This window comes from Clarias gariepinus, chromosome 3 (assembly GCF_024256425.1).
Source record: "Clarias gariepinus isolate MV-2021 ecotype Netherlands chromosome 3, CGAR_prim_01v2, whole genome shotgun sequence".
NCBI classification, from domain to species: domain Eukaryota; kingdom Metazoa; phylum Chordata; class Actinopteri; order Siluriformes; family Clariidae; genus Clarias; species Clarias gariepinus.
In genome coordinates this window covers 36,296,919-36,369,007 of record NC_071102.1, presented here as the reverse complement: position 1 = coordinate 36,369,007, position 72,089 = coordinate 36,296,919, and the positions used below count along the sequence as shown (strand labels likewise).

At 40.0% G+C, this 72,089-nt stretch overlaps 1 protein-coding gene and 1 pseudogene across 1 annotated transcript in view; both read left to right on the top strand.

The window, feature by feature from the left end:
* LOC128518687 (NACHT, LRR and PYD domains-containing protein 12-like) overlaps positions 1-29,109 on the top strand; it is a 36,253-nt gene extending 7,144 nt beyond the window's left edge. Inside the window, exons 3-14 of the mRNA XM_053491933.1 lie at positions 1,837-1,935; positions 3,322-3,444; positions 14,753-14,911; positions 15,394-17,187; positions 20,525-20,698; positions 21,055-21,228; positions 21,333-21,506; positions 24,433-24,606; positions 24,983-25,156; positions 27,245-27,418; positions 28,484-28,651; positions 28,915-29,109. Coding sequence (XP_053347908.1) covers positions 1,837-1,935; positions 3,322-3,444; positions 14,753-14,911; positions 15,394-17,187; positions 20,525-20,698; positions 21,055-21,228; positions 21,333-21,506; positions 24,433-24,606; positions 24,983-25,156; positions 27,245-27,418; positions 28,484-28,651; positions 28,915-28,936 — 3,409 coding nt within the window. The 3' untranslated portion in view covers positions 28,937-29,109. The remainder of the gene's footprint in view (positions 1-1,836; positions 1,936-3,321; positions 3,445-14,752; positions 14,912-15,393; positions 17,188-20,524; positions 20,699-21,054; positions 21,229-21,332; positions 21,507-24,432; positions 24,607-24,982; positions 25,157-27,244; positions 27,419-28,483; positions 28,652-28,914) is intronic.
* Positions 29,110-33,450: 4,341 nt separating this feature from the next.
* Positions 33,451-66,101, top strand: LOC128518495 (NLR family CARD domain-containing protein 3-like; annotated as a pseudogene).
* The last annotated feature ends 5,988 nt before the right edge of the window (positions 66,102-72,089 follow it).

The window sequence follows — 72,089 nt, the reverse complement described above, 5'->3', positions numbered from 1 at the left end:
ATTAACAGAAAGACTGTTTTATCAGAAAAATTAGCAAGGAACATTGCTAACAACTCTAATGTAAGTGCACGCTAACAGAATCACTGCTGTAAAGTAAAAATAAAAAACTAATTAATATGCACTTTACCTTTGAAAAGAATAGCGACTAACCAGTGTTTCTGTGTAAAGCAGAGAGAGAGTGTGTGTGTGTGTGTGTGTGTGTGAAGGCGCGAGGAGGAGGGGGGAGGAAATGTTTGAAGGCAAGAGGAGGATTGTGTGTGTAAAGAGGCACAGTGTCAAATTACGCGCGCATGCTGATCCAGGGAGAGAAAGAAAATGGATCTTTAACCTCTCTAATGAGACTTTTATTTGCATGTGTGTACATGTGTTTCTTTTGCTTGTAAAAAAAAAAAAGCAAAAGAAACACATGTACACACACGCATACAAACACAAAATAAAAGAAGTTTTAGGCGCACACGCATGGTCACAGTGTTATAGTAAACAGTACAGGATGTTGATTATACCAGTGAGAGACACACATTAAGACCCAGCAGGGGAGACGATTACCCACATATCTGTAGCGCAAGTGAGAGAAAAACTATTGGCTCAGTGATCACGTGACACTCTGCATCAAAACAAGAAGCGCATGCGTGCTACATGATACTCGGTACTCGTAAACCAAGACTTGTTCGTATTTCAAGTCAAATTTTCTTAAAAATCTTTGCTCATCTTCCGGAAAACTCGCAAACCGCGTTACTCACGAATCGAGGTTCCACTGTACACTAGAGAGTACAATTACATTAAGAATCGAATATAAGAATAATAATTAACAGTAGAAGGGTATAAATTATGCAGGATTTACAAATTGTACAGAAATTAAATTATAAGCTTCATTAGAGTTAACAACAGGTTTATTAAAAATATTATTTTAAAAGTCTAAATCAGGAGTGTTGCAGTACATCTGAAGTCCTTGTCCAGCACACGTTGATAATTTTTCTGCCCAAACACATCTGATTTGACTAATCTATTAATTGCCAGGTTCAGTGTGTGTGTTTAAGTGCTGGGGAATTACACACTGTGCTGGACACTGGCACTCCAAGACTGCATTTGAACACAGCACCCCTGGTCTATATAGTCAAAATAAGTTACTAACAAAGTTACTAACAGTACTCGATCCTGTAACTCAAAATTATTTGTCATAATACCAAGTGACCAGCAGAAATTGAACTCATTCTTTTCTGTATCATACATTTTAAACAAGTGTGGTACATGTTTTCTCATTTTGTGAAATATTTTACCTATAACAGCTCATTGTCACTAACTATTCTAATTGACTATCAACTGTATTACTTACAATGTTAAGGTTCACAGATTCTTTATGATTTTAATTTAATTATAAGTTCCAATATGATGATAAACTATATTCATGAAAATAAGAAGTGGTCAGCCAGGCAAGTCCTACCACTGAAATTGTCTACCAGGAAATGATCTACTATGTTATCCAGTAGTATACTGTATGTTATTTGTCAGAAAGAAAAATTGTCCATGCTTTGTAATGTGCAGATATGTTACACTGAAAAAATTCACAATTTGTTTTATTGAGAAAGAACATTTATACTTATTTTAATTATGCACCCCAAATTATAGAATGTCCTGGAGAAGTTAAATTTAAATAGGCACAAAAGGCCACAGCTTCCAACAACTTTTTGTTTCTTGGTTTATATAATTTAAACTGGTCCAAAATGGTTAGGTTAGGATTAGGGGTTGAGCTATACCACTCCAGTTGCAAATAGCATTGTTGCCTGTGGCCACTTAGGTTTACATAGCATCTGACAAAGATTGTTTCTTGTTAAAAAGTGATCCAGTATCCAGCTCTGTGTCCATGAAGAATGATGACTCCTCTATGCTTTTACGATCGATGTTTACAGAGCTGAAAGAATCCTTACCTGGATACAGGTAGCAATCCTTGCAGTTTATACAGTGATAGTGTACAGCTTCTTCTAGCAAAAATCTCCTTAATGTTTTAAGCCATTATGTATACACTAGGGAAATGTTGCCTTGTTATACTCATTACTCTTAAATTTGTTATTGACTATATTATTTTATTATTTAGAATGATTGATTATTATTATATAATCTTATTTATCAAATCTTTAGAGTGTATGTAAAATTTTGTTTTGCATCTGCCTATACAGTGGAACCTCTGATTACGAGTAACGTGGTTTACGAGTGTTCTGAAAGACAAGCCAAGATTTTTAATAATTTTTCACTTTAAAAACTAGCATTGTCTTGGTTTACAAGCACTGAGTATCATGTTTCACGCATGCGCTTCTTGTTTTGACGCTGAGCGTCCATGGTCACAACTGAGCCAACTTTTTTTCTCTCTCTTGCGCTGCGGAATTGTAGGTAATCGTCTCCCCTGCTGGGTCTTAGTGCCCGTCTCTTACTAGTATATCAGCATCCGTGCACGCGTGTACTGTTTACTATAACACTGTGACAATGTGTGTGTAAAACATATTTTATTTTGTGTTTGTAAGCATGTTTTTACAGCGTGAGTGTGTGTGCGCACGTATAAAGCAAGAGCAAGTCTCATTAGAGGGTAAAGATCCATTTTTTTTCTTTGTATCAGCCTGTCGTTTCTTACTTTACCATTGAAAAGAATCGGACAGAGCAGAGTTTCTGTGTAAGGCAGAGAGAGAGAGAGAGAGTGTGTGTATGTGTGTTTGTGTTTGGGAAGCCAAGAGAAGGAGGGGGTGGTAGATGGGCTGTAAAATTGAGAGAGAGTGTGTGTGTGTGTGTGTGTGTGTGTGTGTGTGTGTGTGCGCGTGCACATGTAATTTGACACCGTGCTCACACACACATACACTCAAAACCCCCTACCACCCCCTCCTCCTCTGGGCTTCGCACACACATACATGCACACTCTCTGCCTTACACAGAAACTTTGCTCTGTCGCGATATGAATATGCGCTCATCCGAGTGTGACTAGCGATGTTCCTTGCTAATTCTTCCGATAAAACAGTCTCTCCGCCTGCGGCCACAAACGGAAACACTTGTCTGTCTGGATTTATTTAAAAAAAAAAATTTAAGGTAAAGTGTAGGTTCATTTTTTTTATTTTTACTTTATATTTTGTATTAATTATTTTTAAGTATTTATTTTTTTGAGCTGTAGAAACACTCTGGAACGAATTATGCTCATAATCCGAGGTTCCATTGAATTTTTAAGAGATTTAATAAATTATTTATATCATCACATGAGTCAATATGTTCATCTTTTTTTACTATAACACAGTACTAGTAATGTGTGTGTGTGTGTATGGGTGTGTGTGTGTGTGTGTGCAGTGAAACCCAAGTGAAGAGCTCAGACTTCCCAGTATCCAGCTGTGTCTCCATGAAGAATGATGACTCCTCTATGTTTTTACCACTGAGTTTTAAAAAGCAAATTGAATCCTCAACTGAATACAGGTGACAACTCCTTACAGTTAAATTTGTGCTGTAACATATGATAGCTTTCAAAAATCCTAAAATTCCTAATCCAGTGTGTACACTATGGACATTTAGTTTTCTTATTTAGTTTTCTTTATAATATTCTTATTATCTTCATAGCTTTAATTAGTGTAATTAGCTTTAATTCTGCTTTTGAATATAATTTATTACAATAAAGTCTCAGTGAAATTAGATTTTCTAATCTAAATGTCTCAGGTTACTTTACTGTAACCCTGTTCCCTGAAATAGCGGAAACAAGATGCTGCGTGAAAACGTCTCGGGTTACTTTACTGTAACCCTGTTCCCTTTTAAAAGCTACACTCGATGCTGCGTGAAAACGCTATTGGGAACGAGAATACCATCGCAGCCGCGTGGTGACTGGACCCCAGGGTTGTGTAGCATGTGTGCACAATCATCAATAAGATCTAGACCTGATTCTGGAATGCTGACTTGAGGACCCCTGAGCCTGGAGTAGCATGGACATCCAAACTATACAATCTGACAAATGTGTGCAGAGAGTACCAACCTGCAGCATCACACCTCTTGTCAAAGCCACTGACGATGCAAGCCCCCTTGTTAGATGGACCCTAACTCCTATAGGTGAAGTGTGACCACGCACCTCATAGGCTAGGGCAATATAATCCCTCGCCCAATGTGACATAGTTTGTCTAGAGGCAGCTGCCCCCCCAGTTGCGGCCCCAATAACATAAAAAGCTGCTCTGATTTGCACCACTGGCTAGTGCGGTGAACGTAAATCTGTAGAGCACATACTGGACACATTAAGTAAAGTCTTTCCTGCTCTGGAGCATTAAATCGCGGAGGACAGAAGGCTTCGAGAACAACTGCGTGCATAGTCGAAAATAGGAACTTTCGGAAGATATTTCGGGTGAGGATGCAGAATATCTTGGACCAGCCCAGGGGCAAGGTCTAATGTTTGAGGGAAATGGTAATATTGTGTATCTGGAATGAATTTTAGATCTTTAAGTCCATCTCATAAAAATCGGAGCAGAAACAAAGGTGTTGGGTTTATATTTTGGTTGAATGTACATTCTGAGAGTGCTAGGACATATGCCTGAGGACAGTTTCTCCTGAAGAAACTCCAGCACTGAAACTCTGGCAGTGGACTGGGTCTACATGGTTTGCCATACACCAAATTTCAAAACCATTCCATCTGTGGGCATAAGTTTTTCTAGTAGACGGAGCCCTAGCACAAAGAATAGTTTCTATTACATTGGCTGGAAGACTAGCATCTCTTTATTGGCTCCTTTTCAGGAGCCAGACGTGAAGGTTCCAGAGCTTAGGCCTGAGAAAAAATATTGTCTCCTGCGCCTGGGACAGAAGATCCCTCCTGACCGGAATTGCCCATGGTGAGAGGTTGAGAAGAGATATTAGCTCTGAGAACCATACTCTGGTCGGCCAACAGGGCGCTATCAATAAGAGGCGAAGTCCCTGTTGACGGATCTTTGCTAGAATTCCGGGGAGAAAATACGTAAAGACGCAGTCTGGGCCACGTGTGGGCCATGGCATCCAGACCCAGGGGAGCTGGAGGAGTCAGACAGTAGTAAAGGGGACATTGTGCCGTAGCCTGCGAAGCAAAGAGGTCCACCTCTGTAATGATTTTGAATGAAAACACACACTTGTCTTAACAGAGCTCAGGGATCACTTTATTTACACTCGGAACGGAGCACATGTGAACAGAACAGCTAGTGTTTCTGACTTACTAACAACATACGTTATGACGTAATGATGTTTTCTTAAAGGTGTACACTAATTACATCTCCCCTTTTCTTTTTTTTCAAATTTCAAATTTCAAATTTTATCACATACACAGTCATACACAGTACGATATGCAGTGAAATGCTTATACGACCGCCGGTGACCTTTAAAAAGAAAATAAAAAACTATATATAAGTAATAAATATTAATAAAGAAATAAAATACAAAGGAAAATAAATGTAACTAGTTAAATTAACAACTGTACAAATAAGGGCATGTAAAAATATCACAAAAATAGAATATAGGAATATGGGGGGGAAATATATATATACATTTTTAAAAAATGTTTTAAAGTGGCATTGAAATGTCCTAAAGTGTCAGAGTGGCAAAGTGTCATGTGCAATGGCAGGTAAACATGTATTGTATAAAGTGACATGTGCAATGGCTTCAGATATGGAAATATGTATTGCATAAATGTGTCCATGATTGTCAGGTCATTGTCAATGTTTAAAAGACACTTATCGTCTGCGGAAAGAAGCTCCTCCTCAGTCTCTCTGTGTTGGCCTTCAGGGAGCGGAATCGCTTCCCAGACCGCAACAGAGAAAACAGTCCATTGTTGGGATGGCTGAGGTCCTTCACAATCTTCCTGGCCTTGGTCCAGCACCGCTTGCTGTAGATCAAGTGCAGGTCAGGGAGCTCGGTGCGGATGATGCGCTCAGCTGATCGCACCACCCTCTGTAGAGCTCGTCTGTCCTGCATGGTGCTGTTTCTAAACCAGGTCGTAATGTTTCCCGTCAGGATGCTCTCTATGGTACAGGAGTAGAAATTCCTGAGCACCTTAAAGGGCAGTCTAAAGTCTCTCAAGCGTCTGAGGTGGTACAGACGCTGCCGGGCCTTTTTTACCACGGTGTTGATGTGACAGGACCATGACAGGTCCTGCGTGATGTGAACACCGAGGTATTTAAAGCTGTCCACTCTCTCCACTGGGCTCTCGTTGATGACGGGGGTCTGGTAGTTCCTCTCCTGCTCAGTGCTGAAGTCCACTATCAGCTCCTTTGTCTTACTAACGTTTAGAAGGAGATTGTTCCTTTGGCACCAGTTCTCCAGATTCCTAATCTCCTTCAGGTAGGCCGTCTCGTTGTTATCAGAGATCAGGCCCACCACGACGGTGTCGTCAGCAAACTTAATGATGGTGGTGGAGCTGGTAGTGGCTACACAGTCATATGTGTACAAAGAGTACAGCAGGGGGCTCAGAACACACCCCTGGGGGGCTCCAGTGCTGAGAGTGATGGAGGCTGAGACATGTCCGCCCATCCTTACTGCCTGTGGTCTGCCAGTTAGGAAGTTGGAGATCCACTGACATATAGATGAGCTGAGTCCCAGGTGCTTCAGCTTGGTGGTGAGTGTGGAGGGAATTATGGTATTAAATGCAGAGCTGTAGTCGATAAAGAGCATTTTAACATAATTCCCCCTCCGAGTGTCCAGGTGAGTGAGTGATGTGTGGAGTAGATGAGAGATGGCATCGTCTGTGGAACGATTTGGATGGTATGCGAACTGTAGTGGGTCTAGTGTGTCTGGTAGTGAAGAAATGATGAAGTCTCTGACCAGGCGTTCAAAGCACTTCATCACTACTGAAGTGAGGGCTACAGGGCGATAGTCATTGAGGGAAGCAGGATGTGGTTTCTTTGGGACAGGAACAATGATGGACTCTTTGAAACATGTGGGGATCACCGACTGAGATAAAGAGATGTTGAATATCTCAGTGAACACAGGTGCTAGCTGGTCTGCGCAGGCTCTGAGGATACGGCCTGAGATGCCGTCTGGTCCATCGCTAGCGTCTTTAGCTGCAGCCTCGAAGCGAGCATAGAAAGTGTTCAGCTCGTCTGCCAGAGTCACGTCCGCGTTCGTCATACCAGTTGTTGGTGTTTTATAGTCCGTAATTGTCTTTAATCCCTGCCACAGGCTCCTAGAGTCACTTTGTTGGAGTTGTGACTCTAGTTTTCTCCCGTAGCGCTGCTTCGCCTCTTTCACCGCCTTCCGGACGTTATATGATGCAGCCTTGTACGGTTCCATGTCCCCCGACGCGAGTCCCATGATGTAGGCAGCGGTGCGAGATCTCAGAGCATCGCGGATGGTTTTATCCACCCGCGGCTTCTGGTTGGGAAACGTTCTGATAGTCTTTTTCTCTACGGTACCGTCCGCTAATTTTTCAATGAATCCCACAACCGCTTCTGTAAACACGCTGACGTCATCATCGGAGCTGTTTCGGAACATGTCCCAGTCTGCGTCATCGAGTGCGTCCTGTAACGCAGCCACCGATTGGTCCGTCCAGCGCGTGACCTCCCTCTGAACCGGAACTTCCTGTTTCAGCCTTTGTTTGTATTATGGCATGAGGAAGATGGCGGTGTGGTCGGATTTACCAAACGGAGGGCGAGATTGTGCCTTGTAACCGTCCTTAACCGTTGTATAACAATGATCCAGTGTCCTTTCGCCCCAGGGCAGGTGATATGCTGATAAAAGTTTGGCGCTGCGCGTTTGAGGTTGGCACTGTTAAAGTCCCCCGTCACAATAAGCGCAGCGTCCCGGTGTTGTGTTTGGTGCTGTGTGAGTGCCTTATGCAGCTCGCATAAGGCAGTGTCCGTGTCCGCTTGTGGTGAATTATAAACTGCACTAATTATGACCGATGTAAACTCCCAAGGTAGATAAAAAGGACGACACATGATGGACAGTTTTTTTTAACAGAACGGAGTTAAACATTAACATTCCTGGCTACTGATAAATTATCAACACCTTCCAACAAAACCGTATTACCATTTTCTCACTGCTTACTCTAACCCCATAAAAGAACATTGTTAATTAAATCTTTAAACCCTTAAGACCAATATATTGCCCTTCACCTTTCACCATTTTTTTTTTCTTTTCACAAATCTAATCTGTCCACTGGTCTGCTCAGTCTGCCAGATCTAGTCACGAATAGTCCTCTGCGGGTCTTTGGGGCCTGAGGCAAAGTTGTCCCCATATGCACTGTAGACGTAGGCAGCTCAAATTCAAATTCAAATTTTATTTGTCACATACACAGTCATACACAGTACGATATGCAGTGAAATGCTTAGGCAACTGCTCATGACCTAAAATAGAAGACTAATATGAGAATTAAAATATAGGGTAAATAAAACTAGAAAAGAATAAAATAAAATAAAATATGAAACTAAAGTAAAAAAAAAATAAATAACTGTACAATAAAAATACACAATATAGAAAATATTTGAAGAATGTATAACAAAATATAAAACAAATATAAAACAATATAAAACAATATAAAACAATAAGAGCAGCTGAACGGGTAGGTATATTTATGTAATTTTTGTATGGAATGGTAGTTGTAATGGTAATGTAATGTCCACTGTTTGTGCAATTCACATATTTAAAGTGTCTAGTGCCGTGCAAAAAATGCTTAAAAAGTGATTTATTTAAAGTGACTTGTGACTTGTGACCACCAGGTGTAGTTGTGCAGTGGCCACTAGTGTAAACGAATGTCCAGAATGTCCAGTGTATGTGTGTAAAGACCATATGTGTGTCAGTACTGTGTGGTGGTGTGATTGAGAGACCGTATCGCCTGTGGAAAGAAGAACCTCCTCAGTCTCTCTGTGTTGGCCTTCAGGGAGCGGAATCGCTTCCCAGACCGCAACAGAGAAAACAGTCCATTGTTGGGATGGCTGAGGTCCTTCACAATCTTCCTGGCCTTGGTCCAGCACCGCTTGCTGTAGATCAAGTGCAGGTCAGGGAGCTCGGTGCGGATGATGCGCTCAGCTGATCGCACCACCCTCTGTAGAGCTTGTCTGTCCTGCATGGTGCTGTTCCCAAACCAGGTTGAGATGTTTCCCGTCAGGATGCTCTCTATGGTGCAGGAGTAAAAGTTCCTGAGCACCTTGGAGGGCAGTCGGAAGTCTCTCAAGCGTCTGAGGTGGTAGAGACGCTGCCGGGCCTTTTTCACCACGGTGTTGATGTGACAGGACGATGACAGGTCCTGCGTGATGTGAACACCGAGGTATTTAAAGCTGTCCACTCTCTCCACTGGGCTCTTGTTGATGACGGGGGTCTGGTAGTTCCTCTCCTGCTCAGTGCTGAAGTCCACTATCAGCTCCTTTGTCTTACTAACGTTTAGAAGGAGATTGTTCCTTTGGCACCAGTTCTCCAGATTCCTAATCTCCTTCAGGTAGGCCGTCTCGTTGTTATCAGAGATCAGGCCCACCACGACGGTGTCGTCAGCAAACTTAATGATGGTGGTGGAGCTGGTAGTGGCTACACAGTCATATGTGTACAAAGAGTACAGCAGGGGGCTCAGAACACACCCCTGAGGGGCTCCAGTGCTGAGAGTGATGGAGGCTGAGACATGTCCGCCCATCCTTACTGCCTGTGGTCTGCCAGTTAGGAAGTTGGAGATCCACTGACATATAGATGAGCTGAGTCCCAGGTGCTCCAGCTTGGTGGTGAGTGTGGAGGGAATTATGGTATTAAATGCAGAGCTGTAGTCGATGAAGAGCATTTTAACATAATTCCCCCTCCGAGTGTCCAGGTGAGTGAGTGATGTGTGGAGTAGATGAGAGATGGCATCGTCTGTGGAACGATTTGGATGGTATGCGAACTGTAGTGGGTCTAGTGTGTCGGGTAGTGAAGAAATGATGAAGTCTCTGACCAGGCGTTCAAAGCATTTCATCACTACTGAGGTAAGAGCTACAGGGCGATAGTCATTGAGTGAAGCAGGATGTGGTTTCTTTGGGACAGAAAAAATAATGCTGTTCACCATTAAACACACGCCGCCTCCCCTTGACTTCCCCGAGTCCCGTGTCCTGTCCATGCGGTGAACCAAGAAGAACTCGGCCGGCTGGATGGCGTGGTCCGGCACCGCTGGGTTCAGCCATGTCTCGGTGAAGCAGAGGAGATTGCAGTCCCAAATGACTCTCTGGAACTTTATCCTGGCCCTGAGGTCATCGAGCTTGTTTTCCAGTGACTGGACGTTGGCGAGCAGGATGCTAGGCAGAGGTGTGCGGTGTGCACGGGCTCTCAGCCTGTTCCTGACGCCAACTCGTTTCCCTCGAGGCCGCCGCTTCGCGTCGCGTACTTTGTTTTCCCTCAGGATCTCACTCGGCCAGCTCGGATCCGGGGTTAAAAACTTCGAATTGTGAGTACATTGTACACCAATAAAAACAAGAGTGTCTCTTTCATAACTAATGTACTCCATGGTGGTAATTTTGCCGATTTACAAACGCTGAAAACTAACTTAAAAAACAAAAACAAAGAAAAAGAAAAAGTGGTCGGAGCCGTCGTGACGGCAGCCGACCTCACCGGCGCCATCTTGAATATCTTGAATATCAGCTGTTCATATATTTGTTCTGGTTGAACCGGGATTTGTTTTCCCTCTGCTGGGGCAGGGCAGAGCTGCAAGTGACGATGGTTGCATCGCAGCGTTGCTCCTTGATGTGTCTCTATGACAAAAGATTTTGCCCATCCTGACCTGATATACTTTAGTACAAGTTGCAGGTTATTGTCAGCCTTTGTAGCAGCCCTAATGGCTTCAAGTTTTGGTTGGCTTACAGGCATGCAATCAGCAACAGCAGCAATGTAACATTCCACGTCGGTGTGTGTGCTGAGATCATTTTTCTTGTATACTAGTGAGATTTGGGATAGCGTATCAGCCACCACCAAAGTGTTACCTGAAGAATATTTTGCTGTCAGTTTAAATCTCATTAGCCTTATAAGTAGTCCCTGACATCTCAGTGGAACACTGTCCTAAGTCCTTCTCCTTTCTTAGAACGGTTTGTGATCTGTTACCAACTTGAAGTTTTCAAGGCCTATTAGGTACTTTTCAAATTTTTCACAAGCCCAAACGATCGCCAGACATTCTTTCTCAATCTGGGCATATCTGGATTCTGCCTCAGACAAACTGCGTGAGCAGTATGCTACCGGTTTCCAGTCTTTCTCATGCAGTTGCAATAGTACACCTATGCCATAACTGCTGGCATCAGCTGACACAGCAGTAGGTAGAGTCATATCATAGAACTTAAAAACTGGAGAAGTAGAAAGGATGTCTTTAATGCGCTGAAATGCTGTCTCCTGGGGACTGGCTCAGGTCCACGTAGCTGTTGACCTCAAAAAGTCATACAGTGGTTTGCCTTCTGTTGACAAATTAGGAATGACTTGCCTAGGTAATTAAACATCCCCAGTAGTTTGCTGCTTTCTGGATGTAACGGTATCTGCCAAAAACCTGAGGCAGCATTTAAAGATAAAAAGACTGTTGCACTACTTTGCAATTACACTTTGCAATTATCTCCTTTGCAGTTGGAAGAACAAATCTTTCCCTTTTTACAGCTTTATTCAACTTTTTCAGATCTACACAGATGCAAACTCTCTCATTCTGTTTAAGCACCAATCCGTAGGGTCTGTCACTGGCTCAATGACCCTATTCTCTTCCATGCGCTGAAGCTCCTTTTTTACTTTTTGTATAAGAGGCAGTGGAACTCTGCGTGCTATGTGTACCGCATATGGCTGAGCATTGTCCTTAAGCTGGATTTTAACAGGTTCTGTTTTGAGAGTTCCATGCTCACCAAATGCATTGTGAATTTCCTCAATGCGTTTCACCACTCCCATTGAGGATGCAGTGGATTGGCTTAACAAATTGTTTCCCTTTTATTTATGGATAACATACACTGCGAATGTGTACACACTTCCTTTATATGTCTTGAAATTTCCCCACTCAAGGTGTCCCCCAGGACTACACTAGACCGCTCCAACGTTCTTCTGGGATTAAGCGTGAAGAATGTTTCTTCACACATGATGTTTGCGTCTGCACCAGTATCAATCTTAAATTTAACTGGTGTCTTTCCGATGGAAATTTGCACAGTCCACTGCTCATCATTATTTTGTGAATTTGTAACTGCTCCCAGGAAATATGGTGTCTGTGCAACAGTTTCTGTCACTTCTCTCATTGATTTACTGTGGCACATTCTTTCCCCGTGACCCACTTTTTTTACATTTATTACATGTTGATTTTATTGCTGGGCATTTTTCCTGATACTTGTGTTTAATCTTCCCACATCTTCCACATTTTGGTTCTCCTTGCTCTTTGTCCAATTTTCTTTTAGGTTTCTGCTTTCTTCTGTCTGCTGCTTTCCCTTGTGCTATCTCTTGTACTGCAGTGCACGCTTTCCCATGCTGGTGAACTTGAAACGCTACCTCTTCACATTGGCACACCCTTTGAAATAGTTTAAGCTAATGTGAGGTGGGACATTAACTGCAGTCTGCGCAACAGCCCTTTATCAAGTATGCCCGTGACTATCCGAACCCGAATGTGTTCATCTCTGTATTCTCCGAAGTCACAATGTTCCGATAAATCATACAGAATTCTAATAAAAATTTCTGCCTTTTTACCCGGGCGCTGTTCTCTTTGATAGAAACAAGCTCGCTCGTGAATTACATTAGAGAAGTACTCATCGTATTTTCTTAACACAACGTCGAATCTCTTCTTGTCACCTTCCTCATCAAAGGCGAACGAATTAAATATTGGTTCGGTCAGCCCATTCATTTGGACAATCAAATGAAAAACATTCCGGAGGATTGAACTTTGCCATATTTTCGAGGCAATGCGCTCGTCAAGCACTTCTGACACCATGTAATGATTTTAAATGAACACACACTTGTCTTAACAGAGCTCAGGGGGTCACTTTATTCACACTCGGACGGGAGCACATGTGAACAAAACAGCTAGTTGTGTTTCTGACTTACTAACAACATACGTTATGACATAATGACGTTTTCTTAAAGGTGTGCACTCATTACAACCTCTGCTATCTAAAATCTCTCCCAGATTTGACCGGAATGTAAATCCCCCTGAGGGACATGAACTTGTCATGTGCCCAAAGCAGAATCTGCTGCGCTAGCTTGTTCAAGTGATGCGAATGCTAATGTACTCTGAGCAGGAGAGAGAACACTTTTCTTGGCATTGAGTCTCAACCCTAGAGATTTGAGATGAACTAGGACAACATCCTGATGTCGAAGCGCTAGCTCCTTAGACTGAGCCAAAATCAGCCAGTCGTCTATGTAATTCAAAATACGGATGCCCAGGAGTCATATAGGAACCAGAGCTGCATCCATTCCTCTTGTATATGTGCGGGGTAACAAGGCTAGGCCAAATGGAAAGACCCGATACTGGTAAGCTTCGCCCCCAAAAGCGAACCTTAGGAACCTCCTGTGTTGTGGCAATATTTCTATTTGGAATTTGCGTCCTCCAGATCGATTGTCACGAACCAATCTTCTGGTTGGATTTGAGAAAAAATTATCTTGACTATCAACATTTTTTAATATGTAATTTTAAAGTTTTTTTTTCAGTTTTTTTCTGAGATAGCGGTTGAACCTGCGAGGATCTAGAATTAGATGCAACCCCCGGAACATGTTCTGTGGCCCCTATTTCCAGCAAAGTCTGCAATTCTTGTGTCAACAAATGCACTTGTTCCGGTTTCACGGGAGTGGAGACCACGCCGTTAAAACGCGGAGGACGATGTGCAAACTGAATACTGTAGCCTTTCTCTACAGTCCTTTAAAACCAAGGAGATATACTTGGCAATAGCTTTCACGCTGCCAATTTCTCTGAAAGGGGCGAAAATTTTGATACTTCAGCTAGATTGGGGGGGGGGGGGGGGTGTTAAATGTTTGGCGTCCTGAAACATGGCAGGAGGCAACCGAACACCTAACATTTCGCTAGAGACCACTGTTCCCCAATGGTGGCGGAGATTGGGCAATGGCCCCCTGAGTGTAGCAGGAAGGAGTTGTTTTCCTCTGTTGGAATACTACGCGCCCCTCCCTGAGGCTGGTCCTGGGTGCACCAGCCTCAGGACTTCTTTTTTGAGGAAATGATGCTCCTGAGGTCCGGTCTTTTTGAAGCAGACTGTGAAGTGCGACAAGTCGCACCCCAGTCCCTACGAGGCAGTGCTCGACTCGCCACACTCTCTTTTTGTGCTTTTTGTGCTTTTTGTGCTTCATGCCTCGTCGGAGCTGGATCTGGTCAGCAGGGAAGAAACCTTACAAACACTTCTTCATAGCGTTTCGCCTCCTGAAACCTAGTGGCAACGGTATTGACAGCGTCACTAAATAGGTCGGAAGGTGAGATATGGGCATCAAGGAGGAAAGTACGATCCTTATCCTTGATGCCGGTGAGGTTGAGCCACAGATGTCTCTCTGTTGCAACCATGGATCGGCACAGCTCTAAAAAAGCCTTTTCGCCGATGGACCCGCCAGTGCTCAAGTCCTTTAGCAGGTCAGCCTGTTATGCTGCAAAACCACCATTGTGTCTCTTCAATCTGGGACATCATTATAGAGCCCCGTGTCTTCGCATCGACGGTCATCGAACATCGATATCGATTTATAAAGATACGGGACAAATAAGGATTACTCCATGAACGAGTTACCTCATCATGGAGGTCACTAAAGAAGGGGAGAGACCATCGCTGAGGTCCCCCCGGCCACCTGACAGATACCTCATGTTTAATCTTGAGTGTTTGGGGGTCTCTTGTTCCAGTGGCCAGTCGAGATGTAAACGTTCGACTCTCCTAGTTACCACTTCGAGTAGCTCCTCGTACGCTTGCTCATCACGAGAGGAGCATTCTGAGGTGGCAATCTCCATCTCACTGGAAACAAGAGAAAAGGTCTCCTGCGCCCGATCAGAAGAAGCACCAAGGTGCACTTGAGAAGCGGATGCAAGAGTTTTCTGATCCGGCGAGAGAGCAAGATAAAAGGGCGAACCCGTCTCACGCGCTTCTGCCAGGTCAACACGCAATCCCCAGGAGTGAGCCACGGCTCGTGATTTCTCTTTAAAGAACGCGAGCCGGGTCGGAAGCACTTTGATCGGAAGGAGATCGCAGTGCTTGCATTCTCCCTTGAGTCCGAGGATAGCGTGCTCATCCCCCAAACACTATATATAGTGTGTGTGTTTACTGTTTTGTTTCCACAGTGTTACAAATCAAGGGAGAGACAAAACACAACAGAATATTATAATCAGAGTAAGATCAGACTCAGCACTGAGACTATAATAATAGTATTATTATTACACTGGTTTTATCAACATTCCTCTGATTCCTGCTCAGTAAAGACATCAGGCTGATAAGAAAATCAAGTTTAAATTGTGACTGATACCCAACCAAACATCTAACTATTTTACAGGTGTGAAGCTGTAACCATTGAAACTCGTCTTCAGGAGAAATGCAAACTAACACTGATGAAGAAGTTTCAGCATGTACATGAGGTGATAACATACCAGGGAAACCCAACACTTCTCAATGAGATCTACACAGAGCTCTACATCACAGAAGGAGACAGTGGAAAAGTCAACAGTGAACATGAGGTGAGACAGATCGAGGCAGCATCCAGAAGAGCAGCAACAGAGGAAACACCAGTCAATTACAGTGAAATCTTTAAGCTCTTATCTGAAGAAGACAAACCCATTAGGATCGTTCTGACAAAGGGAGTCGCTGGCATTGGAAAAACAGTCTCTGTACAGAAATTCATTCTAGACTGGGCTGAAGGAAAAACAAATCAGGATGTTCATCTCATATTTCCACTTCCTTTCAGAGAGCTTAATCTGATGAAGGACCAAAGCCTGAGTCTGATGGAGCTCATTAATTTATTTTTAAAGGAGATAAAAGAAACAAACATTTCCAGCTTGGACAAAGTTCTGTTTATTTTTGATGGTTTGGATGAGTGTCGTTTCCCTCTGGATTTTCAGAACACAGATAGATTGTGTGATGTAACTGAATCAGCATCAGTGCCTGTGCTACTGATAAACCTAATCAAAGGGAATCTGCTTCCCTCTGCTCTCATCTGGATAACCTCCAGACCAGCAGCAGCTGATCAAATCCCCTCTGAGTGTGTCGACCGAGTCACAGAAGTACGAGGGTTTAATGACCCACAGAAGGAGGAATATTTCAGGAAGAGGATCAGTGATCAAAGCCTGAACGACAGAATCATCACACACCTGAAGTCATTAAGAAGCCTGTACATCATGTGCCACATCCCGGTCTTCTGCTGGATTTCCGCCACTGTTCTAGAGAGAATGTTGGGTGAAGCAGAGAGTGGAGAGATCCCCAAGACACTGACGCAAATGTACACACACTTCCTCATCATTCAGACAAACATCATAAAGAAAAAGTACACAAAGAGCAGAGAGGCAGATAAAGAAATGGTTCTGAAACTGAGTAAACTGGCTTTTCAGCAGCTAATTAAAGGCAACTTAATATTCTATGAGGAGGACCTGATGGAGTGTGGCATTGATGTGACAGAAGCATCAGTGTATTCAGGAGTGTGTACACAGATCTTCAGAGAGGAGTGTGAGCTTCACCAGAGTAAAGTGTACTGCTTTGCTCATCTGAGCATTCAGGAACATCTCGCAGCTCTGTATGTGCATCTGATCTTTATAAATGAAAAGAGAAATATTTTTCAACCGAATGTGGTACGTAAATTTTTGGCATTGCTAAGACAAATTACAATGTCAGATGTACACAAGAGTGCTGTAGATCGGGCTTTACAGAATGAAAATGGACATTTAGATATTTTCCTTCGCTTTCTTCTGGGTCTCTCATTGAAGTCCAATCAGATTCTCTTAAAAACCATTCTGAGACACAAACAAATTAGCTCCCACAGTAACCAAGAAACAGTTGATTACATCAAGGAAAAGATTAGAGAGAATCCCTCAACAGAGAAATCCATCAATCTGTTCCACTGTCTAAATGAGCTGGAGGATAATTCTCTAGTTGAGGAAATCCAACACTACCTGCAATCTGGAAATTTACAACAAAGCAAACTTTCTTCTTCTCAGTGGTCAGCTTTGGTGTTTGTGTTAATGACATCAGCACAGGAAAAGGATGTGTTTATCCTTAATAAATACATAAACAAACACTGTACATCAGATGAAGTTCTCCTAAAACTCCTGCCTGTGGTTGCAGCATCCAGAAAAGCTGAGTAAGTAACGCTAAATATAACTGTTACACTGTTAATGTTAGCAACAGAGAAGATGAAATGAGTGTATTAGACCAGATGGATCTCAGAGCACACTTAAAGTCTGATCCGGTCAGATCCATAAGTACTTGGACAGTTTTTAAAAAATCTTTTGTATTTGGCAGATGTTTGTTAACCACTTGAATTAAAGTTGGAAGTCCAATCTTTAACCACATTATGATTATGCAATTAAAAATCTATTTTGGTGGTGCATAAGGGGAATAATATGAAAATTGTGAAACTTTTATTTATATTCCGTCTTACTGTATGCAAAAGTTTAGGCACCCCTTGATAAATAACAGATTTTGGTGATTTGTTTAATTGAAAATATGCTAACACAGTCTCTCTTGGAAATGGAAAAAATACACAATATTTTTTGCATTGATGCATAGTTACTTCTTATGCCATAAATTGAACAAAAATAAAAACATTATTATGGCACTGTGCAAAAGTTTGGGCACCCTAAGTGTTCCACAGTCTCAGATTCTTTTTACAAGGTTCCAGACCTTAACCAGCTCTTTAGATCTAAAGCATGGCAACAGCTTTTATTAGTAAATGCCAATTTCAAAGCTTTACAAATACTCTTTGACTCGTCAAACCTTGCGCACACATGTGCGGATACTCAAAACCATAAAACCCTCTAAGCAGCTGTGTAAGACTCTGCAATAAAACCTGTAAGAAGATTTATCAGACTCAGGAGTGGTGGTGCACTATTCCACTGTGCAGTGATGCTTGCACAGACAAGACCTTCATGGAAGAGTAAGCAGAATGAAACCTTACCTGCGTCCCCATCATAAAATCCAATGTCTGACGTATGCAACAGAACATATACAGAAGCCTGATGTGTTTTGGAAACAAGTGCTGTAGACTGATAAAGTTAAAATAGAACTCTTTGGCGACAATCAGCAAGTGAATGTTTGAAGAAAAAAAGGAGCAGCATTCCATGAAAAGAACATCTTGCCAACTATTAAGCTTGGGGTGGATCTTAATGCTTAGGTGTTGTTGTTAAAGCCAGTGGCATAGGAAACATTGCACGGGTGGAGGGAAGAATGGATTCCACCAAATATCAGCAAAATCTGGAGGCAAACATCACACCATCTGTAAAAAAGCTGAAGCTGAAAAGAGGATGGCTTCTACAACAGGACAATGATTCTAAACATACCTTAAAATCCACTATGAATTTTTTTTTAAGAGAGGCAAACTGGAGGCTTTGGAATGGCCATCACAGTCCCCTGATTTAAACATTATTGAAAATTTGTGGGTAGATCTTAAAAAAGTTGTGCAGGCAAGACGACCAAACAGTGTTACAGAACTGGAAGCCTTTTGCAAGGAAGAATAGGAGAAAATCCCAAGTACAAGAATTTAAAGACTTTTAGCTGGCTATAAAAAGCGTTTGCAAGCTGTGATATCTGCCAGAGGATGTGTTATTAAGTATTAAGTGTGATTATGTAGGCAGCCCAAACTTTTGCACAGTGCACAATAGGGCTGGACGATTTTATCGATTCTGCGATATAAATCGATATTTTTTTTCCAAAGAAAGTATCGATTTTTTAGCCGCGAGTATCGATACATACGTCCCATTCAAATCCCCCGTGTTGTTTACCCCCGTTCGCGTTGCAGGAAGAGCGATTTGGTCAGCCAGTCGCTAGTGTTGCTGTAGAGCAAGTTACCCGTACTAACTTTACACAGACGCAGATCTCTACCTATATTCAGAGAATGGCGGCGAATATAAATCCAGCACCTGCCTGCTTAAAAGCAGATGTGTGGGAGCACTTTGGTTTAAAAAAAAAAAAAAGAAGGAAAGCAACGACTTGGATAAAAGCATCGCGGTTTGTAAGCTATGTGGCACTAACGTTAAATATTCCGGTGCTGTGTCGAAGTTGGTTCCCCCATCAGGATACGTTTTTTTAGCCCCACCCCCGTGAAATCGGCACAGGGAACGCGCATTTAGTAGAAGGCTCGCCCGCGAAGGGTTATGCGCGGACCACTGAGATTCTACGGAGCGCAGTAAAGGCCAAAACGGACAGTTAGCGTTTTTTAATCCCTGACGAACTCGAGCCATCAGGATGTGTTTCCCTTGTTATCTTGGACATATTTAGAATGATGAACCTCGGCTGAGTCACTTGTAGGCTGTAAACATGTCAGTAAATGCGTTGTATCGTTTATATTTAATCACTGGTATACACTACCCATGATTTATTTATTTATGCTATTTTATCAAGGGATTTTTTTAAAATACAGTATATATTTAATATAAATAAATGGACCACTACGAGTGCTGATTTCTTTCATATGCAGTTTGGGTTTATTTAAATAGATGTGACCTAGTGAATTGACATCACACGGATAAAATGCTAATTATCTCGCATAATAATAATAATAATTATTATTATTATTATTATATTATTATTATTATTATTATTATTAATGTCTTGAGACTGTATCTGATGGGTCTCTATTTTGGCATTATGGTTTTGCTGAAAAGGCATATTTGATATGAAATATCAGACAAAATACTGACAAGTTTACAGCCTAAGGTCAAAGAAACTGTTCAGAACAGGCCACTTGCACTTTAACTCTCCATTGTTAATTGCAAATTGCAATGTTGCACTTTATTTACTTTTCAAACGCTTGTAAGCTAAGTTAAACTAATTTTCTCAACACATCTTTGATTAATTTTGTCCAGCATTTATTTTGCAAGCTGTCTGATGTTTTTTGAGTTTATTTTAATTAATTCAATCCAAGTAAATGAAACACTCACATGATGTCACCAAAATCACTCTGTCTCTTTTAAATCGATCAGAAAATGATGTAAGCGTATCGAATTATATCAAATCGTATCAAATTATATCGAATCGTATCGTTGGCTAAATATCGTGATATATATCGTATCATGAGCTGAATATCGTGTATCGTATCGTATCGTGAGATTAGTGTATCGCTACAGCCCTAGTGCACAATAATGTTTTAATTTTTTTACTATCTTCGTTCAATTTATGACATAAAAAGAAACTATGCATCTATATTTGCTAAAAATGTTTGTGCATTTTTTTCCATTTCCAAGAGAGACTGTTACCATCTCTTCAATTGAAAAAAAAATAACCAACATCTGTTATTTATCAAGGGGTGCCAAAACTTTTGCATATGTTTTCATTTAATTACATTATGCAGCATGTTGCAATATGAGCTCTTAATATTGGTGTTATAATTAATATAATTAATAATTAATAATTTTGTAAAGGTTAAATTATTTGTTCAAAAATCTACACCAGTCTAACTGCACCCTGTATTTTGTATTTAGTTTTAATAAATGTGAGCTGAAAGAGAAAGGTTTTGCAGCTCTTGCATCAGTGCTCAGCTCTGAATCCTCCAGTGTAAGAGAATTGGATCTGACTGGGAATGATCTTACAGACTCAGGAGTGAAGAGTCTCTCTGCTGTTCTGGAGAATCCTCACTGTAAACTGGCGACGCTGGGGTAAGATCATCTCTTTGAGAGTCACATGACCTGAGACCATCTACTTCATGAATACCAGTATATAAGTCATCCAATTATTTCTATTTTTGTTGTGTTATGATGTCATATGTATAATACCAGGTTCATCATTTTGTATTTTCATAAAATTAACATAAAATGAAATTGAACCTGGCTGTTTCTGGAGAAAAAAAGGAATCGTTCTGACTGCTGTCTCTTGTAATTACACTTCACTTTAAGTATTTTATATTTCATTTTTATTTCAGTGATTTAAGGCTGTAAAGACTGTGCTCATTAACTCAACATTATTCTGTGTCCAGAACTGAGAGATTGAAGAGTTTGTCACTGTCTCTCTCCAGGTTGTGTAAGTGTGATATCTCAGATGAAGGCTGCGCTGCACTGACTTCAGCTCTAAGATCAAACCATTCATACCTGAGAGAACTGAATCTGTCTGGGAATAAACTCAGAGACTCAGGAGTTAAGCATCTCTCTGTGGTATTGGAGAGTCCTCACTGTAAACTGGAGACACTAGGGTAAAATCATCTCTTTATGAGTCTTTTAGCCACTGTGCTGATGAACTTTATTATTCTGTGTCCAGAACTGAGAGAGTGAAGAGTGTGTCATTGTCTCTCTCCAGGTTGTGTGAGTGTGCGATCACAGATGAAGGCTGTGCTGCTCTGACTTCAGCTTTAAGATCAAACCCCTTACACTTGAGAGAACTGGATCTGTCTATGAATAATCTAGGTGACTTAGGAGTGAAATGCCTTTTTGCTGTACTGGAGAATTCTGACTGTAAACTGCAGACGCTGTGGTAAGATCATCCCTCTGAGAGTCACATGATCTGCTCCTCAAAAAGGCACATGCTCTAATAGAAATACTGAAGCAGATGATTAAGGTTCAGCATTGTGATATATCCATTACATCCAACTAATGACTACTATTTTAGTTTAAATTCCATTTTCATATCACAGAAACAGAATTTACAGAAATGCACATAGAGTAGATAGTCAACGAGAATGCCTATTACTATGGAGGACTAAACATGACATAATTATAAATCAATGTGTCAATAAATAAGTAAATATAGAAATAAATTGTGAAAATTGCTAAAAATATTTCTACTTTTGTTTATTAACATATTTCCACATTTCTTTATTTCTGCATGAGGATATGAAGTTGGCGGACAACTTCTTGAAGACCGTCAAACACAGTTTGGTTAAGGTCAACATCCATCTCAGCATCAAGCTGAACTAAATCGTCCATTAATCTTTCGACTCGATATAAAACGTAAACATTTGCTGCGAGGTTCTCAATTTCACCGACTAATGATTTTAACTCATGAGCGGCAGCTTGTAAAAAAAAAAAAAAAAAATACACCATAGTTGCCAGACAGCAGACATTACAAGCCAAGCCATCACTAGTTGAGTCGGAACAATCTTACTTTATTTAACCAATCACAGTTTCGACTAAGGCTGGGATCGCCTACCTCATCAGCATACAGCGACAAAGAAATGTGGAAATGTGGAAATTATACTAATAATTATAAATAAACAAAAGTAGGAATATATTTAAAAAGTAATTATTAAAAAAGTAATAACAATATTGTAAGATTTTTAAAGTCGCGTAGTAGAAGAAGCGAGAGAGAGAGAGAGACAGATGTGTCCGTCCAGAGACAAATACAAATACAAATATAAAGTGTTGGCTCGAGTTAGGGGAAGATGGGCAAGGACGATAGCAGCATTGAATATTTAACACATTAAAATTAGATCTATGAGGAAGAGAGCATGAGAGTAGAAATAACTCCTTTATATATAAAATAATTCTTATAGTTGCCCCCTTAAATTCTAACAGAATTCGTGAATGTCAATTAGTCACGTATTACCAAAATGAGTTATCGGGATGCTGGCTATTGTTAGGGAGAAAACAGTTGCACTCAACCTAGCAAAATATATTAACACGGAGGAACAGGGGTTCATGATTGTAAAGTAAGTAAGTTAATGATAAGAGGATAGTTATAGAGAAAACGGTCAGGATTAAATCACTTATCACAGTTAGAAATGAAATGAACAGTACATAGGCAATCAGGCATTGGCACAAAAATCAAATAAAATGTGGAAAAAAGCAAGCTAATACAAAGTTGACCCTACTGTAAATGTGTATATAAAAAAGGTGAGAAGTGAGCAGAGCCCCCTTTTCGGGCATCTTCAGGACATGTATTGCTTTACTAGCCCCCCAGTGCGGGCTAGGATATCTTATATCTAGGATAGCTGGCATGAATTCACTGTGGCTGCGAGTCTGTGAGAACAGTTGTGCGAGTCACCACAATTATAGTTGTAGGTGTGCTGTAGGAAGTGTCCCTCAGCTTTCTGAGATCCAGACCTTTCACCAGCACTGTATCACCTGGGATGAAAGAGTAAGTAGGCTTGTCTGTAGGCAGAGAGAGAGACGCAGAGACATTACCATAAACACTGTTCGGTTTTTTAAATAAGCGTTTGTGTGTAATCACTGACAATCACGTCCAGATCACCTGTAAGAGAAACACTGGGGTTTTCTTTTACCCAGGGGTTGGGGAATGGTCGTTCCATTATATCTCAAATGATGAGAGTTTGGTTGTAAAGCATTCTAATTTCACAAACCACATACGGTAACAACCAACCAACAGATGGTCAACCCAGTTCTTATCTGTATCCATCACGGCTTTGTTCAAACCTATCTTTGATTGTTCTGTTCGTCCTTTCTACCACACCAGAAGTTTGGGGATGGTAGGGGATGTGAAATTTCCAATCAATGCTTAAGAATTTACACAATTTTTGTGTCACTTTGGAGACGAAGGGCGTGCCATTAATACTGTCAATAGATGTCGGAATTTTAACTACTATTGTTACATTTTCTTTTGAGCATGGAAATGCCTCTACCCATTTAGATAATCTGTCCACAATTACAAGCATGTATTTCTGACAGGTGGCATGTGTGTAAAGTCAATTTGTAAACATTGAAATCGTGCAATAGGTGTTGGCAAGGCATCATGTTTAACATGTTGTTTTTGTGTATTTGCAAGAGCACAGATCAAACAGGAATCTAGTGTAGCCTGTCTGATATTGCGAATGCAGAATCTGTCCTCAATCATACAGATTACACCCCAGTTTGCGACATGTGATATACCATGAAAATAGCAAGCTAGCCTGTTAAAGATGAGATACAAGTCTAGCGTTTGATAAGGTCAGCATTGTGAAATGAACCTCCTCTAGGATAAGGTGTCCACTGAGGAGAACCCTCCATCTATCCAGCCAAATTAATGAAAGATTGAACAAAGATTCCTTGATTATACATCCAATCATTAGGAGTAACAGATTGTTTGGAGCGACCATTTTTTCATTTTGTTAGTAAGTTACAGTTAGTAAACAAACCAAGCATACCAAGCAAGAAGTTAAGGGGACACTTTACGATTTTTCTTTTACTTTAATTATGGGCAGTGTAATGTTCGAACAGAGTGTATAAGTATATATTTGAAATTGAAGAGAAATTCACACATTTATCAAATACAGTAAATTAATAGGGCATTTAGCAAAACAATATGTTTTTCTGAGAGAACACTCTCATTCACGTGTCATCACACGTGTATACCTGCAAATGCGTGCTGCTCCCTGTTCCAGAGAACACCGCTCCAAAGAGTGGTGCTGATGTTGTTCCCTGTCCTGAACTGAAAGAGTGATGAGTGTGTCATTGTCTCTCTGCAGGTTGCGTGATTGTGAGATCTCAGATGAAGGCTGTGCTGCTCTGACTTCAGCACTGAGATCAAACCCCTCACACCTGAGAGAACTGGATCTGTCTGTGAATAAACTCGGAGACTCAGGAGTGAAGAGTCTCTCTGCTGTACTGGAGAATCCTCACTGTAAACTGCAGACACTGAGGTCAAAATCATCTCTCTAAATGACCTGTTCCTCCATAAGACAGATTAGAAATTACAGTTTTTGTTTTTAATTAATAATTTTCATTACAGCTCATTTATCATTAAAGGCAAAATATGTCTCTATGTATTTTAGATTTGATTAATATTTGGATGGCAGGGTTGGGGATTTTAAAACCACCTCACATTCACAGTCTTGTGTAATATATTACTATTTATTCATTTTTTTGTTTTATATTTTATATATATATATATATATAATTTTTTGTTGTTTAATTTCAGAAACACAATTCTCAGTAACCGACAGGGACAGGCTGTAGTGACTTTGCGGGTAAACTTCATTATTCTGTGTCGTGAAGTGTGTTATTGTCTCTCTGCAGGTTGTGTGATTGTGGTGTGTCAGATGAAGGCTGTGCTGCTCTGATTTCTGCTTTAAGATCAAACCCCTCACACCTGAGAGAAATAAATCTGTCTAGGAATAACCTCAGAGACTCAGGAGTGAAGTGTCTCTCTGTTCTACTCGAGAATCCTCACTGTAAACTGGGGACACTGAGGTAAGATTGTGTCCTTGAGAGTCACATGACCTGGTTATCTGCAAAAAATCTCTCTTATTAATAGCAGTTTATCTGTCATTCCACGCTATTTTCATTTATATTTTTGTTTTGTTATAATGACAGGTGTGTAATGATATTTTTCTATTTAACTATAATTATTTATTTTATACATTTACATTTAGTTTATGACATTAGTATCTGACCAGTAGCCTTTTTTCCCACTGTACATAATCAGCTTGCCATTCTGCTTGCATTAATGCACGCTGTACAAAGACTAAAAATTGGCGATGGTGCTATGCGTGTGCCTTTTTTTTTTTTATATATATGTAACAGTATTTTGTTTTTCTTTTTAAGTTTGAATGTTAATTGGAATTTACTCTGCCTTCTCTGAATGCCACACTGATCAATTGTACTGAATAATCTTAATGATCAATCAGAGCAAATGAAATTGTGTTATCTTACCTTTCCAAGCTAATCTTTGTATTGGAGACTTTACAACAGGTCGGGTTGGCCAGTTGTGATGAGGAGTTACCATCACATTACAGTAGATTAGGGCCAGGAAACAGTATATGCAATTTGAAAGAACTTTTTAACAATGTTTGGTGTGGAGGCTGGAAGAATTTATCACTTATCTCCAGCCTGATTACCCTATGTTTTCCAAAGCATCAATTAAAGTATTACATAATACATTCCTGGGCATGAAACTATTATGGCTTTTTCTCATAACAGCAGTTTTGGGAAATACAGCAGATTAAGGAAGAACTAAGCAGAATGCTCTTGAACTGTATTTAAGGAGATCTTTAAATAATTATGCTACTTCATTTTTATTTAAACCTTGATTACTGCCAACTCATTAGGCTGTAATAATGCTAACAAGGCATCTAGTTTAAATCTGCTTGGCGAAGCATTAATAAAATGTGTCTTCACTGCGAGACAAAGCATGAGGAAACTACTCCTGGATGGTCCTCTTGGATGACCGCCATCTACATTTTTTTTTTCCTCTTAAAAGACTCTGATTTTTTTTTTTTTTTTTTTATACCTGGAAGAAAACCAGAAGTACTTTATTAAAACACTCAAAATCTTTTTTCTCCCTGAAAGTTGCCCCTCATTTTGTTGGGCCATTTCTCATCTCCAAGGTGCTCAAACCAGTGGCAATCCACCTGAGACTGGTCAGGGTGAATCCACCTCCCCAAACCAGTCAGGGCTTGTTTCTGATATGAGGCGCCCCTTGGAGGGGTACCTTTCTTCACAATCACATCAGTCTATCTAATGATAATCTGCATGTTCATTGTGACGAGAAGCTCGCCACAGTCAGCAGCAGCATGCATACTGTACACAACTCACTGTAGGCAAGAAGCTAGCGGATGGGTGCACACAGCTGCACTACGAACTTACGTCTGCATGCACACACACACACACACACACACACACACACACACACACACACACACTCACATATGTTTATCATTTATACTTATTGCAGTTGGTACACACACACACACAACACACACGCTGGCTCTGAAAATGTCTCTGAACCTAACTGTCTCTGAAATGTGTGTGAGTTCAAAGAGGACAGCATGAAAAGTTGTGGATGGTACACTCTAGGAGGCCGAGCCTCTTACATACAGTATAAGGCCATCATCGGTTGATACCAAAGAGAGGGTCTTTGGTTGAAGTAGATTAGACTTGGAAGAGTTTATAGAGTTTGAAGTAGATTAGAGTAGGTTTGCATGAAAGTTGAGAGAGCTGAGTTGAACGAAGTATACAATTTTGTATATATTTTGTAAATTATTGTTTTGTTTCTTTATTTATTTTTCTTTCTTTTTCCTCAATTTTTTGTATCCCTGCAAGTAGTTAGATTTAGCTTGTTTATCACTATCTACAGCCAGGAGTTACCTTTCTCACTCCCATCTCTAACTGCTTACTGCTTATTATTTATTATTATTATTATTATTATTATTATTATTACTCGCATGCCCCCTTGTTGGTTGATTTAGTGTGCTTGCAATTTACTTTTATTAAATTTTATTTGTACAATTACTCATTTCTCATTTTCCTCAACTACCTATTATTATTGTCTCTTTGCAGGTTGCGTGGTTGTGAGATCTCAGATGAAGGCTGTGCTGCTCTGACTTCAGCTCTGAGATCAAACCCCTCACACCTGAGAGAGCTGGATCTGTCTGGGAATAAACTCAGAGACTCAGGAGTGAAGTGTCTCTCTGCTGTACTGGAGAATCCTCACTGTAAACTGGAGACATTGGGGTAAGATCGTCTCTTTGAGAGTCTCATGACCTACTCCACAGTAAGACGCATTCCCTAGTAGTGAGACTCAAGCAGATTTTTTACATTCATCATAAAATATTCCAAAGCAGTTGTGCTGTTGTGACGGAGATCACAAGGCATGGGACACAGCCTGAGGACTGAAGATATTACAGCTGTACTAGTATCCAGCACAACAGTACAACCTTGAGTGTGATATTGTGTAACTTTATACAGTTACACAAACACCAAACACTTATTAATAAAATAAGATTTGTTTCTTCATCCAACCAGTGATTTTGCTCCACTACCACATATCATTCCTCACCTGGCAGAACAAATCGAGTGGTGGATTTGGTAACCAACAAGTAGTGACTGACAGTTATTAATGTGTGAAAGTGGTTTTAAATTCTTACTGGTACTATGTAGAGGTCCGGGATGTATTCCCCAATAGTGTTGGAAACCTAGTGTATTATGTAGGGTGTACAATCACTTGACCCACACACACAATTTGAAAGCTGGCTTTGCATTAGTACTTAAGTTCAGGGGTGGATCAATTTCATCTCGATCATCTTAGGGAGTTTTTCTTTAACACCGTCACCCTAAGCTCTTTGGCAGGCAGCTGCTCTCTCCCCAGTACTATGGACTGTACAGACTCTTACCGCGACCTACAGTTGGTGCAATTAATGATTATACACCAGGGGCACTGATTTATACATATATTTAAAAGGCACAGAGGTTATATAACAGTGATGGGTTACTAGGCTTACAGGTCAGGTTATTACGTTTAATGTTAACAGGCATAAATGTACTGTATATTGGGGAAAAAAACCTATATGTATGGAGTTCTTTCAATGACCCATGAAGAAACAGACTTGCTTTTTATGGGATATCATGTCTTTGAAAGTGTCAAGTGTGGAACACAGCATCGTAACAGTGAAGGTATAAGCGCATGTGCAAACAAACCAGACAGTAATTATAATATTCTTAGAGTAACACACAGTGATTTACGGCTGTGCTGACTGTGTTGTGAACTTTACAAAAGAGAGTGTTATTGTCTGTCTGCAGGTTTTGTGGTTGTGATATCTCAGATGAAGGCTGTGCTGCTCTGACTTCAGCTCTGAGATCAAACCCCTCACACCTGAGAGAACTGAATCTGCTTAATAATAAACTCACGGATTCAGCAAAGATACTTCTCCTTAAATTTAAAGATGATAAACATCTGCAGGACTTAAGGTTATTTATAAACATTTCAGTTAAATATGTAATAAATATGATTTAGACCTGTTAGAGTTGTTTAATATTCTTAACTGTCCTGGAAACTTGCTCCAGCTCCCGTAGAGGTATTGATAATAAACAGGTAAAGACTTAGTCAGTTCTGAATCTTTGGGTATTTTTATTGTTCAGTTGAACTTTATATTTAAAATGACACTGATGTTTAATGGGAACGCTGTTCAAGTCTGTCAAATTAAATAAAACCTCTTTTTCTTTTATTTTAGAGTGGAAAGAATTTTCATCTGATGCAGAATCCAATGCAGAGATTTTTATTAAATGCGCTCCATTCATACAAGCTTTTCCTTGGCATGATTTTCCCTACAATGGAGAACAAGGAATATTTTGATCATATTGTAGATATGTGTACAGTTTTAGTGTAATTCTTCATTAAAATTAATAAATTGCTATTAATATGGCTGGACAAGCACTTACACTATTGGTCTTTTTTAGTTTTATCTTTATTATCTTTAGATACTTTCCACACATTTCTTTTTTTGTTACAAATTGTGTGCCTATCATCAACCCCACTTAATTCTATAATACTAGTGTAAAGATGGTTGCAGTATCCCCTGTCGTTATTTTGGTATTTAAGTCCTTCATTTTTCCCTGTGGTGAATTGGCATTCTGTCCAAACCAGCGCTTTGCCATTGCTTGCCAATTCTGTTTCAAAATATTTAACGAAAGTATTAATTTTGACCAACATACTAAAATGCCAAAAAAAAAAAAAAAAATCTATCTGTAAAAAAAAATATGATGTTCGATGGTTATAAGTCAGAATGTATGAACATTGAATGTTGACTTCCACAAGGCTCAATTTTAGGCCCTAAACGTTTTATTTTATATATAAATGATATTTGTGAGGTTTCAAAAACGCTACATTATGTATTATTTGCAGATGATACAAATTTGTATAGTTCATACAATGATTTGAAAACTTTAGCTAATAATATTGAAGTTGAAATGGTTAAACTTAATTGATGTAAATAAATGATCTTTAAATTTTGAATAAGACAAAGTTCATGATATTCAGTAATAAAAGAAAGGAGGAAGTCAGCTTATCTATAAACAATGTAAACATTAAGAAGGTGGCTGAAATTAGATTTCTAGGAGTCACCTTGGATGAGAAACTGACGTGGAAAAGTCATATATTGCATGTAAAAAATAAGATGGCAAAAAGCCTATTTATTTTAAATAAGGTTAAAAACAGTTTACCATATAATACAATGAAAATGTTATATTGTTTAATAATTTTACCTTATTTAAATTATTGTGTAGAAATATGGGGAAATACATATCATAGCAACATTATGCCTTTATTTATTTTACAGAAAAGAGCCATTCGAATTATTTTCAAAGCAGGATATAGGGACCATACAAATCCACTCTTTATTAGGTCAGGATTATTCAAATTTAAAGACATCATAGAATTACAAACTTTATTGGTAATGTTCAAAGCTAGAAGTAACGCTCTTCCACATGACTTACAAAAGTTATTTGTTTTTACTTCTGAAGATGGAAATCACAGACGGCCATATGACTTTAAATATGGTACGAACAAACCTGAAACAAATGTGTTTGTCTGTTGTTGGAGTAAAAGCAAGGAATTCTCTGAGGAAAGATAAAAAAAGTTGCAAAAATATTTTGGTATTTAAAAGGGGTTATAAAAAGAAACAACTTGAATTATATCAAACTGAAGTTTATTTCATCCTACTTAACAAAGATAACATTCTAAACTTAAAGTGACTAAAAATAGCAACACTCAACTTTATTCTAAGTGGCTCACAGACAGTTTGAACTGATCCACTCTTGAACTTTAGTACTGATGCAAAACTAGTTTTCAAACTGTCCACGCTTAGACAGCAGTACAGTGTATAATATTTAACACCTTCTTGCATGGCAAATAAAATATTATTATAGTCCAATCTGAATGCAGCAAACCTTTAAAAATGTACCTTTTTACATTATCAAACACAGCTAAGTGACTGAGTGTGTAAGTCTTACTGCATATGGGACTTTTCCCAGTGACAGAGTTTATTAGAAGAAGAGTAGAAAAAAATCTTTACTGTCAATGCATAAGTGGAAGCAACCTGGGTTTGCAACTTACTAGATGGTATATATGAGATAATAGAGAGAGGGAGAGAAGAAAAGAGATGAGAAGAGAAGAGAGCAGAAGACAAGGAGAGATTACGGTTAGGTATGGTCACAGTCACATTATGTATTAGATTTATAATAAGATTTATTTTGTGTGTTAAGTATAAACATAGAATAAGACTTTTTGAGCACTGGTGCAGTGAATGTAACAGACAAAATACTTAGTAAAATACTAAATACTGTACATATTGTAGATACAGTATGAGGGTAAAAAAGCTTGTTTAATTTTTTTCTTAGTAAATGAATCAGTTTTAGTTTCTGTATAATACACTGTTTAAATATTCAAATTTCTGTTTAGAAATATTGCTCCACCTCTAGGTGTGAATGCTTATATATTGTGTGCCAGTAAAGCATGAAACTGCATAAACCTGTTCTACCGTCCAAAGGTGAAAGAAGGTCAACTCCAAAAAGATTTTAGACACAGTAAGACTAATGTCAAAGCAGGAAGGATTGTTGACCAAAAGGTAAAAGATTTCTGTATTTTAATTTAAGTGGGGAAATTTAGTAACCCATATATTTTAGAAACCACAAGCTGAAGTATAGGACAACTGTGAACTGAGTGCATTTACTCCTCTGTGGTCAAGTTTTTTTCTGGACATTCACTCATTGTTACAGTTTCTCTCTATAATTTTCTTAGATTTTCTCTTTTCTTGACATCTGCGAAACACAACGTTATTACCGAGAGCAAACTAATAACATAAATCCTTATATACAGTATATAAATATTTTTGTTGAAGTGTGACATGTTAGCACAAGCGAAGGTGTGGTCTTGTGATGTTATGTAATGTGTTCTAGTTGAATTGCCAGAATGGAATTTTTTATGCGACATCATGGTAATTTTTGCTGTAGGAAAAGCAGGTCCACTATTGCTACTATGGGGGTTGGGAGCACAGTTTATAAATTGCTCAGAAGTGCATATACAGTAGTCTGTTTAAGGCAAAAAGAAAATATGGACAGTATAATGGCTGTATCAAGATTTGATAAAAAATGATCTGATAAAAAAATACTGCAGAAAATTAATAAATGCTGAAAATCACAATAAAAGCCCCACAAACAGGCAGTAAATGAAGGCAGCTGCAGTAAAAGCCTGGCAAAGCATCTCTATGGAGAAAGCTCAGGGGGTGGTCCTGCCCATTTTTTCCAGACATTGGGCAGTCACTGACTACAAAGGATTTTCATCCAAATGTAGTTTGTTACATTATTTATGGGCGACACATGATGGGGGTGTTTGTATGGAAAAGGCTGTAATTCCACACTGGAAGTTTTGATTTTGCTCAGAGCTTGATTGTTTCATTTTAAATTCCGTGTGGTGGTGTACAGAGACCAAATCTCAACAAACTTATATTTGCTCCACAATTTATAGAACTAACTGTACATGTGAATGTGGTACATTTCTCTATTTATTTATTTGTTTGTTTATTAATTCGTTCATTCATTCCTTTATATCTAGTTTTAACCAATAACATTACTTTATTATTAGTCAAAGATGGATCACACTACTCCTGTGCAACCTGATGGATCTCCACAAATAAAAAAGAGGTAAAGCTAGTGTAACTGTATCTTAAACATAAAAAATAATTCGATTTTAGGGATGGTATTTGCCAAAAGAAAGTATTTTAGAGAAGACCACACTATCTAGTGTTAATGAGAATCTAAAAGCAGTAAATCAATTATTTAAAATAAAATGTGTATGTTGTTGAACAGTGAAATCCAGAAAACACATTGTGCAAGACGCAGCAGAACCTCTATGAACAGTGGTGTGTGTACCGATCCTCCACCAGGGTTAGAATATGAAAACCTCAAATCTTCACATGGGTAACATCTGCTCAAAATTAACTATTTTTTTTAACTAATATTAATAATGAGATAATCATGGTAAAACTACCATCTTCATTCAACTATAAAATAATATTCATGTGGGAATAATGTTCAATTTACAATACAACTTACTCACTACGACACTAAATATAAGAAACACTAATCATTGTGACAGTACTGATTTGCCAGAAGTACTTAAGTAATGCAAAAGCACCTACTGTCAATAAAATAAATCATGATGTAAATTTAATTAAAGTTTAGTAAAGCGCTAATGAGTACTGTATACATACAGTATCACACAATATTGTTATACACAATACACAGCTGTGTGTCCATGAAGAGTGATGAGTCTTTAATTTTACCAGCAATGTTTAAAGAAAAGAGAAAATCCTCGTCTGGACACGGGTAACAACTGCTTACAGTTAATACAGTGGTGTGATAGATTGCAGGCTCTACTAGCAAAAATGTTCTAAGTGTCCGAAGCCATTGTGCACTAGGTAAACTTGGTTTTGTATTATTGTTATTGACACCTATTTCCAACAAAAATGCAAAATGTTCCACTCCAATGTGGACACTAGGAACATTTTGTTTTTTAATCTTATTTGTATTATTTACCTCAAAACTTTAATGAATATGTGTGTATAATTTTGTTTATGTCCCTAAATTTGGAAAAATATTTAACAAATGATTTCTCAGCACGAGTAAACATATTGTTCTTCTCCTAGCTACAATAAAGTACTAGTAATGTGTGTGTGTGTGTGTGTGTGTGTGTGTGTGTGTGTGTAGTGAACCACAGGTAAAGAGATCACACTCCCCAGTACCCAGCTGTGTGTCCATGAAGAGCGATGGGTCTATGGGTTTACCACTAAAATTTAAAGGAAATAGGGAATCGTCACCTGGTTACAGGTAACAGACAGCATTGCCACAACACTTTCACAAACAAAGATTTTTGCTGGGAAATTTGTGGGATTGTGAAAACCTGAGTTTGACTGTGACCTTTGGGCATAAAGACATTTACTTTTTAAAGTAACTTATTACATTACAAAATTACTGTCATTAAAAAGTAATTAGTTACATTACAGCGTTACTTTTACGTACTTTTCCATTGCAGAAAACTCATTTGTGATTTCTCATGCATGTTGTTTTAGTCAAGACCTTTATAATTATTCTACCATCAGTTGAGGGTTAAGGGCCTTGCTTAAGGGCCCAACAGCGGCAACTTGGTGATTGTGGGGTTTTGAACCTGGGATCTTTCGAACCGTAGCCCAATGCCTTAACCACTGAGCTACCCCTGGCCCCCAGACCCCTGGCCAGGTAGACTACATCGGAGAGCTGAGCAATTACCGTACAGGGGCCCACCCAGTGAGACATAAGCTTAGGCGAACTCTCGGCCGAACATTAACGCAGCTGGCGTCAGCTGTGATGACTTCTGCACTGCTGTGTGATATGCCCAAAGTACGAGAGGCAAATGTTCATCCCAATCCTCTGGTCAGGCACAGCAAAAGCTTTGGCCACTTGGTGAAGTCGTCCATGGCCACCAGCACATACCGGTTTCCGCGATCGGAAATGGGAAACGGCCAGAGAATGTCCACGCTCATACGCTCCATAGGTGCCCCCACCCGAAAGTCTTGCAAGGGTGCTCGCGAGCGCTGGGTAGGGCCCTTCTTTGCCGTGCAGACGTCGCATCTGTGAACAAAGAGTTTACTATTAGTGTGACAGCCCGGCCAGTAGAAGCGAGCATGCAACCACCGCAGAGTTTTTGTTACTCCGAAGTGTCCCGCACCCACATGCCCATGAACCATCCCTAACACGGCCATTCCCAGTGGCGGCAGAGTAAACCTTCCCGCAACGCTAGTCGGTTAAACTGCGAGGGGAGAGCTTTTTCCTCTAGAAGCGTGATCGGTCCGCAGCAAGAAGGATTGACTGTATAAATACGGCCTAAAATGTTTAAGGGCCGCGACGACCACTAGGTCGCGCCGCGTGACGTAGTAGTTCTTCTCCGGTCCAGACAACGCGCAGCTGAAGTAGGCGATAGCACGCTCTTTGCCCTCGGAAACCTGAGACAGGACAGCCTCCAGCCCTACATTGCTTGCGTCGGTGTCGAGGATGAACATAAGAGATGCATCAGGATATTCAAGAACGGGCGACATGACCAGAGGTTCCCGTAACCGAGTGACAGAAACGAAAAGGTTTTTTTTTTTTTTGTGAGCCCGTGCAGCGGACTGGCGATCGTGACAAAATCCTTCACAAACCGGCTATAGTGAGAGGCAAGGTGCGTAGCTGCGACACATTTATCGGTTCAGGCCAATTCTGTACCGCACCAATTTTGGCTGGATCGGTAGCTATCCCTCAAGCACTGATTACGGGTCCTAGAAAACCGGTCTCTCGCGGCAACAGCTGGCACTTTCTGGGATTGAGCCGCAAATTCTGCCAACACTTTTTCCATCAACCGTTCAAACATAGCTGGTGCGTTACATAGGCCGAATGGCATGCGCCGGAATTGCCATAGCCCTTGCCCGATCGAAAATGCGGTTTTCAGTTGTGCTCTCAGGGCGAGCTCTACCTGCCAGTACTCGCCAGTAGTCAACACAAAACCACCACGATTTGTCCTTTTTAAGCACAAGCACAACCGGTAAAGACCACGGTCCGGACAGTTGTGCTCTCAGGGCGAGCTCTACCTGCCAGTACTCGCTACGCAGATCCAACGAGCTAAACCACGCTGAGCCCGCAACGTGTTCCAGGCGCACGCAGCCTCCTTACGGTCACCCGCGCCGAACCGAAAGTGGAGCGACTTCCGCAACGCCCAGTCCTTCCGCTCATCAGCCCGGAGGTCTTCCAACTCCCGAAGCGCGTCGCCTTCCAGCGAGAGGGCCACCCGGACGGCTGTTTCCACCGGGGACCAGCCCGCGAAGTGGACGGCTAGCTCCACTTGGGCGAGGAATGCGTGGGGCTCAACAGCGCCGTTGTAGGAAGGCAGGCGCAGCTGCAGGTCGCCTCGCCGGCTGACGGCGCACGGAGCTGTAGCTTGCTCCGGTGCCTGCGCTGCGTCACCGTAGGAATCCCCACCGTGGTCCAGTGCCGAAATCTTAAACGCGCCGGTTCCGCTCCGGTCGCCACTCTTTGCTCGCGCTGGCTCCGTCAGGGAGGGCTTTCCTCCTCCTTATCTGTTCTGCTACTCGGCGGCCTACTTGAATTTTCCGGATGTCCTCCGGGGTGTGCTCTAACCCTTACTCTCCATCCCACTTCTGACACCAAATGTAGCGTTTTTCACCGCTAAGAAGGAACTTGGAGAGGCAAGTGAGTTTTCTTGCTGCCCAATGCAAATGGCTGGGAGTAATTTATTCAGCAATGGCATCAAATAGCATAAACAGCACATTTAACAGTCACTAAAACACACATCTAACCCACACACACACAACCTGGCCGAAGCCACTAACCCAAACACCATTCCCCAACAGGGTGAACACATAACAATCCCTCCCGCAAAGCATGGTGGTTGCTAAACGAACCCCCGCCCACGCCACAATATGAATGTTTTGTTTTCACAGTGTTCTGCAGCAAGGGAGAGACAAAACACAACAGAGGATCATAATCACAGATACAGGGTTAAACTGAAATGGGTTATTATTATTTCATTGGTATTTTAAAAATTCTTATTGTTCAGTATGGACTATTGACTAAATAGAATAACTGGAGTTAGTAAGATTGTACTAAATATCTGATCACATGTCTTTTACCATTTTACAGTTGTAAGTCTGATCTTCAGGAGAAATGCAAAGTAACTCTAATAAAGAAGTTTCAGCATGTATATGAGGTCATAACACACCAGGGAAACCCAACACTTCTTAATGAGATCTACACAGAGCTCTACATCACAGAAGGAGACAGTGGAAAAGTCAATAATGAACATGAGGTGAGACAGATCGAGGCAGCATTTAGGAGAGCAGCAACAGAGGAAACACCAATCAAATGCAGTGAGATCTTTAAGCCCTTATCTAAAGAAGACAAACCCATTAGGAGTGTTCTGACAAAGGGAGTCGCTGGCATTGGAAAAACGGTCTCTGTGCAGAAATTCATTCTAGACTGGGCTGAAGGAAAAACAAATCAGGATGTTCATCTCATATTTCCACTTCCTTTCAGAGAGCTCAATTTGATTAAGGATAAAAAACTCAGTCTAACAGAGTTCCTTTATTATTTTTTTAAAGAGATAAAAGAAACAAACATTCCCAACTTGGACAAAGTTCTGTTCATTTTTGATGGTTTGGATGAGTGTCGTTTCCCTCTGGATTTCCAGAATGCAGTGAGAGTGTGTGATGTAACTAAATCAGTATTTGTTCCTGTGCTACTGATAAACCTAATCAAAGGGAATCTGCTTCCCTCTGCTCTCATCTGGATCACCTCCAGACCAGCAGCAGCCGATCAAATCCCCTCTAAGTGTGTCGACCGAGTCACAGAGGTACGAGGGTTCAATGACCCACAGAAGGAGGAATATTTCAGGAAGAGGATCAGTGATCAAAGCCTGAGCAACAGAATCATCACACACCTAAAGTCATTAAGAAGCCTCTACATCATGTGCCACATACCAGTCTTCTGCTGGATTTCAGCCACTGTTCTAGAGAGAATGTTGGGTGAAGCAGAGAGTGGAGAAATCCCCAAGACTCTGACTCAAATGTACACACACTTCCTCATCATTCAGATAAACATAATTAAGAAAAAGTACACAAAGAGCAGAGGGGCAGATAAAGAAATGGTTCTGAAACTGGGGAAACTGGCTTTTCAGCAGCTGAAGAAAGGCAACCTGATCTTCTATGAGGACGACCTGATGGAGTGTGGTATTCATGTGACAGAAGCATCAGTGTATTCAGGTGTGTGTACACAGATATTCAGAGAGGAGTGTGAGCTTCACCAGAGTAAAGTGTACTGCTTTGTTCATCTGAGCATTCAGGAACATCTCGCAGCTTTGTATGTCCACCTGACCTTCATGAACAAAAAAAAAATGTTCTTCAACAGACTTTGTTTTTTAAAATGTCGATGGTGCTCAGAGAAATGACAATCTCAGATTTTCACACGAGTGCGGTAGATCAGGCTTTACGGAGTAAAAATGGACATCTGGATCTTTTCCTTCGCTTTCTTCTAGGTCTCTCACTGGAATCTAATCAAATCCTCTTACAAACCATAGTGACACAAACAGGAAGCAGCCCTCATAGTAATCAGGAAACCGTTGATTACATCAAGGAAAAGATTAGAGAGAATCCCCCAACAGAGAAATCCATCAATCTGTTCCATTGTCTGAATGAACTGGAGGATAATTCTCTAGTTAATGAAATCCAACACTACCTGCAATCTGGAAATTTACAACAAAGCAAACTTTCTTCTTCTCAGTGGTCAGCTCTGGTGTTTGTGTTACTGACTTCGGCACAGAAACAGGATGTGTTTGTCCTTAATAAATATATCAACATACACTGCACACCAGATGAAGTTCTCCTGAAACTTCTGCCTGTGATAGCAGCATCCAGAAAAGCTGAGTAAGTAATGCCGAATATAACTGTTACGCTGAGAATGTTAGCGGCAAAGACGATAAAAGTACTTTATCAGGCATGTAGTGATATTAGAGCACTATTGAAATAGTGATGCTGGATATACAGTATAGTCAGATCCAAAAGTATTTGGACAGTGACACTTTTTTTTAAATTTGGCAATACAACCAGATGTAGATTATAACATTTAAAATTCTTTGTTGTGGCTCAAAAGGACAAAATTATTCTGTCATTTTCCAAATAATGAATAAATGTTCATTCTCAGTTCTGTATTTACTACATTTAGTATGCAAACATTAAATTATGCAGCATGTTGCAATATATGGATTTATTTAAGCAAATAGTTAAGAGCCTTCTATTGGATAAGCAATGCAGTGATTAATATGGTTCAGCTGCAACAAGTTATTGTATTTAACTCAAGTATTTAACTCTAACCGATGCATCAATGAGCTTCTCATTTTTTAAACAACCATGAAGACATAACCTGTGGTCATGGCAAATATGTTACTTTGTTACAGAGGGGTCAATTTATTGTCCTGTATCAAGCAAAGAAAACAACTAAGAAGATTGCTTGAAGTTTAATGGAACCATTACCTTTGAGGAAGAAAAACATGCTAAATGAGCACGATTGGAGATCCCTTTGCTTTGTGAAATTAAATTGTAAAAAAAAAAAAAAAAGGGAGAAAAACAGTAGAAGTCATGACTTTGTTTTATAGTGGACATGATAGCATTTCTTACCCTCAACAATATTTTTATTGATTTTAAACAGGGATACAACAGGGTATATGGAAACATGTTTCAATACAAATTTTATAACCCTCCTTATAAACCCCTATAGCACCCACTCCACCCCTCCCTCCCTGACTCCAAGTCAGCTTTACATATGTAAGAAAGACTAGATGCCAGGCATATAAAAAAAAAAAAAAAAAAAAAAGGAGAGAACTGAAAAAAGAATGTGGATCTGGAAGTTTTTTGGTTCTGCATGCAAAAAATAAAGAAAAAGGAAAGAACAAACAAGCAAACAAAAAAAAACAATTAAATAGAAAGAGAATCAAACTATAAATGTATATGAAACAAGCGAAGTAAGAAATTTCAAGTCTGAATAACGGATTGAGTAGTGGATCTTCTCCAGGGCCAAACAGGACATAATATCTCTGAGCCACTGGGCGTGAGTGGGTGACGTGGCATCCTTCCACTTGAATAAAAGAGAACGCCTGGCCAGGAGTGTTGCAGAAGACAATAAACACTGTTTAGCTGGTGTTATACACCTATCTTCCTCTCTAGTGATACCAAAAAATGCAATCAGATGGGCTGGTTCAAAGTTAGATTTTACTATGTACGATACGGTTTTAAAAACATCTCTCCAGAATTTCTTTTTAATTCGGGCATGTCCAGTACATATGAATAAGAGACACCTTTTACATTAATCTACAACAAGGATCGACGTCTGGGTAGAAACGGGAAAGCTTACGTTTGGAGAAATGAGGCCTGTGTACAACCTTAAACTATAATAAAGAGTGGCGGGCACATGAGGAGGCTGAGTTGAGAAGTTTAAGAATTGAATTCCAAGTATCATCTGACAGCGAGAGATTTAAATCTTTCTCCCAAGCAGTTTTAATTTTACTTAAAGGGGTGTGACTCAAACCCATCAATCCACCATAAATAGTGGATATTAGGCTTTGACATAGCGGGGACAAACAGAAGAGATTATCTATAATATTTGCATTAGGAGCCTCAGGGAAATTTGGTATTGAAGAGCCAATGAAGTGTCTTACTTTCAGATATCTGAAAAAATGAGAATTGGGTAGGTTAAACCTTTCAGAAAGCTGTTCAAACAATGCAAACCTATGGTCAACAAAAAGATCTTTGTAAAGCTTAATGCCCTTATTGTACCATTTCTAAATCACTGAATCATGTAAAGAAGGTTGGAAGAGATGCAGGTCACATAAAGCAGGTCACACTTTAGATTTAATAATATTATTTGGATTAAGTATAAGAAATTTATTCACAATACCACTATCTGAAGTTATCTCAGATCACTATCTTGTCTCATTGCAAGTGTGTCACAATAATAATGTACACACAGCGCCGCGCTACCGTATGAAACGTACATTCACATCAACTACCAAACAGAGTTTTATCAGTAATCTCCCAGAGTTCCCAACTTCGATTAGATCACCGTCTGACCCCACAGAACTCGATCAGGCGACTGAATATTTAGAGTCGACATTTCGCTATACCCTAGATAATGTAGCTCCAGTTAAAAGAAAAATTATTAGAGATAAAAAACTTGCTCCCTGGTATAACGATCACACGCGCACTTTAAAACAGACCGCTCGGAAATTAGAACGTAAATGGCGTCAAACTAAATTACTAGTATTTCAAATAGCATGGAAGGAGAGCATCCTGAACTATAGAAAAGCTCTTAGTGTAGCTAGATCAACATATCTCTCCACTCTTATAGAAGAAAATAAAAATAATCCTAGATTCTTATTTAATGCTGTAGCCAAATTAACCAGAAATAAGACCACTGCAGAAATCTCCACAACAACATCATGCAATAGTGAGGACTTCATGAACTTTTTTAATAATAAAATTGTAAATATTAGGCATAAAATTGAGGTTTTGAAACCGAACAATGTAATTGATGCAGATGTTAATCTAGCCATGTCAGACCAGAACCTAGAATACTTTACTCCCCTTGAAGAGAATGAACTAATTTCACTCATCTCTTCTTCAAATTCATCAACCTGTATATTAGATCCTGTACCGACACATTTTCTTAAACAGATAGTACCAGCAATAATAGAACCCCTGTTGAGAATAATTAATTCTTCACTCAGCATTGGATATGTTCCAAAATCTTTTAAATTAGCAGTTATCAAACCAATAATTAAGAAACCTGACCTCGACCCCTGTCAGCTGTCCAGTTACAGACCAATATCAAACCTCCCCTTTATCTCTAAGATCCTGGAAAAGATAGTAGCGAAGCAGCTATGCTCATATATACATAGAAATGGCATACATGAACTGTATCAGTCAGGATTTAGGCCTCATCACAGTACAGAGACAGCGCTCGTTAAAGTAGTAAATGACATTCTATTGGCCTCTGATCAGGGTTGTGTAACTATGCTTGTATTACTTGACCTCAGTGCAGCTTTTGACACCGTTGATCACGCTATTCTTCTTCACAGATTAGAAAATGTAGTGGGAATTAAGGGTACAGCCCTCTCCTGGCTCAGATCCTATCTGACCCATCGTTATCAGTATGTAGACTTAAATGGTGATTATTCTGCATGTTCTCTAGTGGAGTTTGGCTTTCCGCAGGGTTCAGTTTTAGGTCCACTGCTTTTTTCCCTTTACATGCTTCCTCTGGGCAACATAATCCGTAAGCATGGTATTAGTTTTCATTGTTATGCTGATGATACACAGTTATATGTCTCAGCAAAACCTGATGAGAAAAAACAGCTTACTAAAATTGAGCAATGTGTGCAGGACATAAGAAATTGGATGCTAACTAACTTCCTTCTGCTAAATCCGGATAAGACAGAAGTTCTAGTCATAGGACCGCATACAGCTAGGAGTAAAATTTTAGATCATACCGTAACTTTAGATGGCCTTTCTGTTCCATCAAATGCAACAGTGAAAGACCTTGGTGTGATTATTGATTCCAGCCTTTCATTTGAAGCACATGTAGATAATATTACCAGGATAGCATTCTTTCACCTCAGAAATATTGCCAGAATAAGAAATTTATTGTCGCTAAACGACGCAGAAAAACTAGTTCATGCTTTTATCACCTCTAGGTTGGACTATTGTAATGCCTTACTGTCTGGTTGTTCAGCTAGATGCATAAATAAGCTTCAGCTAGTCCAGAATGCAGCAGCGAGAGTCCTCACCAGAACCAGAAGATATGAGCACATCACCCCTATCTTATCTTCACTCCATTGGCTCCCTGTGAAATTTCGCATTGATTTTAAAATACTACTCTTGACATATAAAGCATTAAATGGTCTCGCGCCGCAGTACCTGAGCGAACTGCTAGTGTCTTACGATCCGCCACGCCTACTTCGATCAAAGGATGCAGGCTGCTTGTCAGTACCGCGTATTATGAAAAATACAGCTGGGGGCAGAGCTTTTTCTTACAAAGCCCCAAAGTTATGGAATAGTCTTCCAAATAGTGTTCGGGACTCAGACACAGTCTCAGTGTTTAAGTCCAGGCTAAAAACCTATTTATTTAGCCAAGCATTTTTATAAATAGATTTGCCATAGGTAAAGGAGCAGATCTGGGGGACTCATGGACGTAGAGTATTATGGTGAACTGGTATGTTTGGATGCTGTCTTCCTCACTCTCATTGATCACTCAGGTTTGCTGACGGTGAGGTGATTGTTTGCTTTACATGTCAGGGACCCCTCATGTTTGTGTTTCCTTCTGGCTCTCCCTTTTAGTTATGCTGTCATAGTTAGTCCTGCCGGAGTCTCTGCTTGCACGCTACAGTTAATATACATTCACATTATACATTGTGTGACTGTGACCATACCTAACTGCCATCTCTCCTCTTCTTCTCTTTCCCCCCCTCTTTCTTTTTCCTCTCTCCTCCTGTCCCCCCCTTTCACTCTTTCTCTCTCTCTCTGTCGAGCTACACATGTCGTTCCTGAGCTGCCAGTGATCCAGACTCCCTCTGCCCTCCGGACCTGTCTGACCCATCCTGGTGCCCCGCTTCTGGCTGAAGATCTCGTCACATGGATGCCCCGTGTGTCTCTCTGGGATGCGTCTGGTGTCTGGGAATGATTCTCTCTACCTAGAAAATGGTTCTGGCCTTGACTGGTGTTGGCAACTGTTTCTCTGGGGACTTGACAGTTCGATAGTTCATGACTGGAACTTCTTACAAGTCTACCTGGGTCTTCAATAACTACCTGGACTCCATATTAACATCAATTAACATCAGCTATTATAGCTGAACTACCTCCCACCCTACACACTGTTTAAATGCAGATCATTTACTGCTTTTTGTTTCACCCAAATGAGGATGGGTTCCCTGTTGAGTCTGGTTCCTCTCAAGGTTTCTTCCTCTTACCATCTCAGGGAGTTTTTCCTTGCCACTGTCGCCCTCGGCTTGCTCACCAGGGACAAACTGACCATTTTGATTCATACAAATTCACATTTCATACAAACCTAAATAATTCTTTTGACTATGTAAAGCTGCTTTGCGGCAATGAAAATTGCTAAAAGCGCTATACAAATAAAATTGAATTGAATTGAATTGAAAGAGATGGTTAGAGAAAGAGAAAAACCCAGGGGACCGCTGTGCTTTCTGAACTAAGCCGATAGTCTCAAGGTATGAAGGAACTACTGATTGATTTAATTGAGTGGATGGGAATGCAGATCCAAGGAGTGCAGAAACAGAGAGATTTTTGACAGAGTTTATCTCTAATTCCACCCAGACAGGCCATTTAGGTTGGTTATGAAAATATGCCCAAAAGATGACACATCGAATGTTTGCTGCCCAGTAGTAAAAAACGAAAACTAAGAAGAGCCATGCCACCATCTCTTTTAGATCTTTAAAGCAGGGACTTATTCAATCAAGGATGTTTACCTTTCCAAAGGTAAGAAGATATAATTGAATTTAAGGCACCAACGTAAGATTTGGGAATAAAAACAGATACAGACTGAAAAAATTTAGGAAGAATGGCATTAATATGGCCCACCAGGGACATGGACAGTGGTGACCATTGTCCCAAGTCCTTTTTTGTTTGGTTCAACAACCTAATCAAATTTAAGCATAAAAGGGGTTATGTTTCCTAATTGTAATACCAAGATAGGTAAACTGATTTTTCACTATGTTGAAAAGGAGATGGTGCATTCCTGTTGTTAGCGCTGTATTATTTAGCAGAAAAAGTTCACTATCAATTTATATTTTGAAAAATAGCTAAATTTACTGAGCAAAAACAGCACAGGTGGCAGGGAGGAGATTGGATTTGATATAAAAAGTAGAAGATCATCTGCATAAAAGGAAACTTTATGTTCTTCTCCCTGCCTCCAAATCCCAGATATATCCCTACAACTATGAAATGTGATTGCTAGTGACTCAATGGCAAGTGTAAAGAGTAATGCGCTAGGAGGACACCCCTAACGAGTTCCCTGCTGAAGGCTGAATGGTTAAAACTGCTAAGCATTTGTCAGAACTGAGGCAATAGGGCTTGAATATAATAATTTAACCCAAGTGATAAAACTTAAAAATTAAAAAATTAAATTTTCCAAAGGCCTTAAATAAATCCTCCTATTCCACGCGATCAAAAGTCTTTTCAGCATCCAAAGAAAGGACAAACTCAGGGATCCCCTCTGATGTAAGTAAGAATGGCATTAAAAAAAAAACAGTCTGGTCCTTAGATATAATTGAGGGTAAAACATTCTCCAATCTATGAGCTAAGACTTTAGCAAGGATTTTACATCTGTTGGGTCCTTATTCTTCTTTGCTATGAGGGTAATGCAAGTCTCATTTATTTCTCATAATTTCTTAAATGCTCTTGTACAGTACAGTATATTTCAATTTGTACAGTATATTTCAATTTGTACAGTATATTTCTATTTTTCATGTACAGCATATTTCTATTTCTATTTTTATTTTTAGTTCTATTTTTCCTAGTTTAATTTAATTTTTTCTATTTAATTTTTCTATCTTATTTCTTTTCAATTTCATATTTATTTCTATTATAAGCTTTAATTCTCTTTTAGGGTCACTGGCAGTCGTACAGTATAAGCATTTCACTACATTTCGTACTGTGTATGACTGTGTATGTGACAAATAAAATTTTAATTTAAATTTGAATTAATTAAATGAAGCGGGCAGCTTACTTTGCTTAAAAGGTTTAGATAGAACCAAAGCTAGTTGTGGTGCAAGGTATGAGGAGAATGATTTAAAAAACTCTGCAGGGAACCCGTCAGGACCCGGGGACTTACCAGATTGCAATGATGAGATAGCTGAAATGATTTCCTTTTGTGATATGGGCTCTTCTAATCTTAATCTAGAATCAGGGTACAGTGTTGGGATATCTAGTTGAGTCAAGAAATTCTCAACTGAATTATGGTCCTTTGGGAACTTAGAAGTATATAATTGAGAATTAAAATTCCTGAATGCATCATTTATATTAGAATGGTCGGTAGTGATGGTACCATCCTCCATCCGGATTATTATCATTTGTTGCTGTGCTCTAAAGCATCTTAACTGATTAGCTAAACGTTCTCCAGATTTGTCTAAAATTAGCTTGTACTCTTTAATAATTAACGTTGAATTACATGTGTTGAGATAAGTTCTAACTTAGTTTGCAATTTTACTTAACATTTAGTTTTTTTATACAGATCAGGGCCTTTAAATAGAGCATACTGCTGATCAATTACTTTAATTTGGTTGGTCAAATCTTTTCATTTTTATATATGCCTTTCTTTTCATTTTTACAGTGTACGAAATTATCTGTCCCCTGAGGTAGGCTTTCCCAAACAGTTAAACGTGACACTTTAGGTGTTTCATTTGTGTTTAAGTAAAAAACTATCTGGTCTTCCATAAATTTAATAAAATCATCCTCTATTAGCAACGATGAATTAAAGCGCCACTGTTTTTTTAATTTGAGGGAGATCGGGGAGTTTTATAGACATAATAACTGGAGCATGATCCGATATCATAATGCTCTGATAAGCACAAGAATTAACCATTGAGATCAATCGATTATCCATAAAGAAATAATCAATTCTGGAAAAAGAATGATGAACATTTGAGAAATAGGAGTATTTTTTCTTTTTTGGATTAAGGAAGCGCCATATGTCAGAAATACCAAAGCTCCAAAGATAGGACTGAAGTAGTGTGGCAGATTTACTCAGAGGTATAGGATTGGGAGATGACCTGTCAAGTGATGAATCTAAACAGCAGTTAAAGTCTCCCCCTAATATGAGAGAGTATGAGCTCAGATCTGGTTAAGCAGGAAAAAAAATGTTCAAAGAATGAATCAGCATCATAATTAGGGGCATATAAATTAGCCAACACTACATTAGTATTAAATAACTTCCCTGAAACAATGATATAATGACCATGTATATCCGCAATAATATTATGCTGCTCAAAAGGGATGTTTGGATTAATGAGAATTGAGACACCCCTAGCTTTGGCCTGAAAGTTTTAGTGTTGCCCTACTGTACTTATCAGAACTGCGAATGTGAGTTTCTTGTAAAAAGGCGATTGCAGTGTTAAGTTGTTTAAGGTGTGAGAGCACCTTCCTTCTCTTGACTGGATGGTTTAAACCCTTAACATTCCAGCTCACAAAGTTTAAAGAACTATTCATTCTCCCTGAGAGGAGATGCAGGTGGATAAACATAATTTCGGATAAAACAAATCACCCAGCATCTGTTTTGCTCAGTCCACGGTCACGGATCGCACACATCATATAATAATTTTGTGCAAAATGGAGTGACCTCCAAGCCTTTGCTAAAAAGTATCATCCAAACAAAACTGTGGTGAACAGCTGTGAGTGCTACAATTTACAATAAAGCAGATGTTCTCCAATTTGCTTACACGCTGGTTCAGGTCATCCGTAGTGAGTTTTAATGAGGGTAAGCGCTGGCCATGGTCCTCTACTTGGGATTTGATTTGGTCTAGTTTACTTTCCAATAAACTAAACAAGGATTTAAATTCAGCCGCTAACGCTTCACGGTGCTTGTCTAACAGCGCAGAAATAGCCTCGACTGTTTGAGCGGTTGCAGTGTTATCTCTTTTCCCGGTTTTAACACTTCTGGTAGCCATTATAAATGAAAAATAGATACAGTAACCGTGGGGTGGAGTACAAAGTTAATATATCCTAAAGATTTAATTTAACATTTAGAGATGAATAATGGAGTGAAGAAATTCAAAATTGTCGGAGCACCTATCTAACACGTCTACTCCATGTGGCTGCTAACCGGAAGGCTCAATAAGAGCATTTCTACATGCACAATCAGGCTAACTTAAGGGCTTGTGACTAAACATCTGTGTAGCCTAAAGAAAACCACTTATTAGTGAGGCTAATTCAAGAATGGACTGTGGAACATTGGAAAAAGGTCATTTGGTGTGATGAGTCCAGATTCACTCTGTTCCACACAACATTGCTGAGACTAGACCTGACCAACTAAAACAACTCCAAATCATAACACTGCCTTGTAAAAGAGGCTTGTACAGTAGGCACTATGCATGATGGATGCCTCACTTTATCCACCTCTCTTCTTCGCTGATCCACCCATCACAAGGCAGTGTTATGATTTGGAGTTGTTTTAGTTGGTCAGGTCTAGTCTCAGCAATGTTGTGTGGCAATAATACAGTATTAAGTCAGCTGACTACCTGAATAGACTAAATGACCAGGTTTTTCCATGAATAGATCTCTGGCACAGCCATGTTCCAAAGATGACAATGCCAGGATTCATTGGTAAATTGTAAAAGAGTGGTTCGGGAAACTTAAAAGATAATTTTCATACATGGATTGGCCACCACAGAGTCCCTACCTTAAACCCATTGAGAAAGTAATGTGACATAAAATAATGTTGTGACTGTTGTGAGCTTATCGAAATAATGCCACAGCCATAATCAAACCAAAAAGGCGGACCAATGAAATATAACAGTGTGTGACTTTTTTATTGCCTGGCAGTATATTTAATGCTGTATTTGAATTTAGTGAATATTAAATTGTTTGTTTAATAATCTACACCAATGTAACTGCACTCTGTATTTTGTTTTTAGTTTTAAGAAATGTAACCTGAGTGAGGGAGGTTGTGCAGCTCTAGCCTCAGTGCTCAGCTCTGAATCCTCCAGTCTGAGAGAACTGGATCTGTCTGTGAGTAATCTCAGAGACTCAGGAGTAAAGCGTCTCTCTGCTGGACTGGAGAATCCTCACTGTAAACTAGAGACATTGAGGTAAGATCATCTCTTTAAGAGTCACATGACCTGGGACCATAGCTTATTAATTCTAGTGTACTGTATTAGTAATCCCACTTACAGTATCTCTCTTACAGTCTATCTCTGTTTTTCTTTCATTAGCCTGTCATATGGATACTACAAGTGCATAATTCTGTTTGTTCTTAAACATGAAGTAAAAATAAATAGCTTGTTTTGTCTTCCAGTTGGTTGTTTCTGCAGATTTCCAGAAATATAATTTATAATATTAATATAAACATTTAGAAGTGTAAAGATGTATAAATGTATCAGTTTATCCCAGTGGCGGCTGGTGAAAATTTTTCCTGGTGGGGCTGATGTGACAAAATATTTCTTTGCTTAGTCCAAATAAGAATTAAAATCAACAGTCAGACGATGATTACAATTAACAGTAATGATTTAATCTCCTCCTCAAAATCACCAGTTTCACAGATAAAGTAAATGAACAAATTTCCATTGTATAATACGCCATGCATTCTTAAGAGAGTATCAAATACAATAATCAACATCAAAGGTTATGATCAGCTGGATCACCTTTCAAGCAAAGTTGCATCTCAAAGTGGTTCACACAAAGAAAAACAGTTTTAAAAATGCAATTTAACACAACAGTCTAAAACGGGTATATTAATAAGGATCTCACCGAATTTGGTGGAAACTGCTCTTCGCTCGTTAAGTTCGCCATCATTACTCTGATTGACCGCGGCTCTCTCTGATTGGCCGCGCCTCAAAAGAAAAAAAAAAACTTTTCTGCGGCTTGGGGCAGAATTTCCAGCGCCCCAAGACCATAAAATTCTGAGAACCTGATTGGCCGCATATTTATTAATTTACCCTAGCAACAGTACATGACGGGCTATTTGGCTGCACTCAGGGGCGCTTTTTCTCAGCGCCCCATGACAGAAACGATACAAGTCTGTCTGTGGAAATTCACTGGTGAATGAATGTCACTAGGTGGGAAATGTTGTATATGTTATTCATATCGCATGTAGGCACATACTGGTGGGTAAACCGAATTAAAAAACTTAATTTGTAAAAAATATATTTTACATTTTTAGCCCCTCTTATCAGGGAGGGCGGTGCCCCAGCGCCCCCTATGGGCCGGCCGCCACTGGTTTATCCCTAATGAGCAAGCTGGTGGCAAGAAAAGACTCCTCAAGATGATATACGGGAGAAACATTGAGGGGAACGAAACTCAAAATGCAACTCATCCTCATTCGAGCAATACTGTACACATTACCATAATCTGAAATAAATATCTCTCATAACTGTGTGCCCTATGGTCAAAAGTGCAATCCTCAATAGTAGAGAGTTTCCATGTGATGAGAACTTGAATCAGAAGAAAAAGTGAGAGAGAATGGAAGAGATAAGGTCGTTGTGCAATCAGGGACTCAAGATTATTACAGCAAAACTAAAAGCAAGTACCAGAAAGAAATACAGACATGAGGCATTGACACTTGACCATCAACAAACCTGAGGGTTCAATGAGAGTTGGGAAGACAGCATCCGAACATACCAGTTCACCATAATACATCCATTAGTCCTCCAGGTCTGCTCCTTTACCCAAGAACAAATCTATAAGTTTAACCTAAGTTAGTAAACCTAAGTTTTTAGGTTAGACTTAAACACAGACTTTTTTAAGTCCCAATCATTAATTGGAAGTCTATTCCATAGGTGGCAGTGGGTGATGCACCCATCATGCCTAGGGCCAACTGTACAAGCCTGTGCAATGTTTGATTTAGCTGGTCAGGTCTGCAATTTTATGTCGCAATAAAATAATTTCAGCTCTCTACCTGAATATACAGTGGAACCTCATTTCACAAACAGCCCCCAAATTGGTTTACGACCAATCGCTCACATCATAAAATAATTTTGTGCAAAATGGAGTGACCTCCAAGCCTTTGCTAAAAAGTATCATCCGAACAAAACTGTGGTGAACAGAGTGCTACAACACACGCACGAAAAAGAAGAGAAAAGGAAAGATAGCAGGAGAAAACAACTCTATTCTAGCCCCTTGCGACTTACCTAAGGCCAATGCACTCATTCGTTATGTACACTGTCCATTGTACTAAAAAAAAACTGTAAGGCAAACGTGAAACCAAAATAGTCCTGTGTAGAATCTACAAATGGATAACAATAAATGCCATAGCCTATAAGCATAAAGAGGAAATCAAAGAATTGTTTAAACCTAAGAAGAAAACGGAAGTCAGTGCGCAGCAAAAAGGGGCGTGCACTGCAAACGAGAGGAAATTAATAAGGGAAGCTCTCCCCCTACTGTACCTTTTTAACACCCCCACGCCAGCGGATTGGCTAGTGTCTGGAATCATGACCCAGGCATTAAATAAGATAACAGGAACTCCTCCAAACAATGTTATGGCCACCACTGTTGGGGGTGTTACTTTTTAAAGTAACTAATTATATTACAAAATTACTGTCTTCAAAGCGTAATCAGTTACATTACAGCATTACTTTCTGATAAAAGTAATTAGTTAGAGTACTTTTCTATTGCGGAAAATAAAAACTCCTTTGTGATTCCTCATCATGTTGTTTTAGTCAAGACCTTTATAATTATTTTACCAATTGAGTTTGGCCCATGATCTCTTAACTACTAATACCCCTATCTCACCTCCATGATTTCATGAAGTAGGCGTAAATACTACTTCATGGTTCATCATGATTCACCGCGAGCTTCAACCGCATAGGTGAGATAGGGGTATAACAGCAGGAATAACAGAGGAGGGTGGGTTACCGGGGGATTTGTACGACGACTTTCACACACAGATTGGAAATGACTGCTGTCTGGCTCATGGATTACATAAATTATCTAATTAACAGATTACATTTTTGAAAAAGTAACTAAATAACTGAGTATTTAAATGGCAGACCTAATGCGTCAGATTACTTGTTACATAAAAGAAGTAATCCAAATACTCTAACACGTTACTTTGAAACGCCCAACACTGATGGCCACATATAAAACACAGAGCAAACAGATTAATATAAGGCACCCTCCTTTAACCATCTAACAGAGAATAACAAAAAACTGTTTAGGCACCAGCTTATCTTGCTACACTATGGAAAAAAAACTAAATCAGTCTACGGCCAAATCAGGTCACAAATAGAATTTAGGAACAAATTACATTCATGAACTGAGGTTCCACTGTACTGAACGACCAGGTTTTCTCGTCAGTAGATTTTTTTCTTCCCTGATGGCATTGGCATATTCTAAGATAACGATGCCAGAAATCATTGGGCTCAACTTGTGAAAGAGTGGTTTAGGGAGCTCGAGACTCATTGATCATCACAGAGTCCAGACCTTAACCCCGTTGAGAAACCTTACGATGTGCTGAAGAAGGCTTTACGCAGTGGTTTGACTCTCCCATCATCAATACAAGATCTTGGAGAGAAATACATGTGACTATGGATGTAAATATGACGTTGCATGAGCATATTAAAACAATGCCACAGCCATTATCAAAACAAAAGGCGGTCCAAGGAAATATTAGATTTTTTTAATCCCCCGGCAGTATATTTAATATTTGTTCAATAACCTACGCCAATGTAACTGCACTCTGTCTTTTGTATTCAGTATTAATAAATGTAACCTGAGTGAGGGAGGTTGTGCAGCTCTGGCCTCAGTGCTCAGCTCTGAATCCTCCAGTCTGAGAGAACTGGATCTGTCTGGAAATAAACTCGGAGACTTTGGAGTAAAGCGCCTCTCTGCTGGACTGAAGAATCCTTACTGTAAACTGGAGATACTAAGGTAAGATAAGCTCTCTTAATACTAGTGTATCAGTTTTACCACCATCCCGGTTTTTGTTCCATTATCATGTCATATGTATGTGCATAATTCTGTTGTTCTTAAACATAAAGTAAAAGTCAAATCAGTCAATATCAGTTTATGCCTTTACATATTACATATACATTCTAATGAGCAAGCTGGCAGCGATAATGGTAAGAAAGAGATGACATAAGGTGGAAACCTCAAGGGGAACGAAACTCAAAAGGCAATCCATCCTCATCTGAGGAATACTGTAAACATTACCATAATCATAAATAAATGTCTGGTCAAAAGTGGAAGCCTCATCAATAGTGAGTTTTCTCCATGCAAAACATTTTGAACAATAATCACCAGGCACACTTTTAGTAGAGAAAAGCAAACCAACATTTATTGATGTTGACAAGACAGAAAAATCTAAACTAATCAAAAAGCGGTCATCAACATATGTCGATGCCCCAAGAAGTCCCAAAGCCAAAAGAGCCAAAAAGCAAAAGATTTTTTTTTTAGCACTTGTTTTATATAATCAAAGACCATTATGTTGCTCCTTCTCGTTTCTTTGTCTGATCTGCTTTTTATTAATTATTTATATTATATTTTATTCAGTTCCTGTAAGGGTCCTCCACTAGAGGTCACTGTTTTTAGTTTGTAGTTTTTGTTGGCCGACTCAGTTTCCCAGCAGGCACCTCGGTCAGGTGATGCAGTGCACACCTGAACCGAGGTAGCCATCAACCAATCTATAAATAGCTGTTTACACTGGGAAACTGGGTCGAGCATTTTTGGGTATTACCACTGTCACATGTGTGGGCTTTTGTTCTGTTTAGTTATATGTTTAGTTTGTACTTTGATAGTTTGATACTTTGTCTCTGTGTATGTTTTGTGTGTCTGTGTTAGTGGAGCTGATTCAGTCCTGTCCTCCTGTGTTCTTGTGGTTAGCTAGAGCAGGTAAGTAGTTAGGTGTGTGTGTGGCTAGGAGCGTGCTTAGCTAAGATCTATATTGTGTTACAGTAACTAGCATGCTTCTAGCCTTAACCCCTTTGTGTCTCTAGCTGTCCTGTGTTTCCTCTACCCCTAGTGTTCCAGTGTGCCTAGGTTTAGAGTGCTGTCCCTCCTGGCTTGGGAGTAACGACTAGCTTGTGAGTGCTGCCTCCCTTAGTCTTGGAGGGCTGCCTCGCCTAGCCACTGGGTATCCTTGTCTGTGTTTCTGAGCCCCTATTCCCTAGTGTGTTTTAGCTATTAGGTAAGTATAGCTTAGTGCATGTTGGGGCTAAAGGCGTGCTTAGCTAGGTGTATGTGTAGCTAACTGCCATGGTTAAGCAATGCTTAACCATGTTTAGCTAAAAGCCATGCCTAGCTGATTGGCATGTCTTTAGCCCTTGTCCTGTCCCTCTCTTGGTCTCTCGTCTCGTCTTTACGTGTGTCTCGTCTTTACGTGTGTCTCGTCTTTACGTGTGTCTCGTCTTTACGTGTGTCTCGTCTTTACGTGTGTCTCGTCTTTACGTGTGTCTCCCGTTCCAGCTCCACGCCTCGTTTGTGTCTTATGTGTTTGTCCCCCTGTTATGTGTCTCGCCGCAGGGCGTGTTATGTGTCTCGCCGCAGGGCGTGTTATGTGTCTCGCCGCAGGGCGTGTTATGTGTCTCGCCGCAGGGCGTGTTATGTGTCTCGCCGCAGGGCGTGTTATGTGTCTCGCCGCAGGGCGTGTTATGTGTCTCGCCGCAGGGCGTGTTATGTGTCTCGCCGCAGGGCGTGTTATGTGTCTCGCCGCAGGGCGTGTTATGTGTCTCGCCGCAGGGCGTGTTATGTGTCTCGCCGCAGGGCGTGTTATGTGTCTCGCCGCAGGGCGTGTTATGTGTCTCGCCGCAGGGCGTGTTATGTGTCTCGCCGCAGGGCGTGTTATGTGTCTCGCCGCAGGGCGTGTTATGTGTCTCGCCGCAGGGCGTGTTATGTGTCTCGCCGCAGGGCGTGTTATGTGTCTCGCCGCAGGGCGTGTTATGTGTCTTACCAGAGAGCCCCTGTCAGCACAAAGTTAAGTATCGTTTAAGTTTGTTTGTTTCTTTGTTTGTATCTTTATTTATATTTTGTTTAATTATTATTAAAAAGACTCTTTTTTTTGGTTACACCACCCCTCTGCCTCTATGCCTGCTCCTTCCGCCCACGGCGTTCAACACCTGCCAATACACCCAGATCGTGACAGTTCCCTAATTTGTATGTTATATACTGTTTATTCCCCACCTCTTTTCTATCAATTTTATAATTATACACATGTGGGTTAGCTTCTCGAGCTAGGCCACATCTTTCGCTAAGGCCTACTGAATTTCTTCTTTTTGATGGATGACTTGGTACTGTATGTAGCTCTTTTTGAACAGATTCTCTGTGACATTCCATCAGATCACTTCATGTCACTTTAATCTTTTTTCTAACCTTCTACCACAATGTATAAGTACTTTAGGCATCTGCTTTCCCTCTTATTGGCTGTGGCCAATGAGTCTACTGCCTACTAATCAGAATCAAAGAGTTTTATTGCCAAGTTGCACATACAAGGAATTTGTTTTAGTGACAGAGCTTCCAAAACAAAACAATGACAAGACAAAAAAAACATTAACAACAAATGGAGTAGGGTGTGGGATTTATTTATTTTTTAAGAAAAAGGTTAACAACAAGTGGAGCAGGGTGTGGGTTTCTATAAAATAAGTAAATTATATAAATATCTGTGGTAATATTACACATATATTTATTGCACAGTGAGAAGAATCAGAAAGAATAATTTGTATGTGATATATAGCTTAAATGTTCATGAGGTACATTGCCTGGGGGGAAAAACTGTTCTTGTGTCTGACAGTCCCAGTATTCTGTGCTCTGTAGCGTTGACCAGACAGCAAAAGTTCAAAGAGAAGGTGGCTTGGGTGTAATATTCCGAGCCCTTTTCATTCTGGATATATACAGTTTTTGCAGCGTGGGCAGAGTGCCGATAATCCTTTCAGCAGTCTGAACCATCCTTTGTAGTCTTCTGATGTCTGATTTTGTAGCTGAACCAAACCAGACACGGGAGAGATTTAATGATGGTTGAGTAAAACTGCATGATCAGCTTGCTGTCGCAGGTTGAACTTCTTTAGCTGGCGAAGGAAATACAACCTCTGAGTGTGTCATGTACAGCTACATGACACACTGTATGAAAGAAAATATTTGAACAAGCATAATAGTGGCACGTGCCACTATCATGCTTTTTCAAATATTTTCTTTTATGCAGTGTGTCATGTAGCTGTATGTGAACATAAACTATCTGCACTATCTGTAAGGCTCATTTTCTTAAGATTTTTTAACCGGATTATCTTTGACTGGACATATTCCCTGGACTTCTCCCCCTCCGTCATCGGCCTCCCGGACTTCATTAACCCCTGTGAGACTGAACCATACTCTGTATACTCGATTAACACACATACAATAAAACACGGTCTTTGGACATTTTTCACTCACTCGCACACATACACCTACCGTTTATTATATATCATTTGTAAATATTGTTTATATCTTTGTTTGGTTGTGGTGAAACTTTTTCGTTTACTTTATTTAGTTTTGTATAATACACGTTTGCTTAATCTACTTGTTTGTCCTTTTTGCTCACCAGCCTTTTAACGCAACATCGACACAAAGATAAAAGGCCTCTCGATTTTTATATTAGCCACAGTTAATATAAAATTAGCTGGTCGTTACACGGTTAAACCGAGGCCATCTTTTCTATGTATTGACGGGTCTCCAGAGCCGTCGTTCAGCTATGGTCATGTGCGTTTCGTTTTCCGACTCACGCTGTAGCGGTAGACCAGTCATAAATCACCGCGCCATCTGACCAATCACAGCAGTGAGGGCTCATGAAAAGGAGGGGTTTAGACAGACTGAATATTCGAACTGCTTCACACGAGTCGTTTACGAATCATTTAAAAATGGGGTAAAATTTAATCAATTTTTGGAGAAAACTAAAGTGTTTTTTGACCTTGCATACATGTAAACCTGTTTTAAGAGACTCATTAAGCAATATTAGCAACCTTTAAAATGGCATAATTGGGGCACTTTAACAATGGAGTCAATGCGAATGTCCCACTTCAGGTCCTGAGAGTTGGTCATGCCCAGGACCTGGAATGACTCCACTGTCAAAGTGCTGTTCATGATGGTGAGTGGGGAAAGTGCAGGGGCGTTTCTCCTGGAGTCCACAATCATCTTCACTGTTTTGAGCGTGTTCAGCTCCTGGTCGTAGTGCACTGATTAGTATTGATACAGACTAAGAACTAAACATGCAAAGGAGGTTACTTACACATGAGGGTAAACACACAAGGCTAATTCTCCTGGAGGCTAATCCTACTAGGATACACAGAGACAAACTAAATCAAGACAGATATAAACTTAAAGAGCTCCAGAAACCAAACGCCAACACTACTTTAACAGAACATAAGACAAAACAAAACTGACTTAACAGAACTGAAATTAACATTAATGCTCAACCCAGTTTCCCAGAACAACCAGCTATTTGTAAGCTGTAGGGGTCGCCACAGCGAATCATCTGCTTCCATCTAACCCTATCCTCTGCATCCTCTTCATGTCCTCTCTCATTGCATCCATAAATCTCCTCTTTGGACTTCCTATATAGATCTCCTGCCTGGCAGTTGCAACCTTAGCATCCTTTTACCGATATATTCACAATCTTTCCTCTGAACATGTCCAAACCACCTCAATCTGGCCTCTCTGACTTTATTTCCAAAACATCTAACATGGGTTCTCCCTCTGATGAACTTTCTTGATCTTATCCATCCTTGTCATCCCAAAGAGAACCTTAACATCTTCAGCTCTGCTACCTCTAGCTCTGCCTCCGGTCTTTTCTTCAGTGCCACTGTCTCTAAGCCGTAGAGCATTGCTGGTCTCATCACTGTCCTGTACACCTTTCCTTTCATTTTCGCTGATACTCTTTTATCGCACAACTAACACTTTTCTTCACCCATTCCAACCTGCCTGTACCCGCCTCTCCACCTCCTTTCCACACTCTCCGTTGCTCTGGACCGTTGACCCTAAGTACTTAAAATCCTGCACCTTCTTTACCTCTGCTCCCTGTAGCCTCACCGTCCCTCTTGAGTCCCTCTCATTCACACACATGTATTCCGTCTTGCTGCAGCTAACCTTCATTCCTCTGCTTTCCAGAGCATACCTCCACCTCTCCATATTTTCCTCTACCTGTTCCCTGCTCTCGCTACAAATCACAATGTCATCTGCAAACATCATAGTCCATGGAGACTCCTGTCTTACCTCATCTGTCATCCTGTCCATCACCAGAGCAAACAAGAAGGGGCTCAGAGCCAATCCTTGATGCAGATTTCCTTATACAATACCACAGCTCCTCTCTCGGCACCCTGTCATACGCTTTCTCTAAATCTACAAAGACACAATGCAACTCTTTATTACCTTCTCTGTACTTCTCCGCCAGCATCCTGAAAGCAAATACTGCATCTGATGTACTCTTTCTAGGCATAAAACCATATTGCTGCTCACAAATGCTCACCTCTGCCCTTAATTAAGCATCCACTACTCTTTTCCACAGCTTTATTGTATGGCTCATTAGCTTTATACCTCTGTAATTGCCACAGCTCTTCACATCTCCCTTGTTCTTAAAAATCGGCACCAATACACTTCTCCTCCATTCCTCTGGAATCCTCTCACTCTCCAAAATCTTGTTAAACAAACTAGTCAGAAAGTCTACTACCACCTCTCCTAAGCATTTCCATACCTTCACAGGTATGTCATCAGGACCAACAGCCTTTCCACTCTTCATCCTCTTCAACGCCCTTCTCACCTCACTTTTACTAATATTTGCTACTTTCTGTTCCACAACAGTCACCTCTTCTACTCTTTGTTCTCTTTCGTTTTCCTCATTCATCAACTCCTCAAAGTACTTCTTCCATCTTCCCATTACCCTCCTGGCATCTGTCAGTACATTTTCATCTCTATCTTTAATCACTCTAACCTGCTGCACATCCTTCCCATCCCTATCTCTCTGCCTCGCCAACCTGTACAGATCCACCTCTCCCTCCTTACTGTCCAGCCTAGCATACAAGTCCTCATATGCTCTTTGTTTGGCCTTTGCCACCTCTACCTTCACCTTACTCTGCATCTCCCTGTACTCCTGTCTACTCTCTTCAGTCCTCTAAGTATCCCACTTCTTCTTAGCTAGCCTCTTTCCCTGTATACACTCCTGGACTTCCTCATTCCACCACCAGGTCTCCTTGTCCACTTTTCCCTTACCTGATGATACACCAAGTACCCTTCTACCTGTCTCCCTGATCACATTGGCTGTAGTTGTCACAGCTGAAAGCACCTCCTGACCACCCATAGCCTGTCTCAACTCCTCCCTGAAGTCTACACAACATTCTTCCTTTCTCAGCTTCCACCACTTTGTCCTCTGCTCTGCCTTTGTCCTCACCACCAGGGTTATTTTACACACCACCATTCTGTGTTGTCTGGCTACACTCTCCTCTATCGACACTTTGCAATCACTGATCTCTTCAGATTACAACGTCAACACAAGATGTAGTCTACCTGTTTCTGCCTCTTCTGAACGAAAGTATTAACTACTGCCATTTCCATTCTCTTTGCAAAGTCCACCACCATCTGTCCTTCTACATTTCTGTCCTGAAGACCAAACCTGTTCATCACATTTCTATCACCTCTGTTCCCTTCCCCAACATGTCCATTGAAGTCTGCACCAATCACCACTCTTTCACCTCTGGGGATGCTCTGCATCACTTCATCTAACTCACTCCAGAATTTCTCCTTCTCTTCTAACTCACATCCTACCTGTGGGGCATAACCACTAACAACATTGAACATCACCCCTTCAATTTCCAGCTTCAGACTCATCATCCTATCTGATACTCTCTTCAACTCTAGAACAATCCTTATAAACTTCTCTTTTAAAATAACTCCTACTCCATTTCTTTTCCTATCCACACCATTGTAAAACAATTTGAACCCTGCTCCTAAGCTTCTGGCCTTGCTACCTTTCCACCTGGTCTCCTGGACACACAGTATATCCGCCTTCCTTCTCTGCATCATATCAACCAACTCTCTTCCCTTTCCTTTCATGGTACCAACATTCAAAGTCCCTACTATCACTTCTAAACTCTTGCCTTTCCTCTTCTCTCTCTGCTTTCGAACATGCCTTCCCCCTCTCCTTCTTTGACCAACAGTAGCCCAGTTTTCACCAGCACCCTGTAGGTCAACAGCACCAGTGGCGGTCGTTGTTAACCCGGGCCACGACAGATCCTGGTATGGGAATTATATTTGTGATTCGCAACATTGATCTGGCAAATGTTTTATGTCTGATGTCCTTCCTGACACAACCCGCTGCATTTATCCAGACTTGGGACTGGCACAAGAAGACACTGGATTGCGGCTGACCACCTACTGTACATGATAACGCTCCTCGCAGGACGGGCTCGAGAATGGAGCACTGCTCTCTGGGACACTCACGACCCCTGCTGCTTAAACTATGACGAATATGAGATGGAGAGGGTGTTCGACTGCTTATGTCACAGAAGGGAGGCAGGTCACAAGCTGTTAAAACTCCACCAAGGCTCACGGTCAGCCTATGACTACATCGTAGAATTCCAGACTCTAGCTCTCCCCAGCGGGTGGAATGGCCATGCTCTGAGTAACACCTTCTCTGAAGAACTGACAGAAGCAATCCAGGATGAGCTAATTTCTCAAGAACCCCTTTCATCACTCCAAGATCTCATGGATCTGGCCAGCCGAGTAAATTCACGTCTCTGCCTTCAGGGGAAGGCCAGGATTTCACTACCCAGAGTCCTTCCACGACCCAACTCTCAGGTGGAAACTATACAACAAGACAGAACCCACGTCTCACCGGAGGAGCTGCAGCACCACCGAGTGGAAGGAGTCTGCTTCTACTGCGGGGACTCGGATCATGTACTTAAGAACTGTCCAGTAAAGAGGAGGAGCCCTCAAGTTCAGCTGGGAGCACTAGAAGGCACTATCCCAAAAAAACCTCCGGACCAATGCCGGCTGCTCCCCGTCTTCCTTATTCATGGACAATAGACCCACCTGGCGCAAGCATTGATCAACTCAGGATTAGGCTATAACTTAATCAACGCTGCTTCAGCTAAGGGCCTGGGAATCCCTGCGCTGCCTTTTGAGCCATTTCAAGGTTTAAACCATCGACGGGAGTCTGCTCCCTTTAATCACTCACACGTGCCCCCTGAGTATCACAACCTCAAGGCTGTTTTCAGCCCCCCCACTGGCCATACGACTGCGCCATTGATCTACTTCCAGGCACCACTCTCTCCAAGGACCGCCTATACGCTTTGTTGCCCAAGGAACACCAAGCCATGGACTCATACATCACTGAATCTCTCCCGGCGGGGATCCTTCACCCAATCTGCCCTTGGATTCACCTCTTTTCGCTCCGCTCCATGACAGAATCCATGAACTTGTCTGCATCAGATACAGATAAAATGTTTCTAAGCTTGGCAATATTTCTAAGAAGGAAAAAGGCTTTTCTTGTAATCTTGAAAATATGATTTTCAGGACAAGTTGCTGTCTTATAGTACACCCAGGTCTTTCACTGTTTAGCTAGTAGAAATAGTACATTCTTCTAAATGCAGGCTGAATTGTGAGAGCTTTTGTACTGGTTTTTGGACCAATAAGGAATATTTACATCTAAAATTAATAATGGAAAATTATCGGTCATCCAATCTTTTAACATTCCAATTTAGAGTTACCAGCCTCAAAAATTACCAATTAACAGCACCTTAGATTAAAGCCATTGAAGCATGTAACTTCTGAGTGAGACTGAGGATGTAGGCTAAAAGCACTGGTGAGAATGTAAATTTGCTCTGTAGAAGCTGAGGGATGACTGAAAACAGATGCGACTGAGGACAGAAAGCAACAACATGTGAATTGACGAGGGGCGCTGTTAAGCTCATGATGGAGTAGGACGTGTTTTGGAAGGCTCCGGAGGATTATTGTTAAAATTGTTATTAAATTGCGCTTTCCAGTTTTAATTTTACTGTCATTTTTCCCCGTTAACAGTTTTATTTTTACATTTGTCTCTAAAGGTGGTTACAATGTCCGGTAAAAACACTAAAACCCGTAGCACAACACAGTCACAACTGAGGCCTAATCCACAGGTCACGGCCTCACCTTCGCGTGATTCGCCCCCACGGTTCACCAGGCTGACCCCACGGTTCACCAGGCTGTCTCTGTGATTGACACGGGTGCGCTGAAGCTCGAGATATTGTCCTCATTGAGGAAGGATATCGCGGATATTTTTAAGACAGAACTGCGTGCTGCATTGGGTGATGACTTGTCCACAATTAAATTACAGAATTACAAAATTACAGGCTGTAAAGACACAACTGGCTAATGACAAGGCCGCCATTGATGCCGGACTGTCTGCGCTAAAGGGTACCGTAGGTGAGATGGAGCGTTCGCTTTCCGGTTGTACTGATGATATTACTGCAATGAAAAGTAAGATACAACGTCTTACAGCAGATTTAATTAAACTGGATAACAAATGCGAAGATTTGGACGCCAGATCACGTCGTAATAATGTTCGCATAATCGGTGTTCCTGAGGGTCCTAACAGACCGCGCTACGGTCTGTTCTATCCAGCGCGGCTGAGGATAACGGACAATGGTGTAGGGAAAGATTTTCTTTCGGCAGATGAAGCAAAGGACTACATTAAAACTATCCAAACTGCGTGATCTGCACTCGTGGTGTTTTAAATAGTTCGTCATTATGGGAAACCTTAATTCTGTTTTATTGTTGAATAGGGGTTTACTTTTCTTTCTCCTTTTTAAAAAAGCTAAATGTGTGAACTGTTTACATTTTCTGATGCTACCTCTATCTATACAAGCTTCTTATTTTGCAAAGTCAGTGTTTTTGATTAATATATTTTATTCAATTACCTTTAGGTTTTTTTTGTTGTTGTTGCTGTTTTTTTCCATCTTCTTTTTTTTCTTCTTTTTCTTTTAAGATGGTTATTATTTACCTATACATTATTATAAGTTGGGGATGAGGATACTTCCATTTGCGCATTATTTTTGTTCTACTGTATTTAATCTGTGGGAGCCTTTTTGTTTTCCTTAGTTTTTTTTCTCTTTCGTCTTTCCCCTTCTACATCGGGCTCACTCTCCGAGTCGTGGTCACAGTTACTGTGAGAGCGACTTTTCTTTTAGTTAGTTTAATTTGCTGTCTCCTAGGGTTTGTTAGGATGGAGACTTTAGATTTGTGTTTTGTGTTTGTGAGTGTGTGTGCATGTGTGCATGTGGGGGGAGGGGGGTGTCATCCTTCTGGCTCTGCGAATCTCTATCATTTTTACATTTTTTGGATAAATGGCTAATTCCTATGTAGGCCCAAGTTTAGTTGGGAGTAGTACACCTATCGGTTTTCTTAGCTGAAACATTAGAGGTATGGGTAACCCAATTAAAAGATCTAGGGTATTTAATCACCTGAAACGTTTACATACTGATAGTGTTTTTACAAGAAACACATCTTCAAGTTAAGGATCATCATAGGCTTCTCCGTCCCTGGGTAGGTCAAATTTTTCATTCTAATTTTAATTCTAAGTCACGGGGTGTGGCCATAATAGTTAACAAAAAGATACAGTTTTCACCTAGCCATATAATTGCTGACAGAAATGGCAGGTATCTTATTGTTGCAGGCACACTATTTCAAACCAAGGTTTTGATGGTAAATTTTTATGCTCCAAACTTTGATGATCCAGATTTTGCGAATAAATTACTTAGTAGCCTTCCCTGCTTAAACACCCACTTGATAATTTTTGGGGGAGATTTAAACTGTGTTTCTGATCCAGTTTTGGATTGCTCTAGCTCTCGTGTTGTGTCCCAGTCTGCCATGTCTAAAATATTTTTTGATTTTATGTCACAGAATGGCCTTGTAGACCCATGGAGATTCCGTAATCCTGTAGATAAAAAATTCTCATTTTTTTCTCAGGTGCATCATTCATATTTTAGAATTGATTATTTTTTCATTGACAGTCAACTCAATTCTTCTGTTGTTTCTTCAGATTATTTAAGTATTGTGATTTCTGACCATGCTCCCTTATCACTGGATATCCAATTATCAACGCATTTACAGACCCCATCGTCTTGGCGGTTTAACTCACTTCTTTTAGCGGACAAAGAGTTTTGTACATTCATTTCTAACACTATTGATGAATTTTTGTTGTTTAACCATCTTGAGTCCACTTCTTATTCATTATTATGGGAAACTCTTAAGGCTTATCTTATAGGGCAAATCATCTCATACTCTGCTTTTCTAAATCAAAGTCGCAAGACTAGGCTCAACGAACTCACATCAGCTATTAGCTAACTCGACCATATTTATGCATCTAATCCTTATCCCGAGTTGTACAAGCAACGTATTGACTTACAATCAAAATTTGATCTTCTTTCTACAAAAGAAACAGAACGTATGTTGTTACAGACTCGGGGAACGTATTATGAATATGGTGATAAATCAAGTAGATTGTTAACACATCAGCTAAAACGACAGCATGCCCCACGCCTAATACCACAAATTAAAAATGACTTAAATATTATTACTGCTGATCCTATAGAGATCAATGCAGTTTTTAAATCATATTACTCCTCCCTTTATAAATCTAAATGCCTTAAAGATGATATAAAATTGAATGATTTCCTTTGAAGTATTGATATTCCTGTTATTGATACAATATCTGTAAGGGTCTTGGATTCTCCATTATCTCTTGAAGAAATCAAGTTTCAATTAAGGCAATGCAGTCTAATAAAGCTCCAGGCCCAGACGATTTTCCAATTGAATTTTATAAAAAAGTTTATAGATAAATTGCCACCATTGCTTCTTAGTGTGTTCAATGAATCCTTCGATCAGGGCTCATTATCATCTACCTTTAACCAAGCCTTAATTGCTCTTCTTCTTAAAAAGGAAAAGGATCCCCTTTAGTGTGGATCAGGCCATTATCATTGCTGAATGCTGATGTGAAAGTTTTGGCTAAAGTAATTGCATCCCGTTTAGAAGATGTTTCACCACATGTTATATCTGAGGAGCAAACCGGTTTCATAAAAGGACGGCATTTGTTTTTTAATACTCATACACTTTTTAATATAATTTACTCCAAACAAACATCTGTATCTCCTGAGGTTGTAATTTCACTGGATGCTGAGAAAGCTTTCGATAGGGTTGAGTGGGAATACTTGTTTGCCGTATTAAAGAAAAGTGCACAGTGGGGTTCCTCTGGGTACTCCGGTTTCCTCCCACAGTACAAAGACATGCAGGTTAGGCTGATTGACGTTCCCAAATTGCCCGTAGTGTGTGAGTGTGTGTAAAAACTGCATTGCTTCATGAGCTACCCTTCTTATTTCATCAGAGCACATGACCCTTTTCCAATGCTCCAAAGTCCAATTTTTATTCTCTGTAGCTAAATAAAGCCTTTTTTTCTGATTACAAAAACAAGTGGTTTTCTTATGGACACGCAGCTGTTTAGTCACAATCCTGTGAGTTCTCATCACATTGTGTGTGTGTGGGTGTGTGTGTGTGTGTGTGGTGGGGATATACTTTTCAGTATTAAACATAGCTCTGGTTATTACTGATGATTTTTACAATGCGACTTTACCAAGTGTTTAAGTGATTCCCACACATGATTTTTTTTTTCCAACCACATTTAGCATCATGTTTAATGGTGTGTTGATAAGTTCTTAATCCAGTTTTAGTCAATTTAAAAAATAGTTGAAGTTGCTTCTTTGCTTGATGCAGCCCAATAATTTGACACTGCTGAAATGGCACTTTTTTGGGACAAGGCATTTACTTCAGTTAAAAATAATCTGCTATCTTTAGCTTCTTTTTATTATTAAAATGGCAAGGGAAAGGGGATACACACTTGATTTCCAAGAAACACTATAATAATTAACAAGGAGAAGCTTACATGTGAACTTATAAAAAAGGAGGAGAGAGGTGTTCCTAAATATTCGAACTGTCAGTACACTTAAATAATACTAAAATAAAGTACTACTAAAATAAGGACCAAAAAGTAGAAAAGATTTACAGCCCAGGTTTTACAGACAAAAACACACACGCACGCATACACACACACACTTTAGCATTTTCTTTATTCACTTTTTTGTTTAATTAAAGAAATTCAGTTCCCAGTAACGCACAGTGATTTTAGTAACTGTGCTGATAACCTTTATTATTCTTTGTCCGGAACTAAAAATAAAGAGAGTGTCATTGTCTTTCTGCAGGTTGTGTGATTGTGAGATCTCAGATGAAGGCTGCGCTGCTTTGACTTCAGCTTTGAGATCAAACCCCTCACACCTGAGAGAACTGAATCTGTCTTGGAATGACCTCATAGACTTAGGAAAGGAGATTCTCATTAGCCTCAAAGAAGATAAACATTACAAACTCCAGGACTTGAGGTGAGTTTTGACTATTGTAAACCGGTTCAGATTTAATGCGCTAATTAAATTAATCTTGACATCTAAAATATTACATGCTCAAAATTATAAATTCAGCTTAAATATAAACCTTTTTTTTCTTTTGTTTTTAGGATGTAAAGAATTCTGTCACAGACTGGCTCCAATGAAGATCATTTTATAAAATTAATAAATGCACTTTATTAACACAGACTCTCCCTGAACATATTGTTTTTTCCTCACATGGTGAACATTTTGGACATTTTGGAGATGTGTACACTGAAAAAAAATGTTTTGTTGAATGTCCTTAATTTTTTATGGTAAGTGGTTGCACACAACACGTTTATCTAAATCCAGATATATATAAGAGTCCGTGTATACTTTTTACTATGCACACGTGGTACTTACTTCTATACCGCATTATCCTGTATTCAGAGCCTATCCCAGTAGGCTTAGGTCACGAGGCAGAGTACTCCCTCGACAGGGTGCCAATCCATCGCAGGGCACACACACATACTGTACACACTCACTCGCACACTAACAATCTTGTTTGTGCTTCATAAGTCAGTCTACTCTGCTCAATTATGTATTGTCAAGTGCCTCGTTTGTGGTAGGTACAGTTTTTTCACTTTCCTCACCATGGAGTGAATTAGTTGATTGAACTTTTATGATCCCTGCCTCTGTAGGATATCATTAAATGTCTTTGGAAATTTCTCTTGCACCTTTAAAGCTTTTTATTGCTTATTTTGTACATATACATTTTTAGAAACAAAAACTGTTCTTTGCATGTAAGTGTTTCTCTACCCATCCTGAGGCATCTGGGGATTGTGCCAGCTCCAGTACGTAGAGGCCAACCCTGCAAAAATCTTGAGGCATTCATGATGATTTGGATCTACACCTGCTGCTCCTGAGCTTCTAGTGATCCAGACCCCCTCAGTCCTCTGCATCTGCTGACATCCCTGTGCTGAACTGGACTCCATAATAACTTTGACAGCTTTTGTTGTCCTGAACTTCCAGCAGCCTAACACACGATGTCGTTATAATATACAGTATAACATAATTTCTGTTATCCGTTATCACTCAAATGAGGATGGGTTCCCTGTTGAGTCTGGTTCCTCCCAAGGTGTCTTCCTATTGCCATCTTAGGGAGTTTTTCCTTCCCACCGTCGCCTTGGCTTGCTCATCAGAGACAATCTCATTATTATCTAAACACATTTTTTCTCACTCATACACACATCCATAACTTTTCTTATGAAAATGTAAAATGGAGGACTCACAGTACAAGAGTGGGAGAGGCTGAAGAGCAAAGGGGACACAGAGCTGGGAGGGAGTTGAGCTTCCTGGTGAAGCTGTCTTTCAGTCGGGCAGCAGACTGAAGAAGCTTTGAGTTGGATGGGTAGGGTCACGCGCGATGAGAGCTTTTCGTGTGAGGCAAGTGTTGTAAATGTCCTAGAGGGAGGGAAGAGAAACACCAACAATCTTTTCTCAGCTGCTCTCACTATGCGCTGGAGCGTCTTTCGGCAGGACGCGTTGCAGGTGCCATACCACACACTAGGGACATTTAAAAATTTCTTGCTTGGTGTTGAAAGAAAAAAACCAACCAATAGGGTGTCGGAATGGTATGTTTATACTTCTCATCCAACCACAATCAAATTCGCTCCAACCAGATGGCGCGATTTATTCAGATGTTTTTTTTTGGTTTGCTTTTTGAATGACAAGCTGAAATGAAATAGGAGTAACAAGGCTATTTTTAAAATGTAAGGAGTAGAAAGTACAGACAATTGCGTTAAACTGTAAGGAGTAGAAGTAAAAAGTCGGCTAAAAAATAATTACTCCAGTAAAGTATAGATACCCAAAATTTCTACCTAAGTAAGGTAACAAAGTATTTTTACTTCGTTACTTGACACCTCTGATTTAAATACACCAGTAGTACAAGTACGATGCAATATCACTTGCGAAGCAAACATCCACAAGCATTGTGCAATTGTGCAGGACAAAAAACATTGCCCTCAATGTTATCAGGAAGAAGATGTGATGCACAGCGATCTGAAGAGATATTCAATTCAATTTAATTGTATTTATATAGCGCTTTTAACAATGGTCATTGTCTTAAAGCAGCTTTACAAAAATTAAAGAATTTTTTTAGAAAAGAAAATATTTGGAAGTGTGTATGTGTGAGAAAAATGTGTCTGGATAATAAAAGGATGAATGAATGATGAATGAAATGTCTCCGATATGCAAGTCAAGGGTAAAAGTCCCTAAGATGGCAATAGAAAACTTGAGAGGAACTAGACTCAATCAGGGAACCCATCCTCATTTGGATGATAACAGATAGAAATGATGTAACATCATGTGTGTTGTGAAGGTGAAAGTTCAATATAACAGAAGTCATTTAAATTAACATGAAGTCCAGTTCAGCACAGGGAGTCAGTAGGTGCAGAGGGCAGAAGGGGTCGGGGTCACTGGGAGCACAAGAGCAGCATACGTGGCTCCAACCATCATAAAGCAGAATCCAGCTGGAGCTGGTCCTTCTCTGGATGCCTCAGAAACTTTGCAGGGTTGGCCTTTGTTTACTGAAGCTGGCACAATCTCCAGATGCCCCAGGATGGGTAGAAAAGTACAGAACAGATGGAGAGAATTAGCGTAGTTGCCATTCAGGATAGGTGTACAGGAGTATGAGGTTATGGGATAAGTTACGTGTATGCCAGATTAAAGAGATGCGTCTTGAGTCTACTTTTGAACTGGGAAACCGTGTCTGCTCCCTGAACACTGTCTGGAAGGCTATTCCAAAGCTTTGGAGCTAAATATGAAAAAGCCCTACCCCCTTTTGTAGATTAAGAAATTCTGGGAACTACCAGAATGAATAGAAGCGTATCAGAAGACTGGTTAGGTATATGGGAGCTAAACCATTTAAAGCCTTGTATGTAAGTAATACTATTTTGTAATTAATTCTAAACTGAACAGGTAGCCAGTGCAGGGATAATAATATTGGGGTTATATGATCATATTTTCTTGATCTGGTGAGAACCCTGGCGGCTGCATTTTGGACTAACTGAAGCTTGTTTATTGAGGATGCAGGACAACCACCTAGTAATGCATTATAATAGTCCAGTCTGGAAGTCATGAATGCATGAACTAGCTTTTCTGCATCAGATACGGATAAGATGCTCCTAAGTTTGGCAATATTTCTAAGATAGAAAAAGGCTGTTTTTGTGATATTGGAAATATGATTTTCAAGTTAATGTCTAATATTACGCCCAAGTCTTTTACTGTCGAGCTGGTAGTAACAGTACATCCTTCTAAACGCAGGCTGAATTGTGAAAGCTGTTGTGTGCTGGTTTTTGGGCAGATAAGTAATATCTCCGGCCTATCTGAATTTAGTAAAAGAAATTTATTGGTCATCCAATTTTTTATGTCTTGGACACACTCTGTTAGTCTAGACAACTTAGGTATTTTGTCTGGTTTTGTCGAGATATATAATTGGGTATTATTAGCATAACAATGGAAACTAATCCGATGTCTTCTAATGATGTTACCCAAGGGAAGCATGTATATTGAGAACAGCAGAGGTCCTAAAACTGACCCTTGTGGGACCCCATATTTTACTGGCATTACACCAGACGGTTCTCCATTTAGATATACAAAATGGTATCAATCGGACAGGTATGATCTAGACCATTTTAATGCCTGCCCCTGAATACCTATCGGACAGGTATGATCTAGACCATTTTAATGCCTGCCCCTGAATACCTATATGATTTTGTTGGCGATTTATGAGAATAGTATTATCTATAGTGACGAATGCAGCACTAAGATCAAGTAAGAATAGTATTGAGATCATCACTTCTTTTAAAAGTCTGGTTGGGATTGGGGCACTCAGCTCTTCATGTCCTATACCTGTAAAGCACTAAAAATCTAAATGGGAAGCTATAGGCTGAACTGGATCATGAGATACTATTAGAGGTTAAACCTCCGTTATTTTCTTCCTGATACTATTGATTCTTTAAGATAACTCAGAGAATTTGCTCAATGATAGTCAAGGACATTATGCCCATCAGTGTCGTCTCTGGTGAAGGTTTTCAAGAGCTGCTGAGCTATATTAAGCCTAATTACGATATCCCACCAAGACCTACTATTACTCGTAGAATTGAAGCCTGTTTTGAGGAGAGGAAAAAAAACGCTTAAAACACAACTTAGTTTGTGGCCCTTATGACTGACTGCTGTACGGCACTTACAAAGCTATATAACAATAACTGGCCACTACATGGATGAGAACTGGCAAGTAAATTCAGCTGTCCTACTAACACAGAGTATGACAAGCAGACACACAGCTGAGAACCTCTAAACTAAACTAATTGATGCAGTGGAGACCTGGGGTCTAAATGGGAAAGTGTCTGCATGTGTTCATGACAATGCACGCAACATTGTGGCTGCAAACTCTCCAGGACGGGTGAACTGGGACTCGGTTCTCTGTTTTGCTCTTACACTGCAGCTCGCTGTAAATGATGGATTTAATGTGTTTGTGCATCGTGTTATTATTGTTTATTATATATTAAGCTGGGCGGCTTGTCAGCCACTTCAACCACAGCACACCTGCTTGCAAGGCACTGAAAGCTAAACAAGAACAAATGAAGCTTCCGAAACACCAGCTTGTTTGCCTAATCATCAAAGCTTCAAAGGTATTTCAGCATGTTTTCATTTTGTAATCTTAATTTGTTATTTGAGTAAAAAATATTTATTGCAGGCCTATTTTTTTTTTTTATATATATATTACTTTGTTTTTCTCTGTTGTCGGAAACGCTGCAGGTGCATAAAAATTTGACAATGTGTGAATCTGGATTCTGTTCTTGATACATTTTGTGTGCTGTTGTTAAAATCAAAACTTTAAAAAAATGTTTGCATATTTTTATTAAATTCTAATTTAATATTCTAATCTAATCAGTTAACAATTAATGTTCGGATAACGAACGTTGGTTGGGAAAATTAATCATTGAAATGAGCATCCCTAATTCTAATAACATAATAGATCAACCATAGATAGCATAGTAAATATCTTGGCAGCCCTCATACACACTTACTTTATTTCTATTCCACCATAATTTAAGGGCAGATGACAGTTTGAGACAGGACTATGTTTAGGATATAAACATATTAGTTTCATCTTAGTCTTAGATATAAACAATCTTAGTTTTTAGTAGTCATATCAAAGCAGTAACTAAATCAGCATACTATCATCTCAAAACATTGCAATAATTAGATGTTTTGTTTCCAATCAAGACTTGTAGAAACTTAACCATGCCTTTATCACCAGCAGGGTGGACTATTGTAATGGTCTCCTTAATGGACTTCCCAAGGAGACCATTAGACAGCTGCAGCTCATCCAAAATGCTACTGCTAGGATTCTGACTAGAACCAGAAAATCTGAGCACATCACACCAGTCCTCATGTCCTTACACTGGCTTCCTATAAAATTTTAAAGTACTTTTACTCGTTTATAAATTTGTAGCACAATTGAATAAAGACTCAGTGTGACATAAATATTTTCACTCTCTTTACTGCTGCACTGCAAAAATACATACATGACAGCATGTTTCTGTCTGGCACCATCTCTAGTTGCTAACTTGCTAACTAGTGCAGTTACTAACACTAGCAACACTTCGGGACAGCAACGTTTGCTAGCACTATACAGTAAAACCTCGGATTGCAAGTAAGAGTTTTCTGCAAGACGAGCAAAGATTTTTAATAAATTTTGACTTGAAAAATGAACAAGTCTTAGTTTACGAGTATCACGCATGCCCTTCTTGTTTTAACGCCGAATGTCATATTAACACAACTATATAATAACTGTATGCGTGTGTATACAGCGCGCATGATGAATATGATTATGGGAATTTTATCACAGTCAAGATTAACTAGATACTTCACTTAGATTGATAAAATTATTAAGATTATAAATTGATCTGAAATCAAATAACCATTTAATCATAGTCATTCTGTATGTCTAAGCTTGTTATGGCTTAGTGGCGTGAGCAGCAGTTACACATTTAATATTGGAATTTTAACAGGAGTAGACAGAAAATTAGTTTAGCCTGCTAATGTTACCAGTGTGCTAATAGGTATAGCTAGCTAATGTTCCCACTGTAGTAATAGCAATAACTAGCTAATGTTACGGGTGTTCTAACATTGATAGCTATAGGTAGACACCTACTGTACCTACATCTACTTTGACTGCTGTGTCTTTGTTTTCACGGAGACATGGCTCAGCAACAGAGTACAGGACGCCGCTATTCAGCTAGATGGGCTAGCCTCGTTTCGCACCACCAGAAATGCAGCTCTGTGCAGTAAGACTCGTGGTGGCGGCTTGTGTGTTTACATCAACACGAAATGGTGCAAGAACTCTGTGCTAGTTTCTAGTTATTGCTTATCGCTGGTGGAGTTTGTGACTGTTAGATGCAGACCTTTTTATTTACCATGCAAATTCACGACTGGTTTCATTATCGGAGTGTACATTCCACCTAGCGCTAATGCTAAGGAAGCGCTATGGGAACTGTATATAAAGATCAGTAAACTGCAAAATACACACCCAGATGGACTGTTTATTGTTGCTGAAGATTTCAACCATGCAAATCTCAAGTCAGTGCTTCCTAGATTTCATCAATATGTGGACTTTGCAACGAGAGGGGAAATCAGTCCGCTACTCAG